At 38.3% G+C, this 70,883-nt stretch overlaps 6 protein-coding genes, 1 long non-coding RNA gene and 1 other non-coding gene across 12 annotated transcripts in view; 5 read left to right on the top strand and 3 right to left on the bottom strand.

The window, feature by feature from the left end:
• Positions 1-3,995, top strand: part of LOC142636974 (gibberellin 2-beta-dioxygenase 8) — a 7,735-nt gene extending 3,740 nt beyond the window's left edge. For 2 of the 3 annotated variants that reach the window (XM_075811261.1, XM_075811262.1), the window contains exons 3-5: positions 801-1,267; positions 3,092-3,413; positions 3,548-3,995. In XM_075811261.1, the coding sequence (XP_075667376.1) occupies positions 801-1,267; positions 3,092-3,413; positions 3,548-3,787 (1,029 nt within the window). In that variant the 3' untranslated portion in view covers positions 3,788-3,995. The remainder of the gene's footprint in view (positions 1-800; positions 1,268-3,091; positions 3,414-3,547) is intronic. The other variant, XM_075811263.1, reaches the window with a different exon arrangement.
• TRNAV-CAC (transfer RNA valine (anticodon CAC)) lies at positions 1,774-1,847 on the top strand. The gene has a single exon. It is a non-coding gene; the product is annotated as a tRNA-Val (tRNA).
• Positions 3,996-17,398: 13,403 nt separating the features above from the next.
• LOC142633461 (chaperone protein dnaJ 50) lies at positions 17,399-22,505 on the top strand. Of its 2 annotated transcripts, none has more exons than XM_075807703.1 (10): positions 17,399-17,626; positions 17,748-17,810; positions 17,903-17,969; positions 18,056-18,115; positions 19,947-19,997; positions 20,137-20,217; positions 20,695-20,807; positions 21,029-21,146; positions 21,343-21,469; positions 21,913-22,505. In XM_075807703.1, the coding sequence occupies exons 1-10, from the start codon at positions 17,505-17,507 to the stop codon at positions 22,014-22,016; spliced, it is 906 nt and encodes a 301-aa protein (XP_075663818.1). In that variant the 5' UTR covers positions 17,399-17,504; the 3' UTR covers positions 22,017-22,505. The 2 variants fall into 2 exon arrangements, with proteins under 2 accessions (XP_075663818.1, XP_075663817.1); XM_075807702.1 differs by having other exon boundaries at positions 17,427-17,626; positions 21,026-21,146.
• A 902-nt stretch (positions 22,506-23,407) lies between these two features.
• On the top strand, positions 23,408-30,932 carry LOC142633666 (tyrosyl-DNA phosphodiesterase 1). Its single transcript, XM_075807906.1, has 16 exons — positions 23,408-23,554; positions 23,657-23,839; positions 23,926-24,141; positions 25,370-25,582; positions 25,825-25,885; positions 26,439-26,515; positions 26,612-26,869; positions 27,364-27,453; positions 27,607-27,741; positions 28,098-28,247; positions 29,106-29,209; positions 29,662-29,715; positions 29,798-29,888; positions 30,218-30,298; positions 30,421-30,571; positions 30,638-30,932. Exons 1-16 carry the CDS (start codon positions 23,540-23,542, stop codon positions 30,733-30,735), a joined length of 1,977 nt encoding a protein of 658 aa, XP_075664021.1. The 5' UTR covers positions 23,408-23,539; the 3' UTR covers positions 30,736-30,932.
• A 2,128-nt stretch (positions 30,933-33,060) lies between these two features.
• Positions 33,061-33,891, top strand: LOC142633738 (ubiquitin domain-containing protein 7SL RNA1-like). 2 transcript variants are annotated; one of them, XM_075807995.1, is made up of 2 exons: positions 33,061-33,311; positions 33,546-33,891. In XM_075807995.1, the coding sequence occupies exons 1-2, from the start codon at positions 33,061-33,063 to the stop codon at positions 33,889-33,891; spliced, it is 597 nt and encodes a 198-aa protein (XP_075664110.1). The 2 variants fall into 2 exon arrangements, with proteins under 2 accessions (XP_075664110.1, XP_075664109.1); XM_075807994.1 differs by having other exon boundaries at positions 33,061-33,891.
• Positions 33,892-41,453: 7,562 nt separating this feature from the next.
• LOC142635704 (uncharacterized) lies at positions 41,454-42,480 on the bottom strand. The gene is made up of 2 exons (XM_075809823.1): positions 41,957-42,480; positions 41,454-41,760 (listed from the first exon to the last, which is right to left on the bottom strand). Exons 1-2 carry the CDS (start codon positions 42,478-42,480, stop codon positions 41,454-41,456), a joined length of 831 nt encoding a protein of 276 aa, XP_075665938.1.
• Positions 42,481-44,393: 1,913 nt separating this feature from the next.
• On the bottom strand, positions 44,394-45,539 carry LOC142635703 (uncharacterized). Its single transcript, XM_075809822.1, has 2 exons — positions 45,074-45,539; positions 44,394-45,013 (listed from the first exon to the last, which is right to left on the bottom strand). Exons 1-2 carry the CDS (start codon positions 45,537-45,539, stop codon positions 44,394-44,396), a joined length of 1,086 nt encoding a protein of 361 aa, XP_075665937.1.
• Positions 45,540-63,471: 17,932 nt separating this feature from the next.
• On the bottom strand, positions 63,472-65,717 carry LOC142637277 (uncharacterized). Its single transcript, XR_012844589.1, has 2 exons — positions 65,245-65,717; positions 63,472-63,801 (listed from the first exon to the last, which is right to left on the bottom strand). It is a non-coding gene; the product is annotated as an uncharacterized LOC142637277 (long non-coding RNA).
• Between the last annotated feature and the right edge of the window lie 5,166 nt (positions 65,718-70,883).

Here is a 70,883-nt window from a genome sequence, read left to right as displayed (position 1 = left end):
TTTAATTTAAAAATTCTTACTAGTTCCTTAAATTTAAATATATAGTATTTTTGACGTCCAATTTATGTTAATCCAGCTTGGTCCAACGCATGCATTTGACACCATTCATAGTACAAATAGGTGATTTTGGGATATGTTTAAGTTTTTCAAATATAATTGAGATGAGTTTGAGGTGTAATTTTTGAAATTAAATTAATAGAATTTTATATCTAAAATATTTAGAGAGTTTAAGTTTATAAAAGATCTTTTTCGTCCCAAACTCAACTCAATTCTCATTGCTAAGTTTATATGAATAGTTTTATACACACACTTTTCACATTACCAGACTAGATAGAACCCACCCAAGAGTTTAAGCTTATAAAGTTTTACTTAAAGTGTAGAAATATAACTACATCTAAAAATTTATAAATTAACTTAGTCAAATTAAAAAAAAGAAAAGAAAAGAGGGGGGGGGGGGGGTGTATGCGCCGAACAGTATAAGTAATCAGCACAGAAAACACTAATAAAAAATTAATTTAAAGAAAATAGATGTCTTCAAGTCTAAGAAAAAGACATGGATCAGCTTTGTGCCCAAAACTTGGAAAAAGAAAAGCCAAAACGTTTTCATCGACGACGAAGAAACAGAAACAAATGGAAAAATAAATAAATTTGTCCCATTTGTTCTCTCCTTGTCTCTATCTCCAAAAAACACCCACTTGTTAAAGCCTAGCCTCTAATTGAACCGAAGTTATATGCTACCTTTCCCTATATATAAAGCTCTTATATATTAACATTCTGTTCACACTGTGTTCTAATTTCAGCAGCTAAGTATGGATTCGGACCCACCATTTCATGAAGCCTACAAGACCCTCTTCGACAAAACCATCGAAAAAAAGATTATCCCAAAGAACGAGCAGGTTGTGATGGTGGAGGAATGTGAGCTTCCATTGATTGACCTTAGCCGTTTAGACCATGGCGATGAAGGTGAGCGAGAGGGGTGCAAGTTGGAGATAGCTAGGGCTTCACAAGAGTGGGGTTTCTTCCAAGTTGTGAATCATGGGATTTCCTGTGAGATCTTGGAGGAGATGAGGTTTATGCAAGAGAGGGTGTTTAAGCAACCCTTTGATATTAAGACCAAAGAGGACAAGTACCTGAATTTTTCAGCTGGTAGCTACCGTTGGGGCACACCTACAGCCACTTGCCTCAGGCAGTTGTCTTGGTCTGAAGCTTTCCACATTCCTTTGCTCGATATTTCGACTTCACCACCTGCTGGTTTCGATAGTCTCAGGTATAATAATATATTTTTTTAATTAACCAAAATACTTTGGTTTTTGCTTATGCACTCTCTCTGTCTCTTCCTTTTCATTTTTTTTTCTCTTTTTTTGTCAATTAGGTAGATATAAAAAAGTTCGAATAAGGTGACAAAACCTTATAACATATATTTCTACAACAAGCTATAATATTGCTTGTTTAGGCTCAACTTGTTTCTGATAGTCATGCTATAACTGATTAGGGTGCATGTCATCGTGTGACATAGACGGAGGCCCAATTTCTATCTTTGTTCTTTTACTCGATATTTGTTGTGATGATAGATATTATGTTTGTAGTCAAGACTTTTGTAATTCAATTGACGTTTTTTTGTGTCCTCAGAGAAAACCCATCAAAGTTCAAGGGTTTAAATCCTTCCTTCCTCAACTATTGGAAAAAAAAAAATTAAATATCATAAAAGGGTTTATAGATGTGAGAGACAATAGCTAGGACGATATTACTAATTTAGCAATTTGTATAGCATGTGTCTGGGTGGTGTAGTTGGTTATCACGCTAGTCTCACACACTAGAGGTCCCCGGTTCGAACCCGGGCTCAGACATAAATTTTGCATTTCTTTTTTTTTTTTGGGGGGGGGTGGATTTTTGGGTTTGGATAATCAGTGGAACTTTCGGCGTCTTTGCCACACATCAGTTTCATAGAAAGTAAATGAAACAGACAGCTCACCACATGTATTAGATGAGTCAGCTTCTGCTTCACAATATCACATGTAAATGTTTTCGAACCACAGCTTCTAGCTGTGCAAGGGGCATAGCTAGATATGCGCATGGTACTTCACGAATTGTGTCAAAATTTGCATCGGTGTAATTTTGTGTCGTTTTGCATTTGGAAGCTATATATATCAGAAATAGATTTCAGATATACAGAGACTGCAGACGATACGTGGCAAATAAACAGTAGTGGTGCATGTTAATTACTGGTACAGTGGTCATGAGTAGTACCTTCTCACATTTCAGAAATCTTAGACCTACATAGCTGGACTCTGCATGCATGTTCTCTCTGTCTCTCTGTCTCTCTCTCATGTTTCCTAGCTATTTTGCGCCTTCTATAGTAAAAATTTGTTACAACTTACAAACACATTAATACATATATACTTTATTATAATAATTATCTTATACATATTTATGTATCACTTCTCTTATGTATACCAATACATTTCCCTTGAAATGATGGATTAAATGCATATGATGAGCCAAAGATCTTATAACTAAATTAGCACTTCTTTATGTACAAAGTATTTGAAGGTTTAGGAGAAATAGTTTGAATTGCGAGTTTAGTAACATGTTGTAATTATCTCTAAAAAAAATGCATATGATGAGAGTTCTCATCATAATGAGGTAAACGGAGACCGGTTGGATGTAAAAATTTGGCTTTAATGGATATAGGGACTATTGCTTTGGTTGAATACTACTAGCAATATCTAGTGTCAACTCCAGGTAGGTAATGAACAAAGATTTTGACCATTAGGTTTTTAGGAATATCCGCAAGTGTGAGAATGATATTCTACATCATACATGACTAAAACCTGTGCGAGTAATAGTATATGCATAATATATTTCACAATAAATTTTATAATTGTAAAAGTTGATGGGTTATAATTATTTCTCAATTAGATCCACCATTGATATTACATTATCTTTTATAATTAACAATATGTTACATTAATAATTTTAAAGTTTGTCGTGACTCTAAACTTGCACGGAATCGTCAGCGGCTCTATCCCTACTAATTATTTTAGTATATATCTTTTTATTCTTATTAATATACTTGTATTTTTATATCCAGCTCAACAATTGGACAGTTCGCCACAACAGTTTCTAGTCTGGCACAAAAATTAGCTGAAATTTTGGCCGAGAAATTGGGTCACAAATCCACTTTCTTCCAAGAACATTGCTTGCCTAGCACTTGCTATCTTCGAATGAATCGATACCCACCATGCCCAATACCTTCAGAGGTATTTGGCCTAATGCCACACACCGATAGTGACTTCCTCACAATATTGCATCAAGATCAAGTTGGTGGGTTGCAATTAGTGAAAGATGATAAATGGATTTCTCTTAAACCTAACCCAGAGGCTTTAATTATCAACATTGGTGACTTATTTCAGGTAGATTTCATGTCTTTGATTTAATGATTTTACATTACCTACTTTGAATTATTTATATATATATTTATATTAAAGTCTACCCACTAATAATTGTTTCTTTTTTTGCGTTTTGCTGGTAATAATCTCATGGATAGGCATGGAGCAATGATGTGTATAAGAGTGTACAACACAGAGTTGTCACCAATTCTCTGGTGGAAAGGTTTTCCACCGCATATTTCTTTTGTCCTTCATATGACACTCTGATACATAGTTGTCACGAGCCTTCAGTCTACAGAAAATTCAGCTTTAGAGAGTACAGGCAACAAGTCCAAGAGGATGTTCAAAAATTGGGATCTAAAATAGGCCTTCCTAGGTTTCTTGTTCAAAGCCAATAATATACATGGGTAATAATGTTTTCATCGACCGTATAGACCTTGTTGTGATTGTGAGAGAGAACAACGAGTGGGGGTGCTACAAGTGTAGTTCAATTAGGGGAAAAAAAAGAGAAAGCTATAGCAATTTTCAGCATTATTGGATGCTGGGTCAATCATTTGTAATTGATTACTATAATGCAAAAGAAAAATTTTCGGATGTTTTTCTTGAGATGACGTTATTTCGTCTTGTGATTTGCAATTAATCATCATCATGACTAGCAAGTTGGCAACTTATTTGGAGTGGAGTGTCCAATATCAAGGCATCAACCCTTAACTAATTGGAGTTTAGAATTGTGTACAAAAACACATCACCTCAATTAAAATTTTAAATAATATGGATATTTGTTTGTTTTATTATTATTAAAAAGGAAGGTTTTATTTATTAAAGTAAATTGCTTATACATACAGAAAGCATTTGCAGGGCATTCTCGAGGGGTGCTCAAATACATTAAGTCTCATATATAACAGTATAAATGATTGTGGGGTGTGGAGATAAGAGCTGGAGTTCAAGTCTCTAGGAAGAAGTTTCACACACATATACACTTAAATTAGGTTAGAGTAGAATTTCTATATATCTTGTATAAAAAAGAAAAAAAAGACAATTATCATGTTCTTATGTATTGCTCTCTTATACATAGTTGGAAACAACTACATATTTTGTCAGGAAAACAAAAATATCCACCAATTATTTCACCACGCCCTCCATCTTGCTTAGGAATATTTTGACTTGGCTTGTCCCAAAAAGAAAAAGGAAAAAAAAAAAAAAAAACTCTTATACTGGTTGCTTGTCTGTTACCTTAAATACAAACGGTAATGTGATAGGAAATCCAAGTAAAGCCGAGGGAGGTGGGTTCATTAAAAATAGTAGTAGCTATTGGCTAAAAGGAGTTTTCATTAATCTAAAAATTGCAACAAATAACCTACCTGAAATTTGGGCTGTCCGATATGGACTTAATCCAGCATGGCAATTAGGTTACAAATAGATAAGTGCTGTCTCTACAACATTTTTACAGTACTTTCACAACAAAACATAAATAGTAAATTGGTTCTAATTTGAATTTATAACTTAAATTACTTTTTTTCCCACCAGTAACAACCACTAACAATCTGCCACTTAAGATTTATTGTGAAAGTGTTATAAAAATATTGTGAACGTAGTATTTCTCTTATAAATATGTTAATTTGGAAGTAGATTCGCAAATAGTACTTAATTGGTTAACATCTATTGGTGTGCACTGAATATTACTATTTTTTTTTATATAAGATAAAAATTATATTTTAACTTAATCTAAGTGTATATATGTATGAAACTCCCTCCTGAAGATTTGAATCTCAATTCTTACCTCTCATACCCTACAAGCACTTATATTTATGGAGTGACCATCATATCAAAAATGTGTGGTGGTCGAATTCTAATTGCAGGACTTGATGACTCACGACTGGCCGTCCACCCCAGGCATGTTTTTCATGAAGCCAATAGTTATGCAAATGGATCCCATGTTCTTTTTTTATTCTAACTAACTCATAAATGATACAAGAGATTTCGCATCCTATGTGTCTTCCCGTTGTCTTCAAAGGTTATTACCCAATAACGCTCACGACTAAGTACTAACAAACAAATCCTTGTTGATTAGCAAACTTGTGTTAATGGAGCGCGAGATTAACAAGGAAGGAATTTTTAGCGACGGAATTCGATTTGCAAACTTACAAAGCTTTTATAAGTTTCTAATGCAAGTCGGTACAAACGAATTAGCTTAACGTTTTTCCACGTCACTTTATGTGTCCTTAAATTGATTAAATCAGCCAAATCAATCCAAAGTGAGTCATATTGCAGAATACAGATGGAGAACAAAAAGACAAAGAAAAAAAAGAGAGAGAGGAACATATCTCATGTAAAACAATAATTGAAACAAAGTTGCATATTGCTAACAAGACACTCAATATAAAAAATAAGGATCGACATGGCTTAACTCCAATGCACTCATTGGAGCTGACACAACATGTATTTGATTTTTGCCATGTGTACTCATCGTGTCGACTGAAGTGTACTAGAGCTAAACTTTAATTTAGCCATAAACTAGATTAGTGTTTCATTATTGAAAGATACCTTAAGCTTTCCTAAGAAGTTCTGCCCTTATAGATATTAAAAATTAAAATAAATAAGCATATACCTTGGTCCCAAGCAATCCCAATTGTCCCAACTATGTCAAACTTCAAATCCAATTGTCCCAACTATGTCAAACTTCAAATTCAATTTGAATTTCACCTCGGTAAAAAAGGGGAAATACGCCAACTTCTAAACTTACAAAGCTTTTATTATTTTCCAATGTAAGAGCATTACTATCAACTCTTCTATAAATATGTTATTTTAACACACCAAAAAGACTACTTTATTATTTTAACACACTATTTTACAATTCACCATTTATCACATCTTCTATTCTTCAATTCTATATATTAAAATAATATATACAAATATTAAAATAACATTAAAAAAACCAACAATATATAAAAATACAAAATAAAAAAACCAACCACCCCCACCACAACCCATAGCCCACCCCCATTGCCAGCAACCACCCACATCCCACCCACCACCGTCTCACACCAGAACCCCACAGCAGAACACCAAAACCACCACCACAGAAAAACAAAAACAACAACAAAAAACACAACCCAACAACATCCCACACACCCACCCACTGCCATCGCTAACCCAACCACCCACCCACCCATCAACACCCCACATCCCACCCCACCACCGTTTCACACCAAAACCACCATAGCAAAACACCAAAACCACCACCACAAAAAAACAAAAACAACAACAAAAAACACAAAGATTGGCATTAGAGATCGGCACAATCTAAACCCACCCACTACTGAACCCACCCATCAAATCATTGCAAAAAAAAAAAAAAAAAACCCACACCAACAGAGATCGGCATCAGGTGGCGTGGCGAGGCTGAACGGAAGAGAGCAACAACAATGAGAAGAAAAAAGAGTGAAAGAAGAGATGGGTTGATAGGAATGTTTGAGAAAGAATGAGAGAGGAGAGAAAAAAAAAAAAGGAATAAAGTGATGAGAGAGGAAAGAGAGAAGAGAATAAAAAAAATAATAAAACTTTTACAATTGTTGTCCGTACCGTTCTATATTTGAGATGGTACGTACTGTTCTCTCATGCCAAATATTTTGGTATTTAGAACATTTCATGAGAGTGATTTTTTAGTGTTTGGTGTGTCAAATGTCAAATATTTGGCATTTGATACACCTGATGGTAATACTCTAAGTGAGACACAAATACAAACTTACGAAGGCTTTTACTATTTTATTCACATATTACTAGACGTGGCAAAACGGGCGGGTCGAGTTGGGTTCGGGTTATATCAATTGGGTTTGCGGGTCAATCGTGTTGTGGGTCGAGTCGGGTCGAGTTGACCCGTATTTTTCAAACAATTTTTTTTTTTTTTGAAATAGATGCAATCTATCAATTATTTATGAGTTCCTTAACTATGATTAGATTCTCACTAGTGATACTTTTACCATTTACCAATTATCACTAAACACTTGATACTCAAATTTAGTGCAACTCTTGTTCCAGCTTTCTAGAAGCTAATCTTGGTATAATTTTTTATCTGTTTAAAGTTGGAAAAGAAAATAAAAGTGGCAAGTAAAGAATGACAAACTATAATGGAGTACATAACATATTAAGTAAAGAAGAATAAGTGAATATTCTATAAGAATTACACCTCAATCTCAATTTACTCAATGTTGGTAGACGTGGCAAAACAGGTGGGAAGGGTCAGGTTCAGGTTCGGGTCCGGGTCGGGACAATCGAGTTTGCGGGTCAAATGGGTCGCAGGTCAAAATAGGTCATTTTTAAACGTGGTCAATTGGGTCGGGTCAGAAAATTCTAATTCGTTTTGCCATACCTACATATTACTCAACGTTACCTGTTACATCTTACGTAGTATATATATAGAGCATTTGATGATGGTGAAAGTGAAACCGCGCCCACCCTGGTCCAACAAAACCTCAGCTTTGTTCAACTTCAAATTCAATTTGAACTTCTCTTCTTCAGTGTCACGAAGAAGTTAACTATTTTGACTATTCAACTATGATTTGACAACACCAATCAAATATTTTGAGCCCACAAACTCCCTAACTCATTGGGAGTGCCAGATCGTTATAAGTTTAACGCTCTTTGTAAGGGGACAATCAATAACATTGGTTTTATTTTGTACTAAGCATATTCAATTAAGCACTATACACTTTTAGTATGATGATTCCTTCATACAAGTTCTCGCGAAGTAAGAGAGTAAAGATCGAAGTTTAAGTTTATAGGAAAGAGCTTTACACACATACATACTTTAAAATTATATTATAGTAGAATTTCTATCTTATATTAAAAACAAAAGCATATTGTATTAATTCAACCATTTGTAAAAAATTATTGCAAGATTTATGGTATCATTAGTTTTAATGTTCTTTGCTTGAGGTTTATGATTTGAATTGCATTTTGATAAGTTAAATTATTATTATTGATATTTTTTTTAGGGTTTTCTTCGAGTAGTGAAATATGATATTTATGCCAATAGGTTGCCTGTTGGGTGCTACTATTGTGCTCCATCCTAGGCAAAAGACAAAGTAATAAGTGATGGAGGCAAAAACTTCAAAAAGAAAAAGATTGTTTTTCATGTTTTAACAATTGTGCCTAGACAACATAGAAATTGAGATAAAGAAATATGTTTAGCAAGGCTAAGCATATATATGTAGTAAGATTAAATGAATATTATTTGTCAATGTTCAAGTTAATATATTCAATATTAGATCCATGCCAATATATGTATTAAGCAATATTATACGAAGATGTGGAACAATATATCTACATAATATCTAAGAGCTAAAGCATGTTATTTATTGTTGTTACATTCCTGTCGAGCTTCATTAGCGTAGCATTTCGGTCTATTTTAGTCCATTTGGTCTCATTCGGTCAATTTCAATCCACTTTAGTCCATTCAATCCATTTAGGTCCACTTTAGTCTTATTTGGTCCATCTAATCCAATTTAGTGATGCTTTGGGATGAGAAGTTTGTGTACAAAGAGGAGTAGTTTCATTGACAGTTATGTCACATTCTCAGCTTACGTAGTGTTTGTAGGTTGTTGGTAAAATTATATTTTTCTTATGTTGTTAAAGTCTTGATTTTTTTTTGTTAATATAAGTGATGAATTTACTTATATCTAGTATTTACTTTCTCTTTAGGTTATTTAAGATATATAGATAATGAACTATTTGTAAAGAGCACTAGAAACCATTGTTTTCAAACCCGGACCATTCAAAGAACCGGAGAAAGGAGAGTTTCAAGGTTTTTAAGGTCAGACTGAGGTTCAACCAATGTCAAACTGTGATGATGTCAAAATTGATTTAATATTATTTAAAATACAAATAAATATCTTAAATGTGTAAAAATATAGAAATTTACCCTTAAAAAAATATAAAGCAATTAAAACAACTTTCAAAATAATTTTCATTATTTTTATAAAGTAAGTAGAAAATAATAAATATAAACAAGCTTTAAAAAATTATGTTTCTTAATCTTTCAAATAAAAAGCATTTTAATTTAAAATAAAATCATTTTTAATATAAATTTATCAATTTCATATTCATATTTATTGATGTAAAAGCATAATCATAGAACAAAAATAAATTTACAAAAATAATATTAAGTAAATAGTGATAAAATTATTTGCATAACTATTAATCTTTTAAAATTAAAATAAATATAATATAAATTTCAAGGCTGACACAAGAAGTCCAACCAGTTTAGTGGTTGTTGTGTTGGACAGAGGGTTTAAATGTGTTGGAGGTTGTGTTCTATTCTTGATGAATGTGTTTTTCCCTATTTATTTCAAGACCCGTTTTCAATTGCTAAAGAACCAGGTTGGGGCACGGGTAACTGGGTCGAACCGTCCGGTTTGGTCTGGATTTGATAACCTTGCTAGAAACAAATTTCAACTACACATTACATTATTTACAAAAATATTGCCTTAAATAATATTTAAATGTAAAATGTATTATGTTTCCTTGAAAAAGCTTAATTTAGAAAAGGACAAAGTATAACAAACTAGTTGTAGCCTAAGGCTACAAACTACTCTAATTAATTGACATGTATAAAAAATAGCACATGCATTGCACATGATTACTTAGGTAATCTTAACCCAACTAACCTTAGTTAACGATACCGCCTATTAAAAAAAAATAAAAACTTAAAAACCTATTACCTATACGTATACTCTCTCTCTCTCTCTCTCTCTCTCTCTCTCTCTCTCTCTCTGACTTCTTTGTAAGCTATAACCCAGAAACCTAGCTCCCGTCGATCACCCGAGGCCTTCTTCTCCCTCTACCTTTGGTCACCCCAAACCATCCTCTCTCCACCGCTGGCCTACCCAACCACCGGGCCACCCATTCTCCGCAACTCAAAGTCACCTCTTGTACGTTGCTCTATAAATTTCCCTTTTTTCCTTGATAACCATGATTCCTTCAATAATTGAAAAGGATTTGCTAGTTTTTTTTTATTATTTTTAAAGTTCTGTGGAGGTTTCAATCTGATTCCTCATCAGGTCTCACTTTCTTCAATTTGGTCAAGAATGATTTAAGTCTTAAAGCCACTGTCCAGAATTACTGTATTATTGTTTATATTCTAACTTGGTCTAGAAAATTTTATCAAGCCATGAACTTGTCTGAATTGATAGAAATGGTTAACATTGTTTCACCGATGATGGTGATGTATTTGAAAGTTTGGTTTTGTGCTATGAAGAGTGTAATTGGGATCCAGTTGTCTTTGATATGCTTATTAAGGCTTATGTGAAAGCCAACTGTTAGGAACCTAGAGGTTCCTAATGGGGATGAGTATGAATTGTAGGAGGACTGATGGAAATTGTAAAGAAATTGACTTAATTCGAGGTAGTCACATTCCATAAAGAAAGAAAGAGATTAAGAGAGAAAGATGTACTAAGCAATGGTTTATTCTTCATTGATCTCTCATGTTGAATTGCAATCATGTATTTATAGGAGACTAGCTCTAATGTCATTGGTCCACATGACTCAAAATAATTGGCTAGTTAATTCAACGTGTACTTTATGAATTAAGCCATGTGTTAAATGAGCTACATGTGCTTAAATCCTAACTAACTCATCATAATCTTAAGGTGTTGTTGTGAAATAACACCTTCATGAGGGGAAACCGGCCATTAACCCAATATTCCAAAGCATCTTAAAGATTGAACACACCAACTATTTCCAAGCACTTTATCGCAAAGTTTTCTTTTTGGAACATATTTTGGCAATACCTACAGTACCAAGTATCATGAGGAATTCTTGGCAGAGGGCCACACTCTATATGTAAGGCACTCAAGCATCCATCATAGCACAAAAGATCCCTTCCATCAAATGCTACATAATTACGTACATTGGTTGGATCATGTAGTGGAGCAATCTTGAAAGATGGACTAAAGAACTCATCAATATGGAAAGTTGAATTAACATTCATTCCATATATAATCACCGACTCATGCATTGGACCAATCATGATGTTGAAAACATTGCCATCAAAATGTGAAGTTGTAACTGACCCATATTCATTCATTGAAAGTCTAATATCACTCTTGAAAAGAATACCACGATACATTTGATCACACTTGATACAACAAATATGATCCATATTTATTGTGCCTTCATAAGAAATGAATTCAAAGGGCTCAGAGTTGTATTATGTCAATGGATGCACTACATCTATACCATGCACAACTAAGCTTTCCATGGATGTGTCAGATTGATTGCCATGTACACAAAGGGACTGCACAAGAACAATGTGTTCTTTATCCACACCAACAACAATAGGTTCTTGCATTGTAGATTCTTGGTTCATCATCACCTTCTTCGTTGGTTTTTTGGATTGAACTTCAAGGCCAGTGTGTACATGGATATCATCATCCACTTTAACACAGAAATCAACGTCCCAACTTGCAACAATAGCATAGATTCTTGAAACTTGATTTGTTCTTTGAGTTCCATTGCATCAAGAGATTGTAACTTCTCTTTCGTCATGTTTTCAAGATCCTCTTGCAATCTTGAGAGCTCTTCTTTCATGGCCTTTTTAGATTTAACCAAAGCCTTGATCTTCTTTGAAATTTCATTCACCATTTGTTGTAAGTCCTTCAAGATTTCTTGTTGGTCATATTTACCCGTGTCAAGATTGACAGCTCTGATGCCAAATGTTAGGAACCTAGAGAGGTTCCTAATGGTGATGGGTATGAATTGTTAGGAACTAGAGGTTCCTAATGGTGATTGACGGGAATTGTAAGAAAATTGACTTAGTTCGAAGTAGTTACCCTCCATAGAAAAAGAAATAGATTAAGAGTGAAAGATGCACTAAGCAATGGTTTATTCTTCATTGATCTCTCATGTTGAATTTCAATTGAAGTATAAACCAATTAGTGCATTGGTGCATCTCTCTCTCTCCCTCTTAATCTCTATTTCTCTATGGAGGATGACTACCTTGAATTAAATCAATTTCTTTACAATTCCCATCAATCCTCTTATAATTCATTCCGATCCCTAATAGGAACTACCGAATTCCTAACATTTGGTATCAGAGCAAGATTTTAAGACTTTTAGGAGGTTTGTGGAGGTTGGTTTTGTCCCTAGTGTAGTTGCTTGCAATTTTTGTTTGAATGGGTTGGTGAAGCTCAGATGTGTTGATCGGTGTTGGGAGGTATATGAAGAGGGATTGGGGGTGCTGGAGATTTTTTGGTTTTGTTTGAGAGAAACAAAGAATACGGATAGGTATAAATTTTTATTTTTTATTTTTTAATAGGTGGTGTAGTTAACTAAGGTTAATTGGATAAAGTTTACTGAAGAAATCATGTGTAGTGCACATGCAATTTTTTACATATGTCAGTTTATTAGAGCAGTTTGTAGCCGTAGGCTACAACTAGTTTTATAGTTAAATTTTGTCCTTTAGAAAATTTAATTTATTTTTCATCAAAAAACTATACTTTATTAGAAAATAATCACATCATTTTAAGAAGGGTTTGATATTAACACTTATAAGTATTATCTATTATTTTTTATTTTTCACTTAACAAAAAAACTAATTATCAAATTTTTTATAGGCGTAAATGTACTTTTAGTCCCTATATTTTGGCTTTTTTTCATTTTAGTCCCTACATTTTAATTTTACCACTTTTAGTTGCTAAATCAATTAACGCGTTCCATTTTGGTCCTTTTTGTTAGCGCACTAATGAAAATTGCTTAGGTGGCAAACTGAGTGCATTGTTAGCACATTAAATGCTGACATGACCAATTAAAAAAAATTAATTAGCTTTTAAAAAAATTCCATGTCAGCTTCTAAATAAATAAAAAAATTTATTAATCAATTTTAACGAAATTAAAAAAGAAAAAAGAAAATTAAAAACAATAAAATACATCAATTCAGATCTTATTCATTTTGAACAAAAACACACAAGAACACAATCACAGATTTAAACATCAACACAAGAACATAAAGCACAAATCTAGAACCAAACACAAAAAACACAAACTCAACATAGAACATAAAGCACAAACTTAGATCACAAACACAAAGAACACAATTACACAATCCACCCAAACCTAAACTACACCTTCGCCATTTCCTTCCTCAAAACCCAAGCTCACTCCCTCAACCTCCAAACACAAACTTTCCATTTCACTCTCTATATCTTCCCTCTCAGTCCTCCCTGCTCAAGATCTCTCTCATCTTTGCTCAAGATCTCTCGCCTTCTCACCTCGCCGCCAACCTCCATAGCCATCACTGCCGACCTCCACATCCTTCACCTCCGACCTCCCACGCTAGGCCTCTCATTTCTTCTCTCTCTGTCACTGTCTATCTCTTCCCTGCTCAAGATCTCTCGCCGCTAACCTCCACAGCCCTCGCCGCCGACCTTCATAGCCCTCGTTGCCGACCTTCAGATCTCTTAATCGGGTCGTGGGTGTGAGATTTGGAATGAGTTTTAATGTGTGGGTTTTGGGTCATTGATTGATCGGTTGGGTTGGGATTTTGGGCCGGTGGTGGTGTTGTGGTTATAGCGGTGGTTGGTTGAGTTTTGGGCCGGCGATGTTTGTGGCTGTAGTGGGCGGCGGTGTTTGTGGTTGTAGTGGGCCGGCGGTGTTTGTTGAAGATTTTGAGTGTTCTCTCTCTCTCTCTCTCTCTCTCTCTCTCTCTCTCTCTTTTGTTGAGGTTTTTGGACTTAGAATTTGTTGGAGATCTAGTGATTGTGATTGTAGTTTGTGGCGGTTGATTTGCTGTTGGTGGTGATTTGCCATTGTCGTTGCCGTTGCCGTTGCTGTTGCCGTTGGTGGTTAGTTTATGGCGGTTTTGAGTTAATATATTATTTATGCCGTGAAATAGAGAGTTTGTGTTTGGAGGCTGAGGGAGTGAGTTTGGGATTTGAGGAAGGAAATGACGAAGGTGTAGTTTGGGTTTGGGTGGGCTGTGTAATTGTGTTCTTTTGTGTTTGTGATTTGAGTTTGTGCTTTATGTTCTATGTTGAGTTCGTATTTGGTTCTGGGTTTGTGCTTTATGTTCTTGTGTTGATGTTTAAATTTGTGATTGTGTTCTTGTTCAAAATGAATTAGATTTGAATTGATGTATTTTATTGTTTTTAATTTTAATTTTTTCTTTTTTAATTTCATTAAAATTGATTAATAATTTTTTTATATTTAGAAGCTGACATGACATTTTTTTAGAAGCTAATTAAAATTGATTAATAATTTCATTAAAATTGATTAATAATTTTTTTATATTTAGAAGCTGACAATGCACTCAGTTTGCCACCTAACCAAAATGGAACACGTTAATTGATTTAGGAACTAAAAGTGGTAAAATTAAAATATAGGAACTAAAATGGAAAAAAACCAAAATGTAGAGACTGAAAGTGCATTTACGCATTTTTTATATGCATTTAGCAAGTTTTTTTATTTATTTATTTTTTTTAAAGAGAGTTTCAACTTATGGCGTTTGCTTTTGATGATAGCTTTTTATCATCAAATCAAGACACCAATCAATTTTTGGTGTAGGCGAGGATTGGATCTCAAATCTCTTATTCAACCATCAAATACTTTAGTAAGTTCATAACTAATAAAAAGAATATAATATAAAAATAGTAAGATAAAAATAAACTTATCTTAGTTATAAGCCACCCATATTTCTCTATCGGCCAAATCCTCCATGATACACTTTTGAGAGAAGATAGCCTAACTTGTGTTTCCCTTAACCCCCAAAGAAAAAAACCCCACAAGCTTTAATGACAAACTTGTTTCCTTAGAGAACAAAACTCTCCTTCTTAGAAGGAACAAAAACACTTCTACTGCCGTAGGGAAGGAGAGAGAGCTCACTTACCTAGCAACAGAGATACCCTAAATTAACATATCAAGTTCATTTTTGTGCTTTATTAGTCAGGTTGGTCGATACCGTACCGGTATCGGCTGTACCGGCCGGTACATACCGTACTGGCCAGTGCACCGGTACCGATATACTTCTATTTTGTACCGAAAAAAATACCGGCCGTACTGACTGCATACCGGCCATATCGGCCAATTTGGGCAATACCGGCCGGTATAGAAATTTTTTTTTTTTTTTAGTTTTGTAATTTTTGAATTTTTGTAAAGGCATAATGGTAACTTATTTACATTAACTTATTAGTATTATTTGTTTTCTTAGTATGCAATGAACAACTAAGCTTTCTATTTTTTATATTGTGTTTTTTTTTCCTTTTAATTAATACTAAAGTCTAAAACTATGAATAATTTGTTCTGAATTGAGGTAATGTTTTATGATAAATTTTTATATTTACTATAATATAAGTGAAATATTATATGCTTATAAACATGGTTCTAGAGATTTTAGTGTGTGTATATATAATACATACATACATACATACATACATATATATATATATATATATATAAAATAGCGGTAAACTCGAAACGGTATACTAGTATTGACCGGTATCCGAAATATATCGTACCGGTGGCCAAACCGGTACAACTTCCGGTATAGTATTGACTTCCTTGCTATTAGTTTGTAAGAGAGTAAGATAAAAATAAACTTATCTTAGTTATAAGAGACCCATATTTCTCTATTGGCCAAAACGGTTACGAGGCTTGTGCAATAAGTCAAGCCTCCGAGGATTCACACTAGCAAATGTGAAATGAGAACTATGAACAAATCTTAGCCCCCCGTCACGTTTTATGATATGCAAGTGGGAAAATACAATGAAGATAATAATTAAACACCGAATTGCTTGTTGTGGGATAGTAAATGAAATAAGGGAGATTACAAGAGATTGGTGAGAGGAGGAGAGAAAGGGCACTTGGAGATTGGCGGGTTGCACTTGATTTTAAGGTTCTTTTGCAGGCGGTAGCTGGTCGTAGTAGGCTTTTTGATAGATTCAACAGATTTATTAGTCCTTCAGAAATTGAGGTAATCTAGTTGACCTGATTTGTTTTGGCTTGTCTATAAAGGGAATGATGCCTACTGGACTTGCTAAATGTGTGCGGTCACCAAAAAAAGCAACAGTTGGCACTTATTTTTTTGGGTGAAATTAGCAATGGCCGAAAAACACAACTTACTCAATAGATATAAGGGAGTTTCAAGTGTGTTTTTAGGCCCATGTATACTGTTTTTCTTGGGCTCATAGGTTTGTACAAATTCCCCCCCAAAAGGAAAAAAAAGTTCCCAACCCCATTTGCAGGATGTTCAAAAACTTGATAAGTGAGGAAAAAAAAAAAACATTTTATTCAACAGGTGATGAGACTTTTCGTGTAACTCAAATTTTACTTATGTCTCCTTTATTTTCCTTTAATATTGACATTTTGTAATATAAAAGTCTTTAATTTGAGGTGCATTTAAGGCATAAGTTTATAAAAATATATCAGTAAATCTTTTCAACAAAATAATTTTTTTTTTCCAAAAAAAAAAGTCAAACATTTATTTTGAGAGAGTTAAAAATACCAAAATACAATGATACATTTAGCTTGACATTCTTCAAAATTTTTTTGACAAAATTAAAAATTCTAAGCATATTTGCAAGGCCACTTATGACCCCTCTTATTAGAGTAATTCTTAGATACTTTTAGAGTACACTCCTTTGATTGACATGTGAGCCCCACCAAAATCCTGTCCCTACTTATAGTCATGGGAGAAATTCCTAAGTCCACTTAGAGGACTGTTAAGGTGGTCTTTCCAATTAATAAATGATGTTACTTATGCTAATGTGTGAGTTAATTTCCTAATTAGCACAAGAAAAAAAAAATCATCCAATAATGTCACATTTACATGAATGGTAACGTTTTATAGGTTTAAGAAGACCAGAGAAGACCATCTCAACAGTCTTCTAGTGAACTTAATAATTTTTCTTACTTCTGAGCTAAGAGAAGATGACCGAAATGCCCTTTTATATAGTATTTACTTATTTATTTTATTTTTAATCCCAGTATCTAAGGGTCTCTCACGTGGTAAGCAGAATCTTTCGTTTTATATTAGATAGTTAAAACTTTCCAAAAGTCTAAAATAACGGAAGCATTCGACTCCACAGAGTCTCTGCTTCCGAACCCAAAAAAAAAAAAAAAAAAGCAATGGCGGCAGCGGCGGCGATCCGGTGGTGCGCGGTGGTGTCAGCCGTGATTCTGTTTTCTCTTCTAATTTCTCCATCAACGGCGATCTACTGCGACGAAGACGATTGCTATGATCTCCTCGGGTCAGAGCTCCAACTACAAAAAAAAAAAAAAAAAAACTCCTCTCTGTTTCCCAATTTACCCCTCCGATTTTCTCGATTTTACTTCCTTACTAACCCAATCTTCGCCTGTATCTGTATGTAGGGTTACGCAGAGTGCTAATGCTTCGGAAATCAAGAAAGCTTACTATAAGCTCTCACTCAAGCAGTGAGTTTCCATAATTTTCTTTTTAATTTTGTTTAAAAAAAAAAAAAAACTTATCTAATTTTGTTTGTTTGATTTTGTGGTTTAAAATTCAGTCACCCGGATAAGAACCCGGATCCCGAATCGAAGAAACTGTTTGTGAAAATTGCCAATGCATATGAGGTAATTTTGGATCTTGGATGATTTGTTTGATGAATTTGTAATTTAGATTGTAAATGCTGAAACTTGTTTTTTATCCGCTGTTGTAGATTTTGAAGGACGAGGATACGCGAGCCCAATATGATTATGCAATTGAACATCCTGAGGAGGTAAAACATAAAAAAAAAAAGTCGAAATTTACTTAGTTTTGTAATGCTGAAATGGACCATTATTGTTGTTAGCATTTGGTATGCAATAAAAGTGGTGTTGTGGTGAGGTTGTGTTAGTGAAAGCGATTTTGCATTAATCACAACTTGTGTCCTTAGGATGTTGTGAGATTCGCCTTAGGAATGAATTGGGTGCTGGGTTGTTTTGTGAATCGGGATGTGGAATTGCATGCTTGGTCCTTATGAATAATAACTCTGGAAGATCAGTAGAATTAGGTGCATTGGTGCAGATCGCGTTCTCTTAGTAAGTGACTTAGCGGTAGAATTGCATGTTTTTGTAGGCATTGTCGTTGTATACTTGGGAACAACTGTGTGCTAGGCGGGGCGGAACTAGAGTTTTATGAATGGGGGGCCAAAATAATAACAAATATAAAATTGAACCAATTTAATAGTGTCATACAAAATATATGAAGAGTTTGGAGGGCTAACCATATTTCTTTTGAAAATTTTATGTAAATTTTGGGGTAAAAATCTAATATTTGAGAAGTTTGGGGGGGTTCAACCATACAGAACCCATTGAAGTGGTTGTGTCCCTGGTGCTAGGTCATATTGTGAATTGGACTGTGAATGAAGCATGAGAAATGCATGCTTGGTTTTTATGAAGAATAATAATGCCTGAGAAATCGATTGAATTATTCCTGCAACATTGGGGATAGGTTGTATATTTTTTTTTTGATAGGTAATCAGAAAACTTTTATAAATGATAGAATAAAAAGGAATACAAGGAGTTCATGATGATGAACAACTAGAAAAAACAAAAAAGGAACAAACAGCACAACAACTAGAGGGAAGTCAGGAAACTAAGCTAAGGGAGGACAAAAACTCAGAGAGAGAAGAACAATCAGTAAAACCCCAACACCAAGACCACTCCAATAGGCTACGTTTGCATAAAAGCTTTAACTCATCCAACGTCTTCTCTTTGTCCTCAAAGGATCGACGATTTTGTTCTAACCAAACAACCCACATTAAGCACCCCGGAACCAAGTTCCAAATGTCTGAGTTATGCTTCCCAAGCCACTGATGCCAGCAAGATAACAAACCCGCCACTGATCTTGGCATAACCCAAAGAATACCAAAGGCCTGAAGAATGAAGGTCCATAGGGAAAGGGTGACAGGACAATGAAGAAGAAGGTGGTTAACCGACTCCCCATCACAGCAACACATACAACACCTATTCATCAAAGGGCGACCCTTCAGCATAGTGGTTGATTTGCTTAGTCATATATGTAGTCTGTAGCTTAGCGTGATCATACTCTATGCATGGAGGTCAATGGTACTTTAAGGAATAATCTTATAAATGGCTGCCAGAGGAGCTTAATAATTTCTGAAGTGTGAGGGAGTCGGCATACTTAATTTTGTGTTAGAACTTCCCTAATTAACATCTCTCTCTCTCTCTCTCTCTCTCTCTGTGAGTTAATTGAATACCCGTGTAATGTAATGACCATCTTGAAATTACCTACTGAAAAAAGAAAAAAAAACCATTTTAAAATTAGTCAAGGAACTGATACAATCTGTTGTCTGTTGGTTTACAATTTTGTGTAGACTTTTCTGGTATATCATTTTGGGTTGTCTATTGTATCTGCACTAAAGACTACTTCTGGTACAAATTGTGGTCTGGTTATCATAGATGTCCATTGTATAAGCTTCTCTCTTCCTTCCTCTCAACTTGTAGTGTGCATGAACAGTTCCAGTTTCCCACAATTAGAATATTAGAATTATTGAAGTTTACATATTTATGTAAAAAACTATAACTGTCATTGTTTTTTATTTTCAGGTGTTTTACAATACAGCTCGTTACTATCAGGCATATTATGGTCACAAAACAGTGAGTACTTTATTTATTTATTTATTCTTTTGGTATCTGAGTGTTCTGCCTGGTTTAAAACCAAATGTGATAGTAGAGAGATTAAGGTTTACAATTCATTCAAATTATCCTCAAATTGGTTTATGCATCCACTTGCTAGGATACTCGTGCTGTCCTTATTGGCCTTCTTCTAGTTCTCTCAGCATTTCAGTATCTCAACCAGTGGACAAGGTATAATCAGGTATTGTGATATATCAAGTATTAAAGCATTATACTACTTATCAAAAAGAAAGTATTGAAACATTCTATCATATGCATCTTAATCAGAGATTGTTTGATGGGTTTGATGAATGTTGATAGGCTAGTATTGCTAACAAAACTTGAACTAACCTGAAGTTAATACATCATTACATTGTAATACAAGGATGATCTTACTTGTCTAGAGTTCTACAAAAGCTTTTATTCTTGTCTGTACTGAACTATACTGCTAGCAGTGGTAATGGTCACCATTTGGACTTAAAAGTAGAATCTTTTTCAGTTAAAAAAGAGGCTGTAGAATAAGAACATTTCCTATACTGCAGGATATTTGCTTGGATTTCTCCAATGTTTTTTTATTTTTTTTATTTTTTTATTTTTTATATTTAATAATATCTCATAGAAAAGGCTCAGAGTAGTCCTCTGATATTCTTTTACATAACTCTTCTAGTTCTTGTTCTAGGCTATTGAAATGGTCAAGAAGACACCTGCTTACAAAAATAAATTACGAGCCTTGGAACTTGAACGCAGTGGAGGAACAACAAATAAGAAGAAGAGTAACAAGCAGATGAACAAGTATGAACTTATATCAAAAGCTTTTTGTCTGTCATAAAAGATTCCATAGATGTCATTTTCTTGTATTGACAATTGTCCATCAATGTGGACACTTTATCCTTTCAAACTCTCCCATGCTCCTTTTTTAGAATTACTTTTTTGGCTAATCCCTATTATTGGACTTTCTATTCTATAATTTTCAAACTACGGTTAAAACAAGGTGAGTTTTGTTCTTATAGCAGGAAATTGGAAGAAGATTTCAGTAAAGAACTTGATCTGCAGATAAAAGGAGCTGAAATGCCCTCGGTCTGGGAGCTTGTTGGTGTCCGTTTTGTACTTCTACCTTACACTATTGGAAAGGTTGTGCCAATGTTGTCATTCAAAAATATCAGCAACTCTGATTGTGTATTATTCAAGCATAATGGCAATGGCTATATTTTCTTGTTGATCTATTTCTCTGGTGGTGTTTCTGCAATTAGTATTTGACTTGATGCTGATCTTAGCCTAAGAGTTATGGAACATGAATACTGATGACTATTTTTTTTTTCCAATCCAGCTATTATTATGGTCAGGTTGTTGGTTCTGGAGATACAAGGTGAAGAAAGCTCCATATTCGTGGGAAGATGCCTCCTACCTGACACAAAGATCCCTTGGAGCTTCTCTAGATGCGTGGAGAACTGTTGGTAAGTTGATTTTAATTCATTTAACCTTATAATGGATCAGGTGAATTTTGTTGGGTTAGTTGGTGGAGCTTGATTTTTAGATCATATAATGCATGACATTCTTTGCTGGGCATAGGATTAAAAACTTAATTACAAGATCTCGTGGTTATATCATCCAATTAGATGAATTTATCAAACATCTATACCATCTATCATTTGTTTTCCTTTGACCTTACACACTGAGCTTTTGGCCACAGCTTTTGGAAGGTTGCTAAACTAATCAAAACCTTTGCATTCTATCTATGGAAATGGTTAAGAGTTGGGATTTCCAGACTTCATGCATGCTTAAACTCCTGTACTTGTGTGGTCTAGAGGTTCCTCATAAGTTAAAAAGAGTATTATTATTATTATTTTTTGATCTCATTAAAAGTGTATTACTAATTAATACTTGGTGTGTTTATTAGATGATGCCACAAAGGAAGATCTTGTTTATAGACGTTTATGGGAGAAGCCCAACTTGGAGAGCTACATGTCTGAGATGCGGAAAGAATCAAAGCGCAGACGATGAAAGATTTTGAGGCCATATATTATACTCATGACACAATTTTGATAGAAGTAAACCTATACAAAATCACCCACAACTGTACTAAGATATGAGAACCGTGGGTTGGTTTATAGGAATATGGCAAGAGTAGGATTATTGTTGCAAACCGCCAAATTACCAACGTGTGTATGCCTTGAAATATGAAGTCTAGACTCTAGAGGTGAGCTTGTATGATTGGTTTGTGGGTCAATACTATAGGCCTTGAAGTAGAGTTTTTCAGACCGGTCTTAACTCGGAGGCCTTGGGGACTTCTGTGGTTTTTGCTGTTGTTTTTGTTTTTGTTTTTGTTTTTATATGTATGACCCCCCAAACTAATAATTTCTCAAGTAATTTTAGAAGGAAGAGAGGAGACCCATAAGCAGTTGTAGAACTCGAAATCATTTAATTTCTTTGACAGGCACGTCTAAATTTATTGTACTGGATAAAATAAAGCGACATTGTCTTGATCTCAAATTCTGTATTCCGGATTTCCTTCAAGCATTTATTATGGTGGTGCCTTATTCTATTTTTGGATATATTGATAATTGGGGTGGAGATATTTGAACAAGGATTTTGTCACCTTTTAATTGTATCTCAATTTTGGGTTGGGAAGATTTGAACTTGGATTTCGTCACGTTTTAAGGTTTTAACTAAACTACACTTATGTTGTATCTCAATTTTGGTTTATTAGCGAGCCATCAATTAAAAAACATATCCTACTGCACGATAAATTAAGTGAGAAAGCAATTGATCTGAACAAAATTCTTAGAAAAAAAATTCTACTGTTGGTGTTGGTTTTGAAGAAAAAGAGGGTCTAATTTATATTAACTTGCATTTTTAATCGTTCCAAACATATAAAAAAATGCGAGGATGAGATTGGAAATTGGCAATACGTTGTACGTATTGATAACACTATACACAGCAGAAAGAAAGTTTTAGTGAAGTGCTTAAAGTCTATTAAGAACTTGCCTTTCTTTGGGCTTTTTTTTTTTTGGTAGAAACCTTTCTTTGGGCTTTACAACTTATTGTTATAGAGAATTGGATTAATGCTGCTTAGGAGGTGACGTTAAAGTCTGTATTGACAGTGGTGAACTAGTTGACTGGTTTATTAGTAATATTATTTGTAATTTTCTTGAATTAAGCAAAATTTTTTCCAAGGTAAGTTTAGTTGGATTAGGAAAAATTTTAATTTTGAAGCCCACACTATTGTCAAACTTGCTGTTAGGCATAAGAGCCATTTTTGTTGCTATAAAATTGAAGGTTATCAAAAATAAAAATAAAAATAAGAAAAGGAAAAGGAAAAAGAAAAAGAAAAGAAAAGAAAAGAAATCATGAAAACGGTGCGTATAGTAGAGTAAGTCTTATTATGTCCACTGCAGAGTGAGAGTCATCTGCTCCTTCCTGGAGTCTTGAAATTCTCTACTCAGTCTAACACTGTTCCAATTTGCAAAGCCCTTTCTTGTTCCATTGTCTTTGCTCTCTCTCATGCAACCAAATCATCATCATCAATGCCTCAATCTCAGGTCCTTCTCTATTCTTCTCTTTCAATTTCAACAACTAACAACATATTATCTATTTATCTCATTCAACATTTCCTTTTTTTTATTTATATTCTGGTTTTATAGATTGGATATTTGGTTCCGCTAACTCAAAATCTAGACCAAGAAGACACTTCAATCCCAAAGCTCTCTCTCTCCAAAGGCCCAAATGTCATTGGCCGCCACAATGTTCCCATTTCAGACAAGAGGCTCAGCCGCAAGCACCTCACTCTAACCATTGCCTCCACCGCCTCCGCCAATTTGTTTGTGGTAACTAAATAAATCCTCTATGTAAAAAGTAAGAAACCCATCTCCAAAAGCCTATGATTATTGCATTTTGTGGGTTTGTTTTGTAGGAGGGTTCGAATCCCATTGTGGTTAATTCTGGGAATAAGAGAAAGAAGCTGTATTCTCAAGAAAGCACTACCATTGTTGATGGTGATGTTGTGGAGCTTATTCCTGGGCATCATTTTTTCAAGTATGTGACATGGGCTGGTGACAAAGGAGAGGAACCAAGTTTAAAGAGGTCGCGTCAAACATTTGATCATGTAGCTTTGACAACAAAGTCGCAGGTGGGTGTCGTTAAATTTGTTTTTTCTGTTTAAATTTTTTGTCTTTAAAATAGAAAGAGGAAAAAAAAAATGATGTAGAGAGAGTTGAAGCAAGAGAATTAGTATACCATGGAAGGCCCAATACTATGTTGAATTGTGTGTTACAATGAACCCAATGAATGATATGTCATATGAATAGGAATACAATAGGCTTAGTATTTCAAAAATGATATAGTGCCAAATACTCTAGAATCTAAAGGTTTTTGATTAAGTAGGACCTAAATTGAGTTCATAAAATGTTAGTTTAGTTAAAGTAAAAACAAAGATGGCGGGGCTATAAAACTCAATGGACAAGAGGTACCAAAGAGCGAAAGCTTTTGATATCTTGGATCAATAATTCATAAAGATGGAGAGATTAAATAGGATTTGAATCATAAAATGAGAGAATGATGGATGAAGTTGAGAAATGTATTAGGAGTATTATGTTAACGAATTATACCCATTAATTTAAAGGGAAAATTTTATAATATTGTTATTAGACCAACTATGCTCTATGTTAGTGAATGTTGGACCGTTAAGAATCAACATATTCATAAAATGAGTGTAGATTAAATGAGAATGTTGAGATGAATAAGTGGAAATATACAAAAAGATAAGTTTAAAAATGGGGAAATTCCCTTAAAGATAGGGGTGGCCCCTATTGATGAAAAGATGAGGAGAGTTACTTGAGATGGTTTCTTCATGTACAATGAAGAGCGATTAATGCACTAGTGCGAAAAAATGAGTTGCTTCAAGGTGAGGGAACGAAAAAAAAAAGAAAGGAAGAGGAAGACCACAAATAACATTAGTAAAAGTAATAAAAATGGACATGTCAATTAAGGAAGTAACAGAGAGTATGATTTTGGATAGAATAAAATGATGGAAGATATACTTATGGCCAATCTTGACTAAAACGTTGAGTATCCATAGCCAACCCTAAAAACTTTGGGACTAAGAATTAGTTGTTAATGTACAATGGCTTAGTATGGTAACCCTAAAACCATGGTAGCCCATGGTATTACAAAAATACAGTAAACCATGGTCTATGTTATTTATGGTAATATTCTGACATATATTGATATTCTAACATTTGTTTTGTTTGATACCTGCATTTAGTTCATGCTTTGTATGTTAAGAAAAAATTGGTTAACAGGTTGAACTCTGTTATGGGAAAGTTGCTTCATTTTACTGTTTAATCTGATTTGTATAGGATGTGGTGAAAAAAAAAAGCTTAGGACAAGGGAGTGGTATGGAGGTTGAAGATTCTGGGAAGTACAATTCTAAGGGAGAGAGTAGGGAGGAGGCTATCCGTAATTTTCGTGTTTCTAATGATAAGTTACCTTGGACATTTCGACTTTTGCGAGTGAGAGAGCTGCCAGCTTGGTCAAATACCTCTTGTGTTTCTATTGGGGATGTGATTCAGGTATTAGCACTGTAAATTTTAATGATGCTTTCTTGCCCCGCTTTATTCTGTAAACTTTATTATGTTTAATGTTGTTATTGTCCGTTGAGATTGATGTTACTTGTAACACTTTAAAGGACATAATAGATTGTCTATAAGATTGGTATATTCATTATACAGAGCGTAGGAGAAATGGAGTAGCTGATTGTTAAATTGCTTAGTTTTCTTTGTTTTAATCATTTAATTGCTTGTTTTTCTGGTAGGGGGATGTTCTTGTTGCAATCCTTTCAAATTATATGGTAGACATCGATTGGTTGTTACCAGGTAAGTTCTATTCACTTTGGTTCTCATCCTTGGTTTAGTTCCAATTCCTCTCTGTATGAGCTGGATGGGTTCAACATCTTTGACTAACAAAAACCAGTTGAGAAGTAGGTATATATATTCATATAAGCTGAATATGGAAATAATGAGTGCATTTTTATGTTCAAAGATTGCTGCAGTTACTTTCTCTTGCTGTTTATGAATTTTTTATGAGTATTTTTCTGCTTCTTTGGGTTTCTCACTGCTTGTTACATTGTCCTAATGGATGTATTTCCAATATATTTTTTTGATTAGTAATGGATGTATTTCCAATATTATGAATGATCTATGCTTTTAGATCCTCCATTCTTTGAATTAATGTGATGCTTTAATTGCATTTTTAACTGTCATCTGATCTTTGCGCAGTATTTTAAATCATTTTGCCATTATGGGTATAGTTCCTTTTGTATCGTTGGCATGACCCATAGTCATCAGTTTGCGATTTGCTTGAAACTGATGCATTCTTAACTTTATATAGTGATGCCTTATTATTATTGGATTCCTTTTCTTGATGTAGCATGTCCAACACTTGCAAAAACTCCTCACGTGTTGGTTCTTCATGGGGAAGGTGATGGCACATTGGATCATATGAAGGTTTTCCTTTGTTCTATTAATGCAAATTTCATTGTACATTGAAGTTTTAATTTGGGGACATGGACAGTAATATTAGTATTTTTGACTTTTGTTTAGAGAAAGAAGCCGACAAATTGGATTCTGCATAAACCCCCCTTACCTATTTCATTTGGGACACACCATTCGAAGGCCATGCTTCTTGTATACCCTCGGGGAGTGAGGATTATTGTACATACAGCAAATTTAATATATGTAGATTGGAACAACAAAAGTCAAGGTTTGTGGATGCAAGATTTCCCCTGGAAAGATCAAAATAGTCCAAGCAAAAGATGTGGATTTGAAAATGACTTGATTGATTATCTCAGTGCCTTGAAGGTGATAATACACGAAGCATGTTATGTGGAAGATGTAGTCCTAATGGCTGTGTTTGCTTTCTTGATCAAATGTTTTAATATTTCTTCAGTTGTATTAGATAATATTGCCCTGGAAGTGATGCCATGAACCCCTTTTTATATTCATACATCATGGGCATTTTTTTTAATATATCTGAACTGTTTGAAGTGTTAAGCTTTCTTCTGATTGGTTGAACTTTCATTGATTTCTTGCTTTGGGGGATTGTACTTGTTACTGATCTCAGCTTATGCTCTTTCAAAAACTTGTTGCTTAGCTAAGTACTTTTACTGTTTTCAATTTTATTTTTTTCCCCTACTAACCCATAAAATCGGAATGTAGGTTTACCTGTGAGAGATTGTGGATAAATGGAGATTGATTGAGATTTTTGTTGCTTCAAATTTTATACTCTTTATATATTCTACTATCCAGATTAAGCGTAATAACCTTGCTTTTTTCTTTTGATTGACTGTTTGTAGTGGCCTGAATTCTCTGTTAAATTACCAGCACTTGGAAACTTCAATATCAATCCAGCTTTCTTCAAGAAGTTTGATTATAGTGATGCAGCGGTATTAGTTTTCTTTCCCTTAGTTTTTCAGTTTTTTTCCTTTTCTAAAAAGGCATTCATTTCTGTTAGGAGGATATAACGTTAGAATAGTGTCTATTTGTATGTAGCATGCCATAAAATGGGGGACATATGAAACTACTTGAACAATTTTCAGGTCAGATTGATTGCTTCTGTCCCCGGATATCATACTGGTACCAATTTGAAGAAGTGGGGTCATATGAAGCTACGAACTGTTCTCCAGGAATGCACTTTTGATAAAGATTTTAAAAATTCCCCACTCGCTTATCAGGTATAGTTGGAAATCTTTTTGACTGGTATGATGGTCAAATGGTAGTTGATGGTGGATGTAAATGCTAATTGCTTTATGTTAGTAAGTGAAGAAATAAAATAATATATCATTCCATTTATTTAAGTTTCTTTCATTTGGTTTCTCTCTGTATTATTCTGTTCTGTCTGGACCTAGTATTTTCACCTGTTCTGCTGAACCTTTTACGTGCATAATATTTGCAATGGATCTTTTGACAATGGTATGGAGTAATAGTGGTGATTGGTTTCTGGAATGTATCTTTCGCAATTGAAAAGCTTAGCATTATGAATGTCATCCATTTTTTGAGGAATTTTTCTGATTGTACTGTGTCACTGCAGTTCTCTTCCCTTGGTTCTTTGGATGAGAAGTGGCTGGCTGAGCTGACTTACTCAATGTCATCAGGCTTCTCAGAAGATAAAACACCTCTTGGTCTTGGACAACCACGTATTATATGGCCCACTGTGGAAGATGTCAGATGCTCTTTAGAGGTACTACTGAGTAGGTCTTTCCAGCAGATCTTTTGACCGCACCTTGAAATACTTGCCAGATTATAGTTGTCTTCCTCAAACTTTACCAGGTTTTGGACATTGGCTATTGTTGATCATTTGGTTGACCCGGCTTTTTAGGTAGCGGGTGTCATGCTTATAGCTAGAAGGCTTGACACCTTTATGAAAATCAATTCTGAAAATGTTAAAACAACTTCCTTAGTGGAGGTAAGGGTTGACTGTAGATAAAAATAACTGGTCATTAAAGTTTTAGTAAAATCTTATAAAACCATCCTAGCACAGAAATGTGAGTGAGGTGACAATTCCGTTTAAGCCAAAAAACTCTGAATTTCTTTTTTGAGTGATTCGTCTCCCTTTAGCAATATTGTGAATTGTGTTATTTACCCAAAAACAACAGTGAATTGGTTTACCTACAATGTACTTGTCAGACCACAGTTTAAAGATATAGTAACAAAGAAGCCTTGAAATGAAATATTAGCTAGAATGAGAATATTAAGATTAATAACTGAAAAATTGAAGAAAAGATATGATATGAAATGATGAAATTCATTTAAAGATAGGGGTGACTCTTATTGATGAAAAGATGAGGAGTAGTCACTTGAGATGATTTGATCATGTGTAAAGAAGACCAATTAATGAACTCACAAAGACTGAGTCAAGTTGACAATTTCATTTCAAGAAATAACTAACTAGTAGAAATGAAGTAGCCTCAAGTTTCTCATGTCAATTTGAGAGTATGCAATCCATATTAGATTATTCTATCTATCCACTGCTTACATTTTAATACTTTTGAGTGTGATTTTATCCATTTATTTATTTTGTTGTTTCTATCTTTCCCAGGGTTATGCAGCTGGCAATGCCATTCCAAGTCCACTAAAGAATGTGGAGAAAGAATTCTTGAAGAAGTATTGGGCAAAGTGGAAGGCAAGCCACACTGGTCGCTGGTATGTATATCTCATCACTAGAGACAGTTCAGACCATCAAAATGCTACTTAAGTTTGTATTTTTTAATTGAAAGTCTAGTAGAATGATACTTTTGTCAATTGCTGTATTAACTTGTATTCTGTTATTCAAACCCATTTGCTAAAATGATAACAAAAAAACAAAATCATATTTTTCATGTTTGTTATCTTAGACATGTTCTATTATCTGACACAACAACTCATAGTATTTAGTGTTCCTACTTTGTATTAGAAAACATTAGCCCTCACCATTTACTTTTTTGTTTCTTTGAAGTATTTTTAATGACTAACTTACAATCATTCTTTTCAATACAACTCATAGTATTTAGTGTTCCTACTTTGTATTAGAAAACATTAGCCTTCACCATTTACTTTTTTGTTTCTTTGAAGTATTTTTAATGACTAACTTACAATCATTCTTTTCAATGTTCCAGTCGTGCAATGCCACATATAAAGATATTCACCCGGTATAATGATCAGAAACTCGCGTAAGAATTCATGTTTTGCCTATTTTTGTGCCTGTTTTTATATTTTAAGCATCAATTGTGAACCTATAGTTTTCTGCAACAGTTGGTTGTTGTTGACTTCATCAAATCTTAGCAAAGCTGCCTGGGGAGCTCTCCAGAAAAATAATTCTCAGTTGATGATCCGTTCTTATGAGGCATGTATATCAATAATATCACCATCTGAAATATTAGAATTGAGATAAACATGTAAAGTTTATACTGAATATGAACAACTTCATTTTAAAACTCACCTGTCCCAATCTGTTTACCTTTGGAATAAAACTCATAATCCTATGGGGTAGCACAATCAGCTAGAAAACATGCCTCATGAAGTAGGAGTCAGCAGTTCAAATCTTCTCTTCCCCCTCGGGCCAAAGCTTTGAAAAATGTGTATATAACAAATCATTGAATCTTTTCTTACTCTTTGCTCCAATTGAAGGGTTGACATTGTAATTCTATGGTTTCCTGTGTGTGATCCTTTCAGCTGGGAGTGCTATTTTTGCCATCTTCTTTTGAAAGATATGGTTCTGGATTTTCTTGTACAAGTAATGGGGATATAAAGGAGGTAATGGCTATATCCTGGCTTGTGAGTCTTTTAGTCATCTGAATATTTAAACCTATTGTATCACATTTTGATGATTATTGAAAGAAGAAACATAGCCAAAAGAAAATTCCTGTGAGTTTCAGGATAAATGCAGATCATTAGAAAAGTCTGAATTACGGAGAACGAAACTAGTGACTCTGACATGGCAAGGAAGCAGAAATTCAGACTCTTCATCTGATGTAATTCCATTACCTTTGCCTTACGAACTCCCTCCTCAACCATATACTTCTGAAGGTATGCTCTGCCCCTCAGCCATTGTTGTGCTTATGCGGGTCTCATCTAACTTTATTGCCTCTGCAGATGTACCCTGGTCTTGGGATAGGAGATATACCAAGAAAGATGTTTATGGTCAAGTTTGGCCACGACAAGTACAGCTTTATACTTTCCAAGATTCCTGACATTCTTAATGTATATATACTGAAATTCCTTCATTACTGGGTGCTCCTATATTTCTTCACATATTTTCTTTATTGTGAATATTAAATGTGGTCTAGTTGCATGCCTTTGTACTGTATTAGATGAATATTTTTGAATATTTCAAAAGCTTGATTTGACGATTTGTAAGAACATGATTTGATGCATAGATCCATGAGCATAGAAGAACATGATTTGTAAGCTGCAAAACTTGGTCAGAGTTATTTTAAAAATTACAAGTGATCTCAACAGAGTGCACTTAGGTCTTGTCTAAGTTCTCAGTAAGGAGTGGTCAATGAAACGAGGATGCTTTATTGTAGAAATTGCAAAGGTCCTTATGTGTGGTTTAAAATTCCCAGGGTATTTCTATTATATGTCCACTACTATCAGGAAAACTAATGTCAAATTGCCCAACACAATAGGATAGAAGTGGATTAAGTGACTAGTTTGTTTTTTTGTGGTTGTATTGCTGACAAAGAACCCACAATGATGGGCTTGGTTTACCATATGAGCATAAACGAAAATTATGTTTGATTTGATGAGCTTAGCTAGTTACTTTTTCCTCATATGGCTGATCAACCACACCCGCACTTGTCTCGGAGCCACCCAATCTAAAATCTGTCGGCTCCGAAAGTTGTTTTGGTCAACAATGGGTTAAAATCAACAAAACCCAATCATATCAGGTTGAATATCGACTTCTCCATGTGGAAATTCAACAAACTTGACCCGTCTAAAGAGCATTTCCCAATTCCATGCATTCCCCGTCATTGTCAGGCCATCATTCTTGTTCGGCTTGATCTTTGTACGAGCATCAACAGAGATCTTGGGATCTCCATCATCTCATGGTGATACCACCTAATTCTCTAGCCCTCTCGTCAAGATGCCACCTAGATCAGTAGCATTTCAAGACGATGCATAGATTTTTGTTTGGACCATCAATTCCTATTTGATCGAGACGATCCATTGATTTGAGTATTGTACCATCGATTTAAGCTATTACTGGATTGGTTAATAACTTCCACGACCATGGTCGATTGCAGTTTGAAATTCTTCAAACTTCTTGTGATCAAGTCTATCCATAGGTTGACACTAAGCCTAAAAGCTTGATCGACCCTTTGATCACCCCTAGTTATCCAATTATGCAAAAATTAATCCACGTCTTTGCAGCCTTGGAAGCATACCTTCATGCCCATGGTAGCAAATGTAGCCTTTGTGTCCTCACTATTAGCTTCAAGCTCTCAATTCAAAATTAGTTTGATTCAGCTTTATGTTTTTGGGCATTTTGAAAACTTGTTTTTATAAGAGTTTTGCAATTATAGCTTTAAGGGTGCAACCTAAAAACGCATAAAATCACAATGGTGGGGTCATTAAGTGCGATTTTGAAAACTTATCAAACGCTAAAATATGTGTTTACAAAATACAATTGTGTTTTTTCCGCGAAAAAACAAAATTAAAGTGGCCACTCAATATATCTAGCACTGCATCAAGTTATCAATTTTTCTGATTCTTAAAACAAAAATGAATGTTAAAATTATTTCTGAAACTCATAGGCCCCTAGAGTGATGAGGTATGTTTAATGCCTCCATTAGATGAGATTCAATACGTGCCATCCAAGATTTTTTTGTTAAGCAGCCTGTTAGATTAGAAAGTTTCAATGACATTCTTTCTTCTCTTCCAAACTAATTCCGAACTTTTCAAAGAGAATCAGCATGTGAATTAAATGAGAATCAGAATGCAGCTATCTCGACTTTTTGTTTGAGAAGGAATTCTAATCTATGACGTCCACTCCTGATGATAGATTTTTATCATCAGAATCTTGCATCAATCATTAGAGACTGTTGATCTAATTAGAACCCACATGCATCTTGGCTCTTAGTTAGACAATATGTGATACTATTACTGAAAGGGGAATCAAAACCAACTATTAGTTAGACAATATCAAATACTATTACTGAAAGGGGAATCAAAACTAACTATCACGAAGATTTTACTGGAACAGAAAAAGAGAGAAAATCGAAGGAGAATTCTGTGCATTATTTCCTCAGAGAATAGTTACAGTGCACACAACAGAAATGAGGAGCTAAAAGCCTAAACCCACCTACAATCCCTATTTATACGAGCTAAATCTTTTTTGTATATATATAGCAAATTAACTACCTCAGCTATTTGCATGTAACAGAGCCGTAACAGACTCCAATTACAACAAATTCCATTATCTACATTTACAATGCATTTTCACAAATCCACAAAAACAGACCCACCTATACCTATCTTTATTTCTTGATCCCTCTTTTCTTTCTAATCCAACAATGGATGTGATTTTTGAGCCCCAAAGAGGAAGACCATTCTCAATTGAAGTGGGTTTCTTTGATACTATCTTAGAGATCAAAGAAAAGGTCAAAAAATACCAAGGCATACCCGTGTCCAAACAAACCTTAATCTTCAATGGCAATGTCCTCAAAGACGACCTCAACGTTGAACACACCGAAATCCTCCAAAACTCACACATTCAACTCATGATCGCCGCCTCAGAATCCGACAAATCTCCCGACAACTCATCGTCGCTCTCCAAGAAAATCCAGCTCAACGTGAAAATCCCCACGTACAAAATGCATGTTCCTCTAGAAATGGAGGTAACCGACACGGTTGGAAAGTTGAAGGAAAAGATTCAAGAAATGGAGGCTGTCCCAGTTAACCGTTTGATGATTCATTCATGTGGTGCAGAGTTACAAGACCATAGGTCTTTATGTGAATGCGAAATTTCGGAGAATTCGGATATTGATGTCAGTTTCAGGCCTTCCCCAACAGCTGCTTCGCCGGCTGCAATGGCAGCATTGTCCCCGTCGCCGGGGCCGGGGCCAACGACGTTGTTGGGGTCGAAGAAATTGAAGCTGCTGGTATTGCCGAAATGCGGGACGAAGAAGATTCCGGTGGAGATGAATGCATCTGATAATGTTGGGGAATTGAGGAAGGAGCTGCAGAAGTTGCAAGAAAAGCTACAGTTTAGTCTCCCACAAGAGGGTTATTTCTTCATTTACAAGCAGAATGTGATGGATGATGATAGGTCCTTTCGGTGGCACCATGTTGGGCAAGGTGACACAATAGAGGTCTTCAATGGGAGTGTCACTGGTGGTTCGTAAGTATGGTTTTTTGCTCTAATGCTATGTGCTAGAATAATTTTCTTGGGAATTTGATAGTTGGGGGATAGGAATTTTGATCTGTCGATATCTCTATTAAAAGCACCGAAATACAAGTTTAGGTACATGGTCTTTAGGTTTGTCATACCTATTTTTATTTTTGTTTGTTTTTTCAACTTTAGAATAGACATCTCTATTGAAAACACTGAAATACAAATTGAGATATTTGATTGTTTACTTTTATAATGCCTATTTTAGTTTTTGTTTGTTTCTTCAACTTTAGAACAGGTTATGTAGAAGATTTTGATTTGGTTTCAAGTATTTTTCCGGGACATTATTCATTGACTCATTGCATTGTTTGTGTACTTTTCATAATAACAGTGAGTAATTACTAAATATGCCGTCCAATCATTTGATACAAGTCAATAATATTTTAGCACATTATTCCATGCAATCCATTTCTCTCATACTCATTATCATATAAACACTTAAAAAAATCATTTGCAATTTTTTTTTCAAAAAAAGACATTATTTGCAAATGATTTTGGTCAATGAAATACATAACTCAGATGCTTAACATAATTTTGATAGATATGCTATTCACATAAATGATAATGTGATGCAAGAAATACTTCTTCCCATAAAAAAGAAAAAAGAAAAGAAACACTTCTATCACCACTTTTACCATTATAGTTGATTGATCTTAAATCAATTTTTAGTTGTAATTTCATGAAAAATACACGACAATTTAATGAAGGAGATGATGTTTCCTATATTTCTTCATTCACTTAGCCAAAAATAAAAGTACGTATTATCTCATATACATTATTATAAGTTAAAATGAATTTATTTTTGTTTATTCAAAATATACTATACCTAATTGCATATTATATATGGAAATTAAATCTAATCATTGAAATTATATAGAAAAATACTAATAGATTAAAAAATGCAAGATTATAGTAAAAATATGAAATTATTGATGCTGAGTATAAATATTAGAAAAACATGGAACTTGAAGTGTCCATTTGGTTAGAGCTTTTTAGGCCAAAATCACGATGGTAGTTTCAAATCGCTATTTTTAAGCATTTGATAAAATTTTGAAATTGTACTTTTCAGTCTTTAAGTGTTTTGTTTTTTGTTTTTGTTTTTGTTTGTTTTTGTTTTTGTTTTTTTGTTTTTGTTTTTGTTTGCATTGTATCTCTTGAACAGCAATGACAAATTCTCACTTTTTCAAAAAGCCCAAAATAAAAGAGTCAAACCAAACTCACCCAAAATGTTTCACTCTCTTCGTATTTCGCCATTTCGAGCCCAATCCGAAACCCACAACAATTAGTTTTCATTGGCATGGGGGTGTGTCGGTGTGTGACCAAGGCAAGAGACGGTTGGATACTTGGTATACTGGTATTCATTTTTGTATAAGACCAATCCAAATCCAGCCATTCAATTCTTATGTACAGGACGGATAATCAATGGAGCCTAGAGTGGGAACCTTAAAAGTGTTATTTGTGTACCATTGAGAGTGGTGGGCTAGCAGTCTTGGTGTGAACGCGGGAGCACCAGGTCCCATGTTTGAGTCCTAATGGGCGAATTGTGGGATTCTGCTTGCAACTAGCTTAAACTTCTAGCTTTCTCATGGGGCTAGGGTGAGGTTTGTGGTTAGCCTCGACCACAATAGTTATAACTCAATCCAACATTCTCTAGCGGGAGTGCCCTTATGATCATACTCAAGGGAGTGAGTCTCAATGGTCGCCCCTACATCTCCTTTTTTGGCCATAAAAAAAAGTGTTATTTGTGCTAGGATTATCTTGAACCGTCAATAGGGCCATATCAACTTTGTCAAATCTGTACAAACACATAAATCTGAGACCAAAAACCAAAAGGAAAATTGAAAGGAAAAAAAAGAAAAGAAAAAGAAAGATATTCTGACCATGTCAAGAAATAAATGTAGCTTAACTCATGCCAATTGCATGTTTTATACTTGCTTACTGATCATAAAAATAATAAGAAACTTAGAATAACAATATGACCCATGCAAAGTTGGGTTTTCTCACAATTTAACAATAGTTCTACATGTGAAGTTAATAGGAATTCCATTGAACAGGTCTTTCATTTTTATTTATTTTTTCATATTTCTATGTCCATTGTGATTTTATTTTGTGCAACCATATTTAGAATTGGGAATTGCATGAAAAGAATATATTCAACATGCTAATAACATTGTAACTATGGATCCCTACTTATGGCATGATTGATAGTAGGTGTGTGTACCCAAATGTGGCTTTTGGGCTTGAGAGGTGTTTGGGTTCACAATCTTTTTGTATGATGGACTTTTGAGTTTCCTACAATGGGTGATGCTATGCTCGGCAGACACGATACCCCAATTTCCCTGGTTGTCTTTGTCGCTCTCCCTTCTCTTTCATGATGATCTCTCGCTCCAATCTCACTTCTCCAGATTTTCCAACCACTACAATTGTGCCTTTCTTGCCTATTTATAGCCAGAATAGGTGGGAAAGGTCATAATCACGCTTCTAGTGGGTGGAAGGAGAGGTCCAATGCTGTCTCTCCTAAGTGGGTGTTCAGTTGTGAGTGAGGGAGGGTAGCAATGGTATTGGAACTAGCTCCACCACTAGACTTAATGCTCGGCTGGGTAGTCCCTAGGCAACGGAAGGGAGGCCCAATACCATTTCACCTGAGTGGATGTTTGGTGATGGGTGGGAGTAGACGGTAGTGGCATTGGGACTTGCTTTGCCAGTAGGCAGTATGATCGGCAGCGACATCCCATGAGTGACATTGTGCTTCCTGAGCCCACCCTGCTCAGATGACATATATGTCGAGGGGGGGGGGGCACAACCCCCCGACTGCCGGCCGTTTCGTAAACTTTTTTACATGTAGTTGGCGTAAGGCCCTCATGCGTGTTACTACCTCCCTGGGCCTTTTAGTAAGTGGGCTTGAAGGAGGGAGGCGCTCGTACAATACCCCCCATTGATTCATGCACTGGCTCAGGTGATGAATCAATGATCCCGGTCAGGTCATGATGAAGACTTCCCGTGGACGTCCATTCCCTGCACGAGGTCTGGGTGATTGTCGTAGCAGATTTCTTGAAAATGGTGCCACGCCAGGTCGTCACATCAGTAATTAAAACTCCGTAGTTGGTGAACCGTTTGACAGTTCGTAAACTATGCCCACGCGTGCGAGGCGGTTACCAAAAAGAAATTTTGAGTGGTTTTTCCCGCTTCAGCCTCATTAAATGCCTCAAAGCCCTATAAATAGCTCACCCTGCGCTCCCATTTTATTTTTCGCGTTCCTTTCATTCCTAATTTTCCCTCTGTCGAGCAGTCCTCCTCTACGCACAAAATTCTTCCTCCGTTCTCCACTCTCTAGAGCCCAAAGTAAGTTTTCTCTGTCTCTTACTTCTTTTCGATTCTTTTTTTGTTTCATACCTTAGGAATGGGATTTTCTCACCTCCTCACCCCTGGGCTGCCTTGGCTAGTTTTAGAGAGACCTTTGGTATCCTAGGGGATGTCGATGTTGTGTACTGTAAAGTGGACAGTATCGAGCTTGAGAGGGCGGCTAACCCAAGCGCAACTTTCTTTCCGTTGATGTCCATACTTGAGGGTAAGGTTAGATTTCTTGTAGACCCCCTCATCATAGGCACCCTAGGATTCTATGGGCTTTGCCCCGACCAATTTCCCCCTAACTTTTATAGAGTTGTTAGTTACGTTAGCTGGCTGAATCAGATGTTCGGGCTGCAACTGAACCACCACGACATCAATTTCATGTACAAATTGTGTGGTAATTTTACCTCCGACTACTATTTAAAGACCAGAGATACGCGAGTCCGGCTTATCTCTTGTCTGCCCGACTCCAATAGAAACTCAGCTGGAGAGTTTATTCGGGTGAACGAAAATTGGCTCGCCAACGAGCTACTTTGCCCGCTTTTGCCACGTGTAGTTGGTTGGTACCGAGAGTCTTGCTTGTTCTGATTTTGTATCTTTTACTTGTGAGTCTAACTAACCGGTTTACCCTCGAATTTGTTGCAGAATCAAAAAGGTTCCTACCGGATTCCCGAGTGATACACGCATGGGATCTCAATTTCGTCCTCAGATTGGAGCTTTTCGTGCATGAGGACGGGCAACTTCGGGCGTCTCATTTGATCCTCGGCGTTAACCCTGGGTATACCACCTGGCAAAGTTTCAGCCAGACGCTTTTAGTGGACAGCCCGCTCCTGTTGTACATAGACGTTCGATACAACAAATTCCTCCCGCCCACGCTTACTACTGGTAAGGCTCGATACCTCGGCCCCCGCTATACCACTGCCGACGACATTGCTCCAGTAAGGGATGGGTCTGCCATCAAACTGGAGAAGACATTGCTCCAAAACTGGAGAAGACACGAAGCCATCAAACGGCCCGAGAATGCTGCCGCAGCAGCCGATGAAGGAGACGCCGATCCACCGATTACCTCGGGCATTGAATTTGGCCACGCGGAAAGGATGGTGAAGCATAGGGGAATGACGCTCTCTCGGTTCATACCCAGTGCCAGTTCCACGGCTTAACCTCAAGCTCCCCAAAGGACTGCCCCCGCTCATCCTGTTAGCAAAACAAGAAAAAGGAAGCGAGCCATCGATAAGAATGCTCCCATCCCGGGTGACGCTCTAACCATGACCCCGCCTCGCATAAGGGGTGGGTCTAGGGTCCAGGAAACGCCGGTTGTTACCCCACCAGCAGGTCAGGTCGGCACCACCATGGCTTTTTCCTCCCAACCCGAGGTCGGCTGGCAACCTGCCTTTCAGTTGGGTGATAGGCCCTTGCTGGCTACTGCCAGCGTTTGGCTATGGGACAAGGGCAAAGGGGGGCAGATAGCCCAAAACTTGGTGCAAGGCCCCCTGCTGCCCGAGGATGTCCACTATTTCTCGGAGGGCGACGACAAGACGCTTGCTAGACGGATATAATGGCACACCATTGTTGTAATCTCTTATCTCATCCATTGCCTACATTGTAACAGTTAGCTTCTCCCCCTTTTTTTTCTAATTTCGTTATTGTTTTGTTTCTAGGCCGCACAGTTGACCGACGCTATGGACGGGAGGCTGAAGGATGCGATCAAAGCCATTGAGCAAGAGAAGGCGCTGAAGGCCGTCATTAAGGCTACTGCTGCGAAGAAAGAGAAGGCAGCTGTGGCATTTGAGAGGAAAGCCATTAATGCTAAGAAAGCCCAGCGAAATACCGAGGGCAAGCTGTCCTTACTAGAGACGAAACTAGCTAAGATAGAACTCAAGTTAGCGAAGGCAGACAGCCTGAACCATACCAATGACGATCAAATTGCACATCTAATGCAAGCCCTGGAAGCTTGTGAGGATAAGTGGTATAACGCGGGTTTCTCGGAGGCCGAAAAATCTGTGGAACCGATCGTTCACCAGGCTCCGTACCACGAATTTTTGGAGGGGTGGCTCCCTGCCTTGAAGGTGATAGGGGTGCCTGAGGACTCCCCATTGTGGAACCCAGCTCAGATCCCTTATCTGGTCCCTCAGCCCGTTCAGAGTCAAGTAGATGCTACGAATTAGGAGGATACTCCAAGCATGAGGGATCTTGCGCAGGAAATTGATGCTCATGCGGAAGCTGCTGACGCAGAGGTCACTAGCAACATTCGTACAGGGGCAGAGACAGCTCCAGGTCAGACCCCCCAAATAGCTACGCCGGGTAACGACTGGTTTGGGCAACCTCCCCCTTCGCAACATCCTTCTAATCCAGCCGTTTAACAGTTTTTTTTTTTTTGGTTTGATGCGCTCACGTCGCCGGGCTATGGTGGCGGGATAATTTCCTTCTCTTCTGTTGGTTTGATGAGCCCATGTTGCCGGGTTGTGGCAGTGGGATAATTTCTTTCATTTGGCTTTTAAATAACATCATCCAGATAAAAGTTGTGTTTATCTACTGTTGCTTGTTTGACAACTGCCGATTTTATGAGATCAGGGCTAGCCTGCTCATCATACCTTACTTTCTCACAACTGGGGGCCGAGGGCAGCCTTTCTGCCATTAAGGTACCTCGGAGTGGGGCACTAGCTGTTTTGCCCAAAGATCAGTACACGTTTTTAGGAGGAAACGATGTCCTAGAGTTTTCGCCAGTTCGGGGATGGGGATCGAACTGAGGAAAGGCTTCTGCCCTCATTGTGACTTAAGGTTTCCATCTGCTCGGTGATAGAGATCGAATCGAGGGCAGGTTCCTGTCCTTAGAGTGTAATTTAAGGTTTCCACCTGCTTGGTGAGAGGGATCGAATCGAGGGCAGGTTTCTGTCCTTAGAGTGTAGCAAGGTTTCCACCTGCTCGGTGATAAGGATCGAACCAAGGGTAGGTTTCTGTCCTTAGGGTATAATTTAAGGTTTCAACTAGCTCCGCGATGGTAATCGGACCGAGGGTAGGTTTCTGCCCTTAGTGTAACTTAAGGTTTCCATCTGCTCAATGATAGGGATCGAACTGAGGGTAGGTTTCTGTCCTTAGAGTGCAATTTAAGGTTTCCACCAGCTTAACAATGGTAATCGGACCGATGGTAGGTTTCTGCCCTCAGTGTAACTTAAGGTTTCCATCTGCTCGGTGATAGGGATCAAACCGAGGGCAAGTTTCTATCCTTAGAGTGTAACTTAAGGTTTTTGCTTGCTCGGTGAGAGGGATCGAACTGAGGGCAGGTTTTTTTCCTTAGGGTATAATTTAAGGTTTCAACCAGCTTGGCGATGGTAATCGGACCGAGGGTAGGTTTCTGCCCTTAGTGTAACTTAAGGTTTCCATCTGCTCGGTGATAGGGATCGAACCGAGGGCAGTTTTCTATCCTTAGAGTGTAATTTAAGGTTTCCACCTGCTCGGTGAGAGGTATCGAACCGAGGGAAGGTTTCTGTCCTTAGAGTGTAGCAAGGTTTCCACCTACTCGGTGATAAGGATCGAACCGAGGGTAGGTTTCTGCCGTTAGTGTAACTTAAGGTTTCCATCTGCTCGGTGATAGGGATCGAATCGAGGGCAGGTTTCTGTCCTTAACGTGGATGAGATGTCTTCACATTCGTGATCATCTATATCTGTTGCCTTGCAATAACAACTTAAAAGTAATAGGATCATATGCACCTGCAATAACAACTTAAAAGTAATGGGATCATATGCACCTGCGATAATAACTTAAAAGTAATGGGATCATATGCACCTGCAGGAGCAAATTTCGTCATATTAAACACGTGATAACGCAAAATTACATCGAGTTTAAAATTTTTGGAAAAGAGTCGGTCAATGATAGAACTTTTTCAAGTTGTGAACATTCCATGGCCAGCGAAGGGGTTTTTCCTCCAAGTCTTCTAAGTAATATGCCCCCTCATCGGCGATCGCAGTTACTCGGTAGGGCCCTTCCCAAGATGGAGCTAGTTTCTCGGCATTAACGTCCCGTGTGTTCCCTACGACCTTGCGAAGTACCAGGTCCTCAACTGTGAACTCCCGTTTCCTCACGCTCCTGTTGTATCTTTGGGCGAGCTTTTGTTGATACTCTGCTAGTCGAATGGTGGTTGCTTCTTGGTGTTCCTCTAGTAAGTTCAACTACTTTGCCATTAGCTTCTCGTTCTCTTCTGAAGCAAATCCCGTGACCCGGGTGCTACATAGGTTCACTTCGGTAGGGATGACAACCTCTGCTCCGTAAGTCAGAGAAAATGGTGTCTCTCCCATGGATCTCCTGGGAGTTGTTTGGTACGCCCATAGGACGCTTGGCAACTCCTCGGCCCATCTTCCTTTGGCACCCTCCAACCTTTTCTTCAATCTGCTCACGATGGCCTTATTGGTCACTTCTGCTTGGCCGTTACTCTGTGGATATGCCGGGGTAGAATACCGATTTCGGATACTAAGGTTGCTGCAGAACTCTCAGAATGCCCTACTGTCGAACTGCAGACAGTTATCCGAGACAACAGACTCCGGCACGCCGAATTTCGTTACAATGTTCCACCATACGAACCTCTTGACATCAACATCTCGAATATTCGCAAGCGCCTCTGCTTCCGCCCACTTCGTGAAGTAGTCTACGGCCACTACTACGAACCTCCTATTACCTGATGCTCGGGGAAATGGCCCGACTATATCCAGCCCCCAACGTGCGAATGGCCATAGGCTGCTTACTGGGTTTAGGTTCCCGGTTGGTTGATAGATCATGGGTGCGTGTACCTGGCACTTCTCGCACCTCTGGGCATGCTTGGTTGCGTCTTTTCTCATCCGCGGCCACTAAAACCCTTGAGTCATTGCTCGATGAGCCAATGACCGCCCCTACATGGCTACCGCACACACCCTCGTGCAGCTCAGCCAAAAGCTCTTCAGTCTGACTGGGATGTAGACATTGCAAATACGGCCCTTCGAATGATCTCCGGTATAAGTTCTGGTCGGCAGACAACCAGTACCGAGAGGCGGTGCGTCGTACTCTAGCTGCCTCTTTCTCATCTTCCGTGGCTCGGTCCTTCGTAAGGAATTCAATGATAAGGTCCATCCAGCAGCTCTCGGTTGTGGTGACTTGTGTGATCGGAGTCCCTACGGTAATACTCGGCTCTGGCACCAACTCTACCCTGATCAACCGAGGTACCATGTTGGCTATCGACGATGCCAACGTTGCTAAGTATTCGGTGTGCCGATTTTGTCCCTAGGCTACCCGCTTAATCTTGACGTTTGAAAAATCACTTAAGGTCCGCTTTACCAGCCGTAGATATTCAATCATATGGGCATCTTTGGCCTCGAAGCTCCCTTGTACCTGATTAACTACTAGAAGGGAATTCGAGTAAACTTCCATTTCTTTGGCCCCCAAATCCATGACGACTCTCAGTCCGACGAGCAGGGCCTCGTACTCGGCCTCATTATTAGAAGCCCTGAAGCCTAATCTGAATGAGTGTTCTAGCCTTAGCCCTTCCGAGGTGATAACCACAATTCCAACCCCCGTTTATGCCGCATTGGATGCGCCATCCACAAACACTTTCCATGGCCTGACCTCCGCGAGGCAGACTACGCCCGAACTCCTCGGTGAGAACTCGGTGATGAAATCTGCAAGTACTTGCCCCTTCACCGAGTTCCTCAGCTTGTATTTGATGTCAAAAGAACCCAGCCGAGTCCCCTACTTGGCAATTATCCCTGTAAAGTCGGATCTCCTCAATAATGACTGTAGTGGATACTCGGTCAAGACATGGGGCCTGAAAATAATGGGGGAGCTTACGGGTGGAGTGCACAAGTGCCAGTACCAATTTTTTTAGCGGTAAATACCTTGTCTCGGCGTCGACTAGTGTTTTGCTAATGTAATAAACCAGGAGTTGTATGCCATTATCCCTAAATAGTATAGAGCTAGCTGCGTGCTCAGATACCGAGAGGTACATATACAGGTCTTCTCCCGGTTCCGGGGCCGCCAACGTCGGTGCTCACCCAAGGTAGTCCTTGAGATCTTGAAAGGCTCTATCGCACTCCTCGTTCCATTGAAAACCCCTCCATTTCTTTAAAAGTTGATAAAATGGTTGGCACCGATCAATAAACTTGGAAATAAAATGGTTGAGAGTTGCCAGCATGTCAGTTAACTTTTGTACTTCTTTCGGATTGCTCGGTGGTCTGAGACGCATCACAGCTTTAATCTGATCAAAGTTGACCTCGATCCTCTGTTTAGTAATCAAATAACCTAAGAACTTGCCGGACCCTACTTTGAAAGCGCAATTCTCAGTGTTGAGGCGCAGCCGGTGTCTCCGAAGTATCTCGAACACCTCTTTAAGGTTGTCAATGTGCTGCCCTTCTTGCTTGCTCTTTATCACCATGTCGTCAATGTATACCTCAACTATACGCCCAATCTTATCCCGAAACATCCTCGTCATTATTTGTTGATAAGTGGCACCTGCATTCTTCAGTCCGAATGGCATTACGATGTAGTGATAGTTTGCATCGGGTGTTATGAATGCCGTTTTCTCCTGATCCTTGGTGGCCAAGGTGATCTAGTGATATCCTTGGAAAGCGTCGAGGAAGCTCATTCTCGAGTGCCCATATGTAGAGTCCATTAACTGATCGATTTTTGGCATCGGGAACGGGTCTTTTGGGCATGCTCGGTTTAGGTTCGGTGAAATCAACGCAAACCCTCCACTTCCCAGACTTCTTCTTTATGACCACCGTGTTCGTGAGCTACTCGGGAAAGAACGTTTCCTTTATGGCCCCCACCTCTTTGAGCTTTCCAACCTCCTATTTGATGGCCTCCACATGCTCTTTTGCAAACTTTCTTGGCCTTTGCTTCCTAGGAGGGCATAACGGGTCCACATTCAGTTTGTGAACTATAAATTCAGGGTCTACGTCGGGCACCTTATATGGGTTCCAAGCAAACACATCCACGTTTCATATAAGAAAAAGCAACAACTCCACCCTATCCCCTTCATTCAAGCCTGCCCCTATTAGGAAACTCCTTTCAACTCCCGGCAAGATTTTTACCCTCACCAAATCTTCAGGGACAACAGTCCTCTCCATCTGGGGCTGCTCTAATTGCTATAAGGGAGCTTTCTTAGTTGATTCCGTTTGCTTGGTTGGTTTGTCGGCCGCGGCTACTAAGCATTGCCAGGTCGCTTGCTGATCACCCTTTACCACTATAATTCCCTCTTCGGTTCGAAACTTAACTTTGACGTGCAATGTGGACGGTATAGCTCCCATGTCATGAATCCACGGCCTTCCGAGGATTGCCGTATACAGTGAGAAAGAAGCAACCACTATGGATGTCACAATCACCTCTTTACCCCCCATGCTGACTGGTAGTGAAATTTGCCCCTCTGGTGTCACTATGTGCCCATCGAATCCCATCAGTGGTGTGTCATACCTAGACAAATCCCCCCTTTTCAGGCTGAGCCCTCTGTACAAGTCCGAGTACATTACATCTGCTCTATTCCCTTGGTCTATCATTACTCTCTTCATTATGAAGCCCCTCACATGGGCCATGACTATTAAAGCGTCGTGGTGCGGTTGAGTGGTGCCCTCTAGGTCGTCGTCGTCAAAAGATATGGGTTGTCTGGAGTACTTTGGCTTCTTCCCCGGGGGTTGCTTGGTGGCGCGACCTCTCGCCGATACTACGGCCAATACCCCCTTTGTTGTGGATGCCCGAATACCCTTTGGTACTGCATGAATGACCTCTATTACCCTCAGAGGGGGTACGGGAAGGTTTTGTCATTGCTGACCCTCTTGCCCGGTCCCCGTTAGAAACTCCTTCAAATGTCTTGCCTTGACCAACTGCTCCAAGTGATCCTTCAATACTCTGCATTGCTCGGTGGTATGCCTTTTATCACTGTGGTAGGTGCAATACAAATTTTGGTTTCTTCTTGATGGGTCGCTTGCCATCATGTTCGGCCACTTAAAATACGACTCATTTTTTATCCTCTCAACGATCCTGTGCACGGGCTCCTTGAACACCGTATTGACTCCCTTAACCGTTGCACCGGGCTCTTGAATTCTTAAATCCTTCCTGTATCTGAGGTTGAAGCCAGTATTCCGCAGGTAATTGATGATCGGGGCCTTCCCCTTGCTCTGTAGCCGATCATCTTCCAAGCATTTGTACTCCTCGATCCGCCTCATCAACTGCCTTATATCCTCAAGAGGCCTCAGGGTCAATGACTCCCTCAGCCCGAACTCTTCGGGTAACCCCATCCAGAAGGTGCTTGCCACGGTCTTTTTGTTGCCCTAACCAATCTCATTGTACAACTCCCAATATCGATTGGCATAATTGTGAAGGGTCTCCCCAGCCCCCATTTTCATTGACAGTAGCGCATCTACGGGCTACGGAACCCGGATTCACGTCATGAACCACACTCCAAACTCCTGGATCAGTTCCAAGAAACTATGCATCGAACCTTTCTTCAACCTGTTGAACCACCTCAAAGCAGTAGGGCCGAGGCTCGAGGGGAAAACCTTACACATCAACGCGTTATTATGGGCGTGTAAAGACATCATTTGAATATAGTGGCTTACGTGTTCCACCGAGTCTGTCTTTCCAGTGTAAGAATTGAACGGCGGCCGTGTGAACCCACTCGGCATAGGTGCGTTCTCGATGTCTCTTGAGAATGCGGATTGAGTGGCTTGGCACAATGCCCGGCTCATGGCATCCATGGCCACATTTTGAGGCCTTCCCACATCCAGAGAAATCAATTCATGGTCTGCATATTCTCGCAAACGGTCTCGGTGTCGATGAGATCCGGATCGATGTGACCCTTTCGCACGGTGATTCCCCACACTAGCTGATCTTTCCCTACACTCTTCATGGTCTCTCCTCCCGCGTCTTCCCCGTGCTTGCAACTCCAAATCCCTCACCGCCCTACGTAGGCGCTCGAGTTCTTGATCCCTCTGCTCAAGCTCCAAGTCTCTTCAGTCGAGTCGACTGCGGCCTGAAGCGTCAGATACTGTCTGAAGGGTTTGGTACGACCCTTTTCTAGGTTCATATTCCACTGCTAGCTCATGTCCTCGGTCCTCCTGCCTCTTTTGCCTCCTTTCTCGCCAAGTGGTACCCTGTGACGAGCCTCTAGAGCCGCTTTCCTCATGGCTCCCCTGTCTACTTCCAGACATCCTCCCGTGCGTGCCTAGATAGTATCACAGCTACGTAGGAGTTCCCCATAGACGACACCAATTGTGTGTACCCAAATGTGGCTTTTGGTCCTGAGAGGTGTTTGGGCTCACAATCTATTTGTATGATGGGCTTTTAAGTTTCCTACAATGGGTGATGCTATGCTTGGCAGACACGATACCCCAATTTCCCTAGTTGTCTTCGTCGTTCTCCCTCCTCTTTCATGATGATCTCTCGCTCCAATCTCACTTCTCCGGATTTTCCAACCACTACAACTGAGCCTTCCTTGCCTATTTGTAGCTAGAATAGGTGGGAAAGGTCATAATCATGCTCCTGGTGGGTGGAAGGAAAGGTCCAATGCTGTCTCTCCTAAGTGGGTGTTCAGTTGTGAGTGGGGGAGGGTAGCAATGGCATTGGAACTAGCTCCACCACTAGACTTGATGCTCGGCTGGGCAGTCCCTAGGTGACGAAAGGGAGGCCCAATACCATTTCACCTGAGTGGATGTTTGGTGATGGGTGGGAGTAGATGGTAGTGGCATTGGGACTTGCTTTGCTAGTAGGCAGTATGATCGGCAACGACATCCCATGAGTGACGTCGTGCTTCCCAAGCCCACCCTGCTCGGATGACATATATGTCGGGGGGGGGGGGGTATGACTCCCCGACTGCCGGCCGTTCCGTAAACGTTTTTACACGTAGTCGGCGCAAGGCCCTTATGCATGTTACTACCTCCCTGGGCCTCTTAGTAAGTGAGCTTGAAGGAGGGAGGTGCCTGTACAGTGTGTTTAAAAGCTAACAACAAATCTGCATTCTCCACAATTTTATTTTGATAATAAAACGATAGCATTTTCCACCATATTGAGACTTGGCATATTAATTGTATCTTATATTTCTCTGGTTAAATTTGAGGTCAAACCAACTTCACATATCTAGACTTCTCTTCCGGATTCTCACCTTCAAATTTCTCGGCCAGTATGCATTTTTGCCCTCTATAAACTTCTTGTTATGATAAATATGTGTGATAGTTAAATTTCATTTTATTTTGTTATTTATTTACTATTACTCTCTGTGCTTGAATTTTTCATGCTTTAAAGTGTGTTTTTTAAAATCTTATGCTATTATTAATTATATATACTAAAAAATGAATTGGTTGGTGTTTTGCAGACTATGGTAATCAATGTTTTATATGGAGAATTCTGCTATCTTGATGAAATTCCAAGTAATGCAAAAATCGTTAACATAAAACTGAAGGTCGAGAAAAAAGTTTATGTCCCATGGGTTATGCTAGACCTAGCCTATAATGAACAGTTGCTATAAGATGAATTGACTGTAAAGGATTATCAAATTCCTCCTGGAGCCAAGCTCCAACTTAGTTCAGTAATTCAAGTTTCGATCAGCTGTATAGCTTAACGTTGGCTACTTGAAGGAGATGCTTCATACAAAGTATGGCATTGATGTTGAATATGAGAGACCTAAATTTTAAGATGGTCATAAACTTGATGATCGTGCTCTACTATGTGCTTCCAAAATTTGTGATGGATCTAGCTATTTCTTGGGAATTAGTGGGTTTGGTATATGATACTATAATAATAGTACAAATAAATGCATGGAGCATATGATTAAATATTAATATAGCGAGTAATCACCGCACACTCTTAGTGCGATAGTCACTCTACAAGTATAAATGCTTGTGGGGTGTTGGGGACAAGGGCCGGGGTTCAAATCTCCAAGAGGGAACTTCACATACACATACACTTAGATTAGGCTATAGTAGAAATTCTATCTTGTATAAAAAAAAAAAAAAAGCCTAATAGCTAATGGATTATTATACGATGGTTAAGAATGTAATAAACATATTACCACATTTACGGTTAGTTTTTTGATATATCATATGTTAAATAACCTACTATCAAGGGTCAAGATACTTATAATTCAGTGGTAATACTTGATTCTCGTATTAGGAAGTACCTAGATTCAAATTCAAATTCCCCAGCCGAAAAAGAAAAAAAAAAGTTAGATAACATACTTTGAGACATAAGTCGGACTACATGCATCATAATTAATCTATGGTGTAACCGTAAATCTACCAATCCAAATCCAAATAATTAATGTATAACAAATATTAATCAATCAGATTTAGTGTAGGAACTTAAGTGTTATTTTGGCTAGGACTAGGTTGAACCATTGAAAAAGAAAAAGGCCTTACTCTTCAACTATTTTAAATGCGAAAAAACAAATTATTCTGCCATCAACCAGTTCGTATCAAACCCAACAAAAAACCAAACTTCATCCTAAACCTAGATAAAATCCTAGGCAAGCAGACAAAACTTACAAGAATTCTTAACAAAGATTTGATTTTTAATTAAACCCAACAAAAACCAAACTTCATCCAAAACCCAGATAAAATTCTAAGCACACAAACAAATTTTACAAGAATTATTAACAAAGATTCAATTTTTAATCAAATCCAGACTACTTCCGAACATAATCAATAATCAAACAAAGGTCTGACTTCAAACCCATCAAACAACTAAACAAACCAAGTCAATGTTTCCCAAAAACAAAAACAAAGAGGCGTTAGTTTTAGGCAATTCTTCAAGGTCCCATTTGTACACAGATTAAAGATGATATCAAGCTTAAGCATTTGTTTGATAAATCCTCCTCTTCAAATAGCATAGTACAAGCTCCTTGTCTGTTGGGCAAAATCGAAACCTAGGTGCCCTATTTCATCTCCTTGACTCAAGCATTTGGAGGCTGCTATTGAACGGTTGGGGTTGCTAGTATGGATTTCCCGGTTGGGCTTGGGGTTTTAGGTTTGGGGATTTTGATTAACAAAGACTAGCGATTTGGATTTTTATCAGGTTGTGTCAATTGAGGGAGTGAGGGATATTTTTATCCTTTCAAAAAATTATTGTTTTGTGTGCGAATCATAATGAGCTATGTGTCCGTATATATTTTTAAATAAAATGGTTTAGTCTAAGTCGAATACCATGTTAGCATTCCATTAGCAACATAAGACATAAATTAATGGACTTAGATGGAATGTTAAAAAGTAAAACGTTTTGTAAAGTTGAGAGACGAAAAACAAAGTTTTGAAAATTTAGGGGAAAAAAACAAACTTTTTAAAAATTTAGGAATGAAAATGATAATTTACCCAAAAGACAAAAGATAAAAAATTTCTAACCATGTACATCATCCTAAAGATTTATTGTTGCTTTATTCATGCCATATTGCCAATTGTATGGTTTTGAAACTGCTTAACACAACTAAATATACTAATTATTAAATATTTTTTATGTATTAAATATTCTCTTCTCTGACATTCATTACATGTCCATAATAAATGAATATGAGAGAATATTATGTCAATGTACTTTGAAAAGAAAAAAAATTCTCTCTCTAAAGTAGACAGAATAACAGCTTGACGCAGTATAAGCTGTTGTTGCCACAATTTAACAGCATGTTCGTTAAGTCCACGAAAACTTATTGAATGTAGCCTTTTTTTGTTCTCCAATACTGCTGTTTCCATTGTGATTTTATTTTGTGTGATCATATTGTGATCAGTTGGGACAAATTTTGCATGGAATGATCTCACTCAACATACTGATGAGATTGCAGTAACCTCACCCTTATGGCATGCATGTGATTATTATTTAAAACTTTATTCCCCAACGCATTGCAGACATTAATCTCTCGTTTTTCCCCTTACCATACATTATGGAAAATCGGACCCTTACCCTTCTTATCTAGAAATATTTTTATTTTATGAGTAGAGTTTATTATAAGCACTCTGTTTCACACATATTTACTGTAAGCGCACAATTTGTACCTGGTCCAATCACTAGATAGACCCAGGCCCAAAGAGTCTTATACAATGAAATTTGTAGAGTATGAGTTTGAAATCTAGGTTAGGGATATTGGAGAGTTGATAAACAGTCTAGAGTGCCGCAATCTATGCAAATAATAGATGAATATGACAAAAAACTCTCCTCGGACGTAAGCCAAGGACCACTTGTATTGCCTTTCTTTCTCTAAGCAAAAGATTACAATTGGTCTTCAAGTTTTTTCTTCCGCTTCCTTCTTCATACCTCTCCTGTCCTCTTATATCCCTCTTCTTCTCTTCTTTCTCTCCCACGTGTAGCATAGATTTTCCTCCTAGATACTTGTTCCATCCACCACCTTCTTGAAGTCTTCAAATAATAGCTGAAAGACTGAATATTACTGTTCAGAGGTCATTTCTCCATTAATGCGGCCAGGGAGGTAGATGTAGGGCCTTTAATGCGGTGGTAGCAGATTTTTTCCTTAGATATTTCTCACACGTTCCTTCTTCTAACGAGTGCTTGGATCACACCTTTACCTAACAGAGCTTCCAGAATTCTGTCTCTAATAAATCCTTTAGCATGTCCTATGGCCTATACTGGGCCCGTCCGAGGAGATACTCCTCCTCGAACAATTCCTCTGCCCCTTATAGTGCGAACTGGTCTGTGGGCCTCGAAGACTCTGATTGAACAGACTTATACCAACAAACTAGGCCTAAGGCCCAAATGTGCATTTAAGAATTTTTACCCCCCACAATAGCCCCTCAAAACTTCATTTTCCCCCCATCTAAGGAGAGAAATGGGGTTTTGAACCAACAGCGCACCCTCCACACACTTTGCACACCGCGACACGTGTAAGGGTCCTTTCGTTCCTTTAAAACCGCCCATGACGCTTCGAAGCCCGAAACACTCACATTAATGACTGCAAGTTACGTCTTGTTCCCCACGTTCAACAGTGAGATATGCATCCAACGGTTCGGGTTCGCTCTAAAAATCTGGGCGAGATAAATCTGATTCGAGGCCGCCTCCCACACGCCAAAACGCCTAGGAAACCGAATCTCCATCCATCCTTTTAGAAGTCAATCAAGTCTAAGAGTTACTCACTCTCTTTCCTCTCAAGAAGCTCGTGAAGAATCGCCTAACTATTTCCCGTAAGTTCTCAACTTCCTTTACTCATTTCTCCTCGGCTTCTGTCCTCGGCCACCAACTAGACCCCTCCCCTTCTCTAAACTTTCATTCTCACTCCTACCAAATGGGTAGATTTAAGTGTTTAGTAGATACCGACGCCGGTATGGAAAGGTTTCCGTGCCAAATATCATATTCCCCAAGACGTAGGCTTGAGATATTGCCCAGTAGAAGCCATAGGTAACGCTAGAAGAGAGGGATAAGTTATCATCCCCCTCATTGCATTCCTAGAAGGTGGGATGACCCTTCCCATGAGAAACGTAACCAGTGAATACCTACGTAACCATAGGTTATGCCCAGATCAGTGCATACCAAATGTGTTTAGAGTCTTAGGTTGTCTCAACGCTTTAAATGAACAAATGGGTCTGAACCTCACATGGCAGGACTTCGTTTACATGTACGAGTGCCATAAACTTAAAGGCGTAGGATATTACCTTAAATCCAGATCTAACATTGTTAGGCTCATATCCTGTCTTCCCAAATCCAACAAAGGCATGAAAGACGACTATCTCATCGCCTTGGGAAACTGGTCTGATAGTCCTCATTGCCCAGTCGAATAGGGAGACCCAGGTGTGACTTCATAGGAGTTAGATTCCCTAACCTGTGACTTAGTCCCATTAATTTTGCCGTTTTTGGTTACATTGCGTATTACTACACCTTTCTTTGATATTCATTTTTGATCTAACCATGCTCACCTTCTGGGATGTGTTTCACAGATAAACAACACGTACGGCCGCATCTAAGCCTTTGTAGCGTCGTGGACCTCAATCGCATTCTTCGATCCGAAGTGTTTGTTAGTGAAGACCTACAAGTGAGAGCAGCCCACCTGATATTAGGATACGATCCTTTATCAGACAATTTCCAAGAGATTGACAACGCGATCACCGTAGGAGACCAACGACGCAAAAGGATATATATTTCACGATGAGGCTTCCTTTCTGACCACGAACTCCCAAACGACCCCTCCATCATATTGTATTCCTTCGCCCCATTGCTACAGTTCCACTTTCAGCGCATTCCTAGACGACAGCCATCCGAGAAGAATTGTCATCTTCGCAACGATCGCTTGACGAGGAAATTGAACAGTTTCGCCTTAAAGAAGCTGAGAGACCTCGAGAGGATTAACTCGTCATCCTCTTGGACGAAGAGCACGTACCTGCAGAAAATTTTGGCATAAAGGGTTTAATAATAGCACAACCCAACTCTAGCTCCGAGGAAGACGACATGTCTACTCTTAGGAAGCTGATGTCTAAGAGGGGCACGAAAGCCTCTAAAAAGGGCGCGGTTGAGTCACAGATCCCTCCCCCTCTGCCACCACCCCCTCCTCCTTCTGATCCTAAGATTCCCATTCTGGAGCCTAAGAAGAAGAGGAAAAACGAGGCCGAAGAGGCAGATATGGAGAGGCAGAAGAAACTAAAGCAGCAACAACAACAACAACAGAAAGTTGGCAAAGGTAAGGGGCGTGCCTCTTTAGTAGAGAGTAGGTAGAACTGTGACCTTCCTGAACTGAAGCTAGATGGGGCCCTAATCTCCTGCCAATCCAACATCAGGGCTTTCCAGCAAGGACATGCTCATCACCTGGCTGAGGCTTTGGAACGGCCTCTTCTCCTACCAAAGGACATGGATGCCCTAGACAAGATGACTCAACCACATCTTTTTCTCTCTCTCAAAAGGGACTTGGCTTTGGTGAGTGTCTCGTGTTTACTCTCACCTTACTGCTTTCATCACGTTTTAGCAAAAAATCGTTCATACGAACCTTGGATTCGTTTGAACAATAATGCATTTGCTTAATACTTTAATGCAGGCCATACAAGAAGTCTTTGTTGTGGAAAGGTGGGTGGAAGACTCTCGGAAAAATGCTACAGTTGAACTTGAGGCCAGACTGGAGACTAAAAAGGCCTTAGGCCAAACCCTTGCGGAGAACAAGAACCTAACCAAGCAACTGACAGAGGAGAAGAGGGAGAGAGATGGTGTTGAGGCTAGCCTTAAAACAATGAAAACTCAGGTGGAGGGGCAACCCAAACTTCTGCGTCAAAAGGACGAGGACTTGTCTAAAGCCCAACAAGAAAACTCTGACCTGAAGAAGGAGCTTGCTCTAGTGAGGGAAGAGGCTTGTACCCTCAAGGAAAACGTGGAGGTTGCCAAGAAGGCTGCTTACAAAGAAGGGGTTGAGGCAACAGAAAATCAACTAATAGAGGAGTTCGTAGAGCTATGCAGAGAGTACTGCCAACAAGTGTGGGCAGAAACTCTGAATGTGGCAGGGATTCCCACGACTTCCGAGTTGAGAAAAACCTGAGAACATTTGGCTTCCTCAGGACATCCAAGTGCTCGAAGAGCTTCCTCATGTTGCACCTACCCACGAGACAGCGCCTTCAACGCATCCATCCATGATTCCAAAGCCCATTCCAACTCCTAAAGAACCTGCTGGTTCTGACAAAGAGAAGGAACAAGGCGATGAAGCCGAGAAGCCTTCGAGCAAGAATGCCGAGCCCAATGTTCCTCCACCAGTGGCAAAAAACAAAGGGAAATAAGTCTAGACCTCATTCGAAGCGGAGCTAAAACAAACAGAGGAGGACAACAATGCAAAAGGGGCTGCCGGCATATCCAAGCAGGACCCCCCACCAAGGTTTAAGACCTAGGCCAGTTAGGACTCCCTCCCCTTTTCTCATGTAATAATTTTTGTATTCGGGCTTTCATTTCCAGTGTATATCTTGACAAAATTAATGAGAAATTTGAAAGGTTTGATCTTCAACTGACTTCCAACCTTCAGTACAAAAATACTAATTCGCTTCTCCTTAGTGTAAAATTACATGAGTGGAACAATTAACTCCACGCCTTAATACATAGTAAAGTATTTACAACATTTCGATTAGCAGTAACTTTAAATAAAAGTACATACACTTAGTGTATATATGTAAATTATGCCTCAAAACCATAATATATGTAATACAACAATACACAAACTAAAACTGAACTTAGCATTTAGTTTCGGGCATAAAGCAATCCATCAAACTTACTGTGGCTCATCAACACACTAACACTCATGAGCCACGGTTTCTGCTAATTTCCCTGAAGTAGAGGGTCCGAGGACCCGACGTAACTAAGGTTCTGTTTAACAGTCTATAGTATATCAATTTCCATGAGGTATGTGGTCTGAGGACCACGCATGACCAAGTTTCTATTTGATATTTAGAAATAGCGAATTGAAATGTTAATTTCCCTAAAATCGAAGGTCCGAGGACCCGACATAACTAAAGTTCTGTTTAACAATCAATAAGATACCAATTTTCATGAGGTATATGGTCTGAGGACCATGCATGACCAAGTTTTTGTTTGATATTTAGAAATAACGAATTGAAATGTTAATTTCTCCAAAGTAGAAGATCCGAGGATTCGACATAACTAAGGTTCTATTTAACAATCAATAAGATACCAATTTCCATGAGGTATGTGGTCCGAGGACCATGCATGACCAAGTTTCTATTTGATATTTAGAAATAGCGAATTGAAATGTTAATTTTTTCAAAGTAGAAGGTCCGAGGACTCGATATAACTAAGGTTCTGTTTAACAATCAATAAGATATCAATTTCCACGAGGTATGTGGTCCGAGGACCATGCATGACCAAGTTTCTGTTTGATATTTAGAAATAGCGAATTGAAATGTTAATTTCCCCAAAGTAGACGGTCCGAGGACCGGACATAACTAAGGTTCTATTCAACAATCAATAAGATATCAATTTCCACGAGGTATGTGGTCTGAGGACCATGCGTGACCAAGTTTCTGTTTGATATTTTGAAATAGCGAATTGAAATGTTAATTTCTCCAAAGTAGAAGGTCTGAGGACCCGACATAACTAAGGTTCTGTTTAACAATTAATAAGATATCAATTTCTACGAGGTATGTGGTCCGAGGACCATGCATGACCAAGTTTTTGTTTGATATATATATAATAAGTAAATCAAACTGTTACATAATGATAATTTTAACAACGAACGACAAAAGTGCTTTTCATTAATAATAATAATACCTTCGTAGGTTATTTACATTCCAAGGGCGTTGTACAATTTTTTCATCTAGATTAGCTAAGCGATATGACCCTATGCCCGCTACAGAAATGATTCGGTATGGTCCTTCCCAAGTTGGTGCTAGCTTTCCCCACGTTGGATTTTTTAAAGTACCCATGACTTTCCTCAACACCAAATCCCTAGGCGCTAGTGGTCTTAGCCTCACATGAGCATCATATCCTCGTTTGAGCTTCTGTTGGTAATAAGCCAGTTGAACCATGGCAGCCTATCGCCGTTCCTTAACCAGATCCAAGCTTTTCTCCAGGAGGCCATCGTTATTTCCTGGGCTAAAAGAACTCGTCCTTAATGTGGGAAACCCAGATTCCAAAGGTGTCACCACCTCAGCCCCGTAAGTCATGGAGAAGGGCGTTTTTCCAGTGAATCTTCGTGGCGTAGTCCGATATGTCCACAAAATGTGTAGCAATTGCTCTACCCATCTACCCTTTGCGTCATCCAGCCTCTTCTTAAGTCCATCGACTATAACTTTGTTAACGGCCTCGGCCTGACCATTTTCCTGAGGATAAGCTGGAGTGGAGTATCTATTTGTGATGCCCAAGTCATTACAATATTTCCTGAAAGCTCTTTTAATCAAATTGCACGCCATTATTTGAAATAAGTGTGTGAGGTACCCTAAATCTAGTGATAATGTTCTTCCAAATAAATTTCTTGGTGTCCACATCCCTAATATTTGATAAGGGCTCAGCTTCAACCCACTTGGTGAAGTAATCAGTTCCCACGAGTAGCCACCTTTTGTTTCCCACAGCCCTTGGAAAAGGCCCAACTATATCCAGTCCCCATTAAGCGAATGGCCAAGGACTAGACAAAAAATTAAGAACACCACCAGGCTGATGAATATTAGGAGCAAACCTCTGGCATTGGTTACAATTTCTTGTGTAGTCCTGAGTTTTTCTATGCATAGTGGGCCACCAATATATTTGAGTCAAAGCTCTATGGGCTAAGGATCTCCCCCTAGTGTGACTTCCACAAATTCTTTCGTGCAATTCTTCCAAAAGTGCCTCCGTCGCTTCAAGGTGTATACATAGTAGGTATGGTTCGGAAAAAGAGCGTTTATACAGCTTCTGATCCTCAGACAACCAGAATCGAGGTGCCTTTCGATGAATTTTATCTGCTTTAGACTTCTCCTCGGGCAGAACATCGCTTTTTAAAAAAGAAACTACGGGTCCATCCAGCTAGGTCCGAATCTTATCAGATGGATACGGATGACACTTGCGGTGGTTAAAGTCGGTTTTAGCAAGTCTTCGATGAGGATAATCCTAGGCAGACATTGAGCCGAGGACATCGCCAAAGTGGCCAACAAGTCCACATGCGTGTTTCCACTTCTAGAAACATGTGAAAGGATGAAAGAATCAAACTTGGATTGTAAACATTTGACCTGGATCAGGTGCTCTTGCATTCTTAGATCCCTAGCCTCCATGGTCCCCGTCACTTGGCCCACAACTAATTGAGAATCCAAGGACATATGAACTGCCTTTCCCCCCATTCTCCGAACCATATCCATACCGACTAAGACAGCTTCGTACTCAACCTCGTTATTAGTGGCCGAGAACACTAATCTCAATGATTTATCAAAGGTAATTCCCTCAGGGGATACCAAAACAAGTCCAACGCCTGATCCCCTCTGGTTTGCTGCCCCATCAACATAAGCTTTCCAAACTGGACGCCTTTCGCATGTGGTCATGCCAACTGATTTTTCATCCATGTGCGATTCCTTTGCAGTTTCTTCTAACAATGGTTCAGCGAACTATGCCACTAAATCAGTGAGAACCTGGCCCTTCACCCAGGTGTGCAACATATATTTGATATCGAAAGCTCCTAGAATAGTTCCCCATTTGGCTACCCTCCCCGAGTAGTCAACACTTCGCAATACTGACTTGAGAAGCAGTTGAGTCAAAACCACGACGGTGTGGGATTGGAAATAGTGAGGAAGCTTTCATGTAGCATGGACTATGGCCAGAATTGCCTTCTCCAAAGGCAAATAACGCATCTCAGCTTCATTCAAAGATTTTCTAACATAATAAATCGGTCTTTGTACTCCACCGTCGTCCCTTATCAGAACTAAGCTAACTACATTGATAGCTACAGCTAGGTATGCAAACAGGATTTCATCGACCTCCGGCCAAGACATGATGGGTGGTTGGGAAAGATATTCCTTAAGTTGCTAAAAAGCTAAAGCGCACTCCTCAGACCATTGGAATCCTTTCCACTTATTTAACAATTGGAAAAAAGGTTTACATCTATCAGCAGACCGAGAAATAAACCTGCTGAGAGCAACAGTCATCCCGGTTAATTTCTGAACTTCCTTTGGATTCCGAGGTGGTTGCAAGCCCTGAATGGCTCTGACCTATACTGAATTTACCTCTATGAGTCACCATGTAGCCTAGGAACTTTCTAGAGCCTACCCCAAAAGAACACTTTGAGGCATTAAGGCGCAACTTGTAGTTCCTAAGTGTTTGAAAGGTGTCGTCCAAATCTTTCACATGCATAGGTATTGTCTTACTCTTCACTACCATATCATCCACATATACCTCAACGGTATTTCCAAGCTGCAATTCGAACATCCTGGTCATCATCCTTTGGTAAGTAGCCCCTGCATGTTTCAAACTGAATGGCATCACTTTATAGTGATAATTCCCTGTAGGAGTAATGAAGGCAGTCTTCTCTTGATCACCCAACGCTAAAGGTATTTGGTGATAACCTTGGAAGGCATTCAAAAAACTCATCCGAGGATGCCCAACCGTAGCATCCACTAGCTGATCGATGCGAGGCATCGGGAATGAGTCTTTTGGGCAGACTTTGTTCAGGTCTGTGAAGTCCACACATACTTTCCACTTTCCGCTCTTCTTTTTTACTACGACAGTGTGCGCCAACCATTCTAGGTAGAATACTTCTTTAATAACCCCAACCCTTTTGAGCTTGAGCACCTCTTCCTTGACGGCCTCGGCATGTTCTTTCGAAGAACGTCGAGGTGGTTGCCTCCTGGGAATAACGGCAGGATTGACATTCAAATGATAGCAAATGAAACTTGGGTCAACCCCTGGAACCTCATAGGGATCCCATGCAAAAATATCGATATTGTTTTTCAAAAACATCACCAATTCCATCTTCTCTTGGTGTGGTAGCAGTATCCCGACTTGAAAGAACCTTTCGGGGTCATCATTTATGAGAAATCTTTCCAACTCTTCACACGTGGCCTCCTCTACTATCACCGCACCGGGCGCATCCAGAGTTGTTAATTGCTATAAGTCTTCCACAGCCGAGGTCAAGGATTCTGATTTGGCTTAATGCAGCACTGCGGCCAATATGCATTGCCTTGCTACTGATTGGCTCCCAAGAATTTTTTCAATCAATCCACCCTAGGGAAATTTTACTTTAACATGTAAAGTCGAAGAGACAACACCCAAAGCATGCAGCCAAGGCCTTGCGACGATGGCCATGTATGGAGAATATGCGTTAACCATAATGAAATCTACATCGACTGTTTTCGGGCCCGATTGTACGGGAAAATGAATTTGTCCCTTTGGTATGACAGCTTTCCCTTCAAAGCTTATCAACGACGAATCATAGGGAGTGAGATCCTCCAGATCTAACTTAATCCCCTTTAATAAGTCAGGGTACATAATATCCGCATCGCTACCTTGATCGACCATCACCCTCTTGACGTCATAATTCCCTATCCTCAATGTGACCACCAGGGCATCGTCATGCGATTGAATAGTCCCAACCTTATCCTCATCAGGGAATCCCAAAATAGGCGTACTCCCCTTGATCCTCTTCGGCCTCGAGCCAAACTCCTTGGCTTGGGAATGTGACACCGCCATCACCCTTGTAGGACAGGAACTGGTCTTGCCAGGTGCAGCGAAGATGACATTAATCGTTCCCAAGGGTGGCCGAGATGAGTTGTTCTTCTGATTATTTGAACCCGAATGATTTCCTTGTCCGTTGGGTTGATACAGGTGCTGCTTCAATTTTCCCTCACTAACAAGCTGCTCTAAATGGTTCTAAAGGGTCCGACAATCCTTAGTAGTATGACTCACATCCTGATGATACTAGCAAAAAAGGTTCTGATTTCGTTTCGTAGGGTCCCCCGCCATCTTACTAGGCCACTTAAAGTATGGTTCCTTGCGGACTTTCTCCAGCAATTGGTGCACTGGTTCTTGGAATACAGTGTTAACTACTTGAGGAGTGGCTGGACCAAATTGCCCAGAGAAATCTCTCCTCAGCTTATTATTATGGTACCTGTCCGACTTGAAATCCCTTCTCTCCTGAGGGATAACCTTCGCCTTACCTTTACCTTGTTGTTGATCTTCCTCCCTCTTATACTCGTCGATGCGATCCATGAGACGACGTACAGTTCGCACGGGCTTTTTGGTCAGAGATTTCCTTAAATCGTGGTCAGTTGAGAGGCCCACTTTGAAAGTGTTAATTTCCACTTCGTCAAAATCACCGTCAATTTCATTAAAAATTTCCTAGTATCTGTCAGAATACGCTTTCAAAGTCTCACCCTCCCTTATGGTCATGGATAACAATGAGTCCAAAGGCCGAGGGACTCTGCAGCATGTAATGAATCGAGACATGAATGCCCTAGTGAGTTCCATGCAAGAATTGACAGACCCCGGCTTTAGTCCGTTAAACCATCTCATAGCAACAGGTCCCAGGCTAGAGGGAAAGACTTTGCATATCAAGGTTTCGTTCTGAGAATGTACCGCCATCCTCTGATTAAAATGGCTCATGTGTTCGACTAGGTCTGTCCTGCCATTATAGACAGTGAAGGTGGGCTGAGTGAACCGCCGTGGGAGCCTTCCTTTCTCAATCCTACGTGAGAAGGGTGACTTGGAAAGTTGGTGCAACGCTCGGCTCATAGCATCATTTTCCAAGCCCTTGGAGGGAAACTTATTATGCTTACGACTTGGAAGCTCATCCTTCTCGTAAGAGAAGGTTTCGCTAGGGGGAGTCCTGGACCTTGGACTGTAACTGCTTCCCTGGGACCCCCTAAAGGAAGGATTAGACGGAGGTGAAGCCCGCCTTCGCCTGACACGGCGTAGCTTTTTCTTAAGGTGGTCAATCTCCCTCTGCATGGCCTTGGCATCATCCTCATGGGTAGCCCTACTTTCTCCACGCAAATGGCTTGCATCAGGGTGTACTGTATGCACACTTCCCTCTCGATCCCTCCGACGTTCAAGACGCTCAAAATGATCTTCGTGCTGGGACCCCTGAGACTCTGCATGATGCGAACCTAAGCCTGCCATGATGTTCCAATTCCTTCAACACTAGATTCCCATAGACAGCGCCAATTGTAAGTGCACAATTTGTACGCGGTCCAATCCCTAGATGGACCCAAGCCCAAAGAGTCTTATACAATGAAATTTGTAGAGTATAGGTTTGAAATCTAGGTTAGGGATATTAGAGAGTTGATAAACAGGCTAGAATGCTGCAATCTATGCAAATAATAGATGAATATGACAAAAAATTCTCATCGGACCTAAGTTGAGGACCACTTGTATTGCCTTTCTTTTTCTAAGCAAAAGATTACAATTGGTCTTCAAGTTTTTTCTTCCGCCTCCTTCTTCATACCTCTCATGTCCTCTCATATCCCTCTTCTTCTCTTCTTTGTCTCCCACGTGTAGCACAGATTTTCCTCCTAGATACTTGTCCCATCCACCATCTTCTTGAAGTCTTCAAATAATAGCTGGAAGGCTGAATATTACTATTCAGATGTCATTTCTCCATTAATGTGGCCAGGGAGGTAGATGCAGGGCCTTTAATGCGGTGGTAGCAGCTTTTTTCTTCAGATATTTCTCACACATTCCTCCTTCTAACGAGTGCTTGGATCACGCCTTTACCCAATAGATCTTCCAGAATTCTGTCTCTAATAAATCCTTTAGCACGTCTCATGGCCTATACTGGGCCCGTCCGAGGAGATACTCCTCCTCGGACAATTCCTCTGCCCCTTGTAATGCGAACTAGCCTGTGGGCTTCGAAAACTCTGATTGAACAGAGTTATACCAACAAACCAGGCCCAAGGCCTAAATGTGCATTTAAGCATTTTTACCCCCCACATTTACACAATTACGCATGAGAAAAAACTGAAATCATAATTTAAAATCACAATTTCTAAGTTGAAAATTGTCATGACTGCTTTTTCAAATTTTTATTATCAATTTTTTTTTGTACTCCAATATTTTATGTTATGAAAATGAAAATTATCTATGGCAGTTAATTTCCTAATTTTTTTAGATTAATAGTGTTACTAATGTTTTGAGCCTGAATGTCGGAATGATACTTTTCAGACATAATTTCACAAGATATAACTAAGCCAAAAAATTTTCAGGTAGCAATTTTGAAAAATTCTTGTGAATTTTTGTAATGGTGAAGGTTTTTGTAAGAAATTGAATATCAAAACACTATTTATAACTAAGGGGTATGATCATTCAATAGGCACCTCTGGAGAGTTACCTTGGCTGATTCAAAGAGTTGGGAAAAATGCTCATACACTCCCTAAACTTTCAACTACTGGCCAAAAGACCCCCTCAACTTTTTTATTGGCCAATTTACTCCTTAAACTATTCACAACTGCCAAATCAATACTTCAGTTAGTCACACGTTAAAACACTAACGGAATAAGCACATGTCACTCACATGACTTTAAAATGCGAAAAAAAAAAACCCAAACGTCCAAAACGCAACGGAAAGAGGAGAAGAGAACCAGGTCTGGCACACAGAGAGAGAGAGAGAGAGAGTCCACGCCGTTCAGAGCCACTGCCGAGCTTCTATTCGTCGTCTCGCCGCCCTTGTCCTGGCGGCGCCTTGGTGGTTCCACCGCACTGTTCAATCTGGGTATGTCTTCTTCTTCTTCTTTTTCCTTCTTACGTATTGCTATTGAAATCTTGTTAGAACTTTTTTTTTTTTTAATCTCCATGTGCAAATTTTTATAGTAGAAATTCTTGTTTTGGTTTAATTTTTGGGTTGGGTCTCTATGAAATTCTTGGTTTTTTACAATCTCCATTTGCCTTTCACCAACTGTTGTATTTGAGTATGTCATAAAGCTATTTGATTAGATGTTTGAGAGAGACATGGTTATACAAGGCTTGGAACTTACGAGTTGCTGAACCTAAAAAGGTATCCATGGTGTCAAAGTAGGATTGTCCCTTTTGCTTGTATCATTTTGTTTTACCATATGAGGCCTTTGTATGATGGTGTTGGAGGGAATGCTATTTGGGCAGTTATGACTGTTGCCGTTGTTTTTGAATCGACAGTGGGTTAGTACTTGGCACTCTTTTCTTCTTCTTGTTTTGACAAATATGGTTTAGTTTATTATAATCACAACTTCTAATTCTATAAACACAAACAATATTATGGCGCAGGTGCTACAAGTGTAAATGTGGACATAATAACTCCTAGCTTTCTACTTATTTCTTTAAGAGTAAAGCGTATATAAAACTATATTGAATTTGGCAAACACACTCAAACAGAGGTGGTCAAGTCAAGAAAATGGTAGAGTTGTGTCCAATAGAAAATGGGGAACACACTCAAACTATATTGAATTCTATATCGGCACATTACTCCGGCAGAACTTGATTCTCGGAAATGCCTTCTAAATCTAGAAGTATGTACGATTGTTCTCATTCGCTTTTTTATTGATTGATTTTCCAATATATGCATTAGTGTTGCTGGCTTCTCATCAATTTCATGCATGTAGAGATGCACTATCCAAAAGAAAAGAAAAGGATAATAAGTATTGTATCAGGAATATAGACAGTCACATGTCACAAGCATAAATATTTTCTGTTGATCATAACAGGATGATTCAGAAGAAGCTGCATCTATGTTGCCTATTGTGAAGCGAGGAAAGGGTTGCCAACAATTTCCAGAACAAAACAAAGATGAGCAAACCATTACAGAGTCATCTCTAAATAAGCTTATGGGCGCAGCAGAAGTGTATAACTTGGAGGTAGACCAATTTGAGTGTTTATCTTTTAATTTCATAATTCAGAATGAATATTGTATGAGAATTCATTAATTTGTCTCTTTTAGGTGTGTGTTTTCTTTGAAAATTTCTCTACTTATTATATATTTCTTCCCAAAATACTAATACATCAGTTGTCTTATTTGTTCTTCGCTATCCTCGTCATCCTCCACATCAATTGGAACATTAACAGTTTCAGATTGGCCATCAGCCTCAATAGAATCATATTGGGATTGAGGGGCTTGTACATTTGGCATAGAAGGTGAATTTCCAGGGAGTGACAGTGGACATTCATCCATGGCTACAATACAAAATTAACAAGAACATTAATAGAAGAGATGGAAAAAAAAAAAAAAAAAAAACAATATAGAGAATAGTGGGAAAAAAATATAACAATTTGCACATGCACATGTGCATGATTGCTGCTAATTCAATATAGCAGAGGAAAAGAGTAAGTGCTGTCTCAGGTAATTGGGTTGTAAAGTTGCAACATTTACTTGTATTATGCAATATCTTGGTACCAATTTTGATTTTGGGTTACAGGTATCAAAGAGAAGAAGCAAAGATTCAAGCTTGGGTAAACCTACAAAATGCAAAAGCAGAAGCTCAATTAAGAAAGCTTGAGGTACTTTCTCATGCTTCTGTTTATTTGTTCTTTTCCTTTTTCTGTTTTTTGACATGTTGTGACTTACTATTCCAGCAGCTGAAGGTATTGTATCTTTAGCCTATGGCCAACATTATTTTTGAATTGAAAATAGCTTTATAAACATGAAACGTACACACCAATAGTTTTTCTTTACAGTAGTTTTCCATATTTGCTTCTAGAATAGGAAAAAAGTTGAACTAGTAACTCAGACTTTTGTGGGTAATGTCCATAGAAACTATACTCTCCTTTAAGAATTTGACATAGTTGAGGGCTGAGGCTGTGGTTTGGTATTTTAGAACCAAATGTTATCTTATTTTATCAATTCACTCGTGCATTTCTGTCATGTGGCTGAACTATGTTGATTATAGTTGGAAGGCTTTGTCAGACTTATTTTTTACTTTAGTCCTTGAGCCACCCGCTGCTATTGGACACAAATCTACCATTTTCTTGACTTGACCACCTCTGTTTGAGTGTGTTCCCCAAAATCAATATAGTTTTATATATGCTTTACTCTTAAAGAAATAAGTAGAAAGCTAGGAGTCATCATGTCCACATTTACACTTGTAGCACCTGCGCCATAATGTTGTTTGTGTTTGTAGAATTAGCCGTTGTGATTATAATAAACTAAACCATATTTGTCAAAATAAGAAGAAAAAAAGAGTGCCGAGTACTAACCCACTGTTGATTCAAAAACAACGACAACAGTCATAACTGCCCACATAGCATTCCCTCCAACACCATCATACAAAGGCCTCATATGGTTAAAAAATGATACAAGAAAGCAAAAGGGACAATCCTACTTTGACACCATGGATATCTTTTTAGGTTCAGCAACTCCTAAATTCCAAGCCTTGTATAGCCATATCTCTCTCAGACATTTAATCAAACAGCTTTATGACATACTCAAATGCAACAGTTGGTGAAAGGCAAATGGAGATTATAAAAAACCAAGAATTTCAGAGACCCAACCCAAAAATTAAACCAAAACAAGAATTTCTACTATAAAAATTCGCACATGGAGATTAAAAAAAAAAAAAAGTTCTTACAAGATTTCAATAGCAATACATAAGAAGGAAAAAGAAGAAAAAGAAGACATACCCAGATTGAACAGTGCGGCGGAACCACCTAGGCGCCGCCGGGACAAAGGTGGTGAGACGGCAGAGAGAAGCTCGGCAGTGGCTCTGAATGGCGTGGATTCTCTCTCCCTTTGCCGGACTTGGTTCTCTTCTCTTTCCGTTGAGTTTTGGACGTTTGGGTTTTTTTTTTTTAAGTTTGCATTTTAAAGCGACATGAGTGACGTGTGTTTACTCCATTAGTGTTTTAACGTATGATTAACTCAAGTATTAATTTGGCAGTTGTAAATAATTTAAGAATTAAATTGGCCAATAAAAAAGTAATAGAGGGTCTTTTGGCTACTAGTTGTTTTTGATCAATAATTAGAAGTTTAAGGGGTGTATGAGTATTCTTTCCAAACGAATTAACAATCCTTTCACAGCTCTTGTCTCTTACAAGCCGTTTGAGACAAGTTTCTTTCAAAATTATACAGAAATTGTTTCTCCCCGGGCTCGTTCAAGCGGGCCTTACGCTATGCTTTGAGGGGGCTTTATTGAGCCGCATAAGTAGCCAGTGGATGTCTATTCGGCTTGTCTCATCTTGAAGTAAGTGCCAAGTTGCACTCTCTATTTGTCGGTTGGCATTTAAATACTGCTGTTAGAACCAAACGTACACAAGGCTTCCTCTACAGGAGAAAATTTACCTTGCATCATATGCGTGTCATACCATATCGCTTGAGAGGGCTTAGGTCTTGCTTTAGTGGCTCACACATATTTGTGGGGGTTTACTCTCTTTTTTTTTTTGGTGGGATCTACCCTTATGCAAGAGAAAAGATATATAGACCCCATGAATATAATATCATCTTGCTTGAAAGAGCTTAATTTTTGCACGAATGGGCCACTAAAACTGAATTTTATTTAAAAAATTTCTCCATTTTGTTTGCCTTCCAAAAACTACTTAGTGTGCGTTTGTTTCCACTTTTTAAGCCCCTTTATGCGCGTTTGTAAAAAGTGTACACTGTTTACGTGTTTGGCAACTTGAAAAAGTTGGCTTTAATGAAAAAGCGCGTTTCTCTACACTGAACTAAACGCGCAAAAAATTTATGGGGAGCTTCGGACCATTTTGGAAAAGCGCAGTGGGCGTTATGAAGATAGCCGTTGGACCACAGATGATTTTACCAAATTGACCTTACTTTACCCTTTCTTTGCTTTACCCAAAACAGAACAAATACTCTTGATTTTATCTTGCCTCTCATCTCTTTGCTCTGCGACCCATATGCAAACACATACACACATCGGTAAACAAAGCAAATTGAGACCCATATGCAAACACACACACCCAAATGCAAAATAGGCAGATCGTCGAAGGATGACGGATGAATGGAGCTGGGCTTCGAAGATGGGTGAGGAAGATGATGAATAGGGTCGGCGGTGGTGCGTGGGTCGGCGACGATGCGTGAGCTTCGGTGCGATGGTGCGTAAGCTTCGGCAGCGGCGGTGAGGACGATGATGAATCGGTAAGGATGATGGTTGAATCGGTGAGAGTTTGAGGAGGATGAGAGCTTGATGATGAATCGGTGGAGAGTTTGTCTTCTTCTTCTTCTTCTTCTTCTTCTTCTTCTTCTTCGTCTTCTTCTTCTTCTTCCATCTGGACTGCTGGAATGTTCTCAGAGAAAAAGAAAACAAAAGAGGGGGGTAGAGATAGGATACCGTGTGTGGAGGAGAAAAGGAAGGAAAAAAGAAAAAAGAAAAAGAAAAGTAGAGAAACAGAGCTGGAGAGCTGGAGAAAGAGAGACAAGAGAGTTCTGGAATGTGTAGAGAAAAAAAAAAGGAGAGGATGGAGATAATGGGATACATGTGTGGTGGAGAAAATTCAAGAGAAGAAAAAGAAAAAGAAAAAAAGGAAACGTGTGGATGATAGAAAGAAAGAAAGAAAGAAAGGAAAAATACAATTTAGAAATGTTACCGTAATATTTTCACAATATTTTCACAATAAATCTTAAGTGGTAAGTTATTATTAGATAATATTGGTGAGAAAAAAATAATTTTTATAGAAAGGGAAAAAAATAATTTTAATAGTTCATTCAAATTTTAATCGGTATTAATTTTTATCACAATATTTTCACAATAAATCTTAAGTGGTAAGTTATTATTAGATAATATTGGTGAGAAAAAAATAATTTTTATAGAAAGGGAAAAAAATAATTTTAATAGTTCATTCAAATTTTAATCGGTATTAATTTTTATCACAATATTTTCACAATAAATCTTACGTGGTAAGTTATTATTAGCTAATATTGGTGAGAAAAAAATAATTTTTATAGAAAGGGAAAAAAATAATTTTAATAGTTCATTCAAATTTTAATCGGTATTAATTTTTATCACAATATTTTCACAATAAATCTTAAGTGGTAAGTTATTATTAGCTAATATTGGTGAGAAAAAAATAATTTTTATAGAAATTTTTTTTAATAGTATGTTCAAATTAAAATCAATATCAATTTTTATCACAATATTTTCACAATACTTTCACAATAAACCTTAAGTGGTAGGTTATTATTAGATAATATTGATGAGAAAAAAAAAAAATTTTAGAAAGAGAAAAATTGATTTAAGTATATGAAGTAGTTGATTTAAGTATGAAATAAACACCCTTATATATACATTGTCCTTTTTGGTAATTTATCTCTTAAACTGCAACTTTTATAAATGCTAGCCAAACACTCAGCTTTTTTAAAAAGCACTTTTTAACAGTTTTTACCAAACACTCAGCTTTTTGAAAAATCACTTTTTCATTATGCACTTTTTAAAAACTCAACTTTTTCATTAGTCATGTTTCAACCACATTGTTTATATATACAACAACAGCAAATCGTGTTTAGGAAGAGCAATTCAAAGTAGACTTGGCAGTTGGCATTCAGGACAGGGTGCAAATTTTCACCCTTACTCATGTTTCAACCACATTGTTTATATCTATATATACAACAACAGCAAATCGTGTTTAGGAAGAGCAATTCAAAGTAGACTTGGCAGTTGGCATTCAGGACAGGGTGCAAATTTTTTTCCATCACATGGCAGACCATTCAAACGAGACAAGACAGCCATTCCAAAACTTCATGGTTAATTTAAAATTGTTGTGGTGTAGAATGGCATCTTAATTTAAAATTATAAGTTTACAACCGTTGATTCAATTTTGGGTTATTGTATTTGTGCCACACTGTCATTGAAATCAGTCTTCAGTGTTCAGACGTAGCACGAGTGATCAATTTTTACTCTCATCAAAACCGTTGCTCTGAATCTTAATTTGAGTTAACGGTTGATATGAGTATTGAAAATTTGTGTGATAAAAAGTTAGCTGTTGTTTTGAATTACGCGTGGCTGGCACTGCAGGGCTGATCTGCTAGCTACTGGCATGTCAATCACTCAATCTTATTTATAAATACTGACTTGTCAATTTCGAAAGATGGCCACTTTATTGTTTACTCATTGTGTAGAATTAAGCTCTCTATGAGATTAGCCGTGAAAACCAGCAGATAAAGACCTTCCACTGGTGTAAGATTTTGAATTCGAAGATCTTTCTCATTTTGATTCTCAGGATTGAATGAAAAGACTTGATTACCCGACTTCGTAATCACAAGTTCACCACTACCACTACCCGTGCAGCCTAAGAAGTCCTTAACACCCGACAATGGTACAGAAAATGTTGAAGACCATGACTTAAATAAAAAAATATAAATACTTGACAAACTCATTAGGCCAAAATTTATTGATGACATTATTAGAGCATCTACAATAGTGGAGTTAAAATTTTAGCAATTTAGCTTCACAAAAAGTTACTTTATTTATTTTACCTATTCACTTTACAAAACATGCTACAGCAGTGGATCTATTTTAGCTTTCAACACAATAAAATAACATAAACATCACAATAAAATAATATTTCTACTACAATAAAATAATACATCTCCCCAAACAAAAAAAACACCACAACCGATCCACCACCACTGCCAACCAACCAAGATCAACCGCACACAACCGTCACAACCGTCCAACAAAAACTAACAAGCCAACAACCACCCACAACCACTGCCAAAAATCCACACAAATCACAGAGAAAAACCACCACACTAACACAGCCATAGAGAAACCCACGAACAGGTCGGCGGTGAGACGGACTGGACGAGATGGGTCGGCGGTGTGGGACAGTGACGTGGGCGATGAGAATGAGGATCGGCGGCGAAATGGAGGACGGGGCGAGATGGGTCGACGATGAAGGTCGACGATCCAGAACTTATCGGCGGCGAGGCTCAACGATCCAGAACTTATCGGCGGCGAGGCTCGACGATCCAGACCTTATCGGCGGCGAAGCTCGCCGATTTAGACCTTATCTGCGGCGAAGCTCGACGATTCAGCAAGAATCGGCGGCGAAGCTTGACGATTCAGCAAGAATCGACGGCGAAGCTCGACGATTCAACAAGAATCGGCGGCGAAGCAGAGAGTAGATGAGGGAGAGAGAAAAAAAAAAAAAAAAAAAAAAAAAAAAAAAAAAAAAAAAGAGAAGGAAAAACAATGAAAGAAGAGAAGCCAGAGAACGAAAAAGAAAGAAGAAAAAATATTTTTTAAAGGATAGAAGAGAGAGAAATTTAATATAATAATATATTTATTTTTACCTTTGAGCTACAGTACACATCTATCTTTAGATGTGTACTGTAGCTGGAAGCAAAAAATTTTTTGCTATAGCTCCACTGCTGGAGCACACTTTTTATGGTTGAGAAGTTAAAATATAGCAATATAGCAATATGCCACCATTGCTGTGAATGCTCTTAGTACTTGCACACTCTATAGATAACAAGTTTTGGTTGTTTTTGAATTACATAATTTGAATTTGATTGATGATTTTAAGGGCAATCCTTCTTTTAGAAAAAGAAATTAAAAAAAAACTGGCAATTGTTGAGGAGGAGAAGGGGATAATAATTTGTGATATTTGTTGAAAGTTCAAAAAGATTTGGTTTTTAAGGGTAATTTATATTTAGTTTCAATAATATTTCACCAATTAAATATAGTTTGTAGAAATCTGTACAACCAATTAATGTAATAGAATAAATCAAGTAAGCTAGTCTCAAGTTTTCAATTATTACCTCCCTCTCACATACTTGTCTTCATTGAGATAATCAAGTTTCTACTAAGACCTTTATTTGGCTATGTCAGTTTCTTGAAAACATACAATAGAATCTAATTATGCAAATATCTCATTTTCTTTCCCCTTTTCTTTTGTATTTAAAAGAAGTAGATGAAGAAGTGGGTACACATTACTCCATATTACTATAAATCAGTAGTGAAAAAATGCTCAGGTTGAGTTTGTGAAGTGAGTGAAAATTTTATTAGTGAATAGTTTTATATTCTAATTCTTTGGAAGGGGTGGGAGATTGCATAGGTCATTAATTTGTTTTGCAGTTGCAACACCAAAAACATGTAAATACCTTATGAATTATATATGTTTGACAGTGCAGAATGGATCTACAGTAATTCAAGAAGGACTACTGTGGGATTGGATTTGGACCTTAGGGCTCTAAATTGGTGCTTGGAGAAGAACATAAGTAGAGTTGGGGCTGATGGGTATTCTAGAATATCCCTCTTTCATGGCAATGGCTTGCAACCTCTTGAGGCCAAGCTAGTCAACTTTGA

This window comes from Castanea sativa, chromosome 5 (genome assembly GCF_040712315.1).
Source record: "Castanea sativa cultivar Marrone di Chiusa Pesio chromosome 5, ASM4071231v1".
Classification (NCBI taxonomy): Eukaryota; Viridiplantae; Streptophyta; class Magnoliopsida; order Fagales; family Fagaceae; genus Castanea; species Castanea sativa.
This window is presented reverse-complemented; position numbering and strand designations above follow the sequence as displayed.

Excerpts from the sequence above, each read along its gene's own strand:
- LOC142633461 (XM_075807702.1), top strand. The coding sequence starts at position 17,505 with ATGGCGGCAGCGGCGGCGATCCGGTGGTGCGCGGTGGTGTCAGCCGTG. Across the intron at positions 17,970-18,055 it reads AAATTGCCAATGCATATGAG|ATTTTGAAGGACGAGGATAC; the intron begins GTAATTTTGGAT and ends CCGCTGTTGTAG. Across the intron at positions 19,998-20,136 it reads CATATTATGGTCACAAAACA|GATACTCGTGCTGTCCTTAT; the intron begins GTGAGTACTTTA and ends TCCACTTGCTAG.
- LOC142633666 (XM_075807906.1), top strand. Across the intron at positions 24,142-25,369 it reads CTTTGACAACAAAGTCGCAG|GATGTGGTGAAAAAAAAAAG; the intron begins GTGGGTGTCGTT and ends TGATTTGTATAG. Across the intron at positions 29,210-29,661 it reads GCAAGCCACACTGGTCGCTG|TCGTGCAATGCCACATATAA; the intron begins GTATGTATATCT and ends TCAATGTTCCAG.
- LOC142633738 (XM_075807994.1), top strand. The coding sequence starts at position 33,061 with ATGGATGTGATTTTTGAGCCCCAAAGAGGAAGACCATTCTCAATTGAA.
- LOC142635704 (XM_075809823.1), bottom strand. The coding sequence starts at position 42,480 with ATGGTACCTCGGTTGATCAGGGTAGAGTTGGTGCCAGAGCCGAGTATT. Across the intron at positions 41,761-41,956 it reads GCCATTTCCCCGAGCATCAG|CAACCTTAGTATCCGAAATC; the intron begins GTAATAGGAGGT and ends AGAGTTCTGCAG.
- LOC142635703 (XM_075809822.1), bottom strand. The coding sequence starts at position 45,539 with ATGGGGTTACCCGAAGAGTTCGGGCTGAGGGAGTCATTGACCCTGAGG. Across the intron at positions 45,014-45,073 it reads AACGGGGACCGGGCAAGAGG|TACCAAAGGGTATTCGGGCA; the intron begins GTCAGCAATGAC and ends TCATTCATGCAG.